Source organism: Saccostrea cucullata, unplaced genomic scaffold, assembly GCF_032062105.1.
Source record: "Saccostrea cucullata isolate Sc308-1 unplaced genomic scaffold, CSIRO_AGI_Scuc_v1 ctg43, whole genome shotgun sequence".
NCBI lineage: Eukaryota > Metazoa > Mollusca > Bivalvia > Ostreida > Ostreidae > Saccostrea > Saccostrea cuccullata.
In genome coordinates, this window is record NW_026934231.1 from 671,607 (window position 1) to 743,695 (window position 72,089).

At 31.5% G+C, this 72,089-nt stretch overlaps 3 protein-coding genes and 2 non-coding genes across 5 annotated transcripts; 3 read left to right on the forward strand and 2 right to left on the reverse strand.

Annotated features, from left to right (window-relative positions):
* The first annotated feature begins 6,284 nt into the window (after positions 1–6,284).
* On the forward strand, positions 6,285–11,733 carry LOC134240318 (homeobox protein EMX2-like). Its single transcript, XM_062722423.1, has 3 exons — positions 6,285–6,977; positions 7,762–7,925; positions 11,491–11,733. Exons 1-3 carry the CDS (start codon positions 6,899–6,901, stop codon positions 11,662–11,664), a joined length of 417 nt encoding a protein of 138 aa, XP_062578407.1. The 5' UTR covers positions 6,285–6,898; the 3' UTR covers positions 11,665–11,733.
* Positions 11,734–28,754: 17,021 nt separating this feature from the next.
* Positions 28,755–30,355, reverse strand: LOC134240252 (uncharacterized). The gene is made up of 2 exons (XM_062722343.1): positions 28,999–30,355; positions 28,755–28,804 (listed from the first exon to the last, which is right to left on the reverse strand). Exons 1-2 carry the CDS (start codon positions 30,353–30,355, stop codon positions 28,755–28,757), a joined length of 1,407 nt encoding a protein of 468 aa, XP_062578327.1.
* Positions 30,356–34,751: 4,396 nt separating this feature from the next.
* Trnar-ucu (transfer RNA arginine (anticodon UCU)) lies at positions 34,752–34,824 on the forward strand. Its single transcript has one exon. It is a non-coding gene; the product is annotated as a tRNA-Arg (tRNA).
* A 4,048-nt stretch (positions 34,825–38,872) lies between these two features.
* On the forward strand, positions 38,873–38,945 carry Trnar-ucu (transfer RNA arginine (anticodon UCU)). The gene has a single exon. It is a non-coding gene; the product is annotated as a tRNA-Arg (tRNA).
* Positions 38,946–58,072: 19,127 nt separating this feature from the next.
* On the reverse strand, positions 58,073–64,414 carry LOC134240319 (homeobox protein EMX2-like). Its single transcript, XM_062722424.1, has 3 exons — positions 63,735–64,414; positions 60,817–60,983; positions 58,073–58,644 (listed from the first exon to the last, which is right to left on the reverse strand). Exons 1-3 carry the CDS (start codon positions 64,291–64,293, stop codon positions 58,405–58,407), a joined length of 966 nt encoding a protein of 321 aa, XP_062578408.1. The 5' UTR covers positions 64,294–64,414; the 3' UTR covers positions 58,073–58,404.
* Positions 64,415–72,089: the final 7,675 nt, after the last annotated feature.

Here is a 72,089-nt window from a genome sequence, read left to right on the forward strand (position 1 = left end):
ATTCAGTTCTGATCCAATATGTGCTTTTTCTTAGCCGATGTGCTCAGGTGAGCGCTGTGGCCCCTGGGCCTCTTGTTTATGTTTCCTTGACACGTTCATTTCATTCTTTTTTTTTCAAAGAAAACCATAGTTTTTGTTTTAATTTTTTTGTTTTCCCTTCAAATGCGCACGTAAATTTCTTGTACTTTTAATATGACAAATGAAAATAATACTCTTTATCTAAAATAATATATGTTAACCATAATCATAATAATCAGCAATACCTCACTAAAATATCTGGCATTTTTTCGTTGTAGTCATGAACCATTCGATTGTCTCGCTTCCCATGCTTAGGTCATGCATTTCTTCCTACTCAATAAACGCGTCAAGATTTTTTTCATATCCCTAAGTAAGAGTGTTTTTGAGTATTTTTTCAATTATTTAATTGCTCATTTTTTTCATGCAATTAACAATACTTGCTATTTGGATGATGTAATCTTAGGGTCTTTAAACTGTTAATTGGCTATTAAACCATCAGCTCTACAAACATAGAACTCACACGTGGCCATCACCCAACTCAATTTAAACGTTTATTGACTGAAAGGATCCAGCTCGCTTCTTTTGAATTACCCACTATTATGTCATTATGATGCAATTAAAGTTTTGAACAATCATTTTCCTATTTTTTCTACAACAAAAGCATTCATAATATTCAGAATGTCGTATCTTTTTTTACCATCACAAAAAGAGAAAAGAATTGAGCAAAGCACCAAGTCACCTTTAAAATTTAATCATTAAACATTAATACCTAAGATTTTTGGGCCGAGTAAAAAAAAACCCGCCACAATTTGCTATAATTGCAATATTTGTACTTTTTACTTTTTTTTTCGATTTTTAAAAAGATTGAAAATCTAAAATACTAAAATGATTCACAATGCACATTGCTATCAACAAGTAATCGTATTTTACAGACATTATATCCCCTTGATTAAAATTCATTAAAGCTTAAGAAAAAAATCTACACAGCTTTGCAATGCATGTACATATTTAAAGTTGCAAACGTGGCTAAATGATTAGAAGTGGTGTAAATTAGATGTAGATACTTAAAGCTAGAAACTTCCACGAAACTTTTGGGGAAAAAAACCATATAAAAATTATACTTATGACTTTTAAAGTTTATATACAACCATTCCTTACGATTGATTAAAGTCCAGGCTTTTTGACATCACTGACAGCTTCTTTTCAATAATAATGTTACTCATAAATTTACGAAGATATTCATTGGCCATTTGCAATATTATTTTGTTAAAAACGTTCTGATTGTCCCACCTCTGATGTCTTGGAGGTCCGTGTTTGCTCTGCTCCTATATTGTATTGTGTAGTTGAATTTTGAACTTGAATACTGTTCGTTTTTTCCATATATTTCTCAGTACTCTGAAGTTGGTATTAAAAAGATGCCTCTGAAGTTTATGATTGTTAATATCTAATTGGTTTTTGGAGCCCATGTCTTCCAACGACTTGTTGGAATTCCTATGGGTAACAATTAAGCCTTGTTATTAGCAGACCTATTTTTGTATTCATACAAAGCAGAATTTATTAAAAAAAATATAAAGGATTCTTTTAGCCTTCAACTCGATATTTATTTCGACGACGTGTTATCAATTTACAATAGTTATTTCCATTCATATTTCGTCACAATATATCTGAGATTGAAATAAAAGATATCACGGAATCTTAAATATCTGTCTCATATTTGGATATTTACTAGTAATTAAAAGAACTATTAATGGTAATCTAACTAAAAAACTTGATGATAAACCAGATGTCTTTAACTTTTCAATCGTCAACTTCGGTTACTTATGCAGCAATACACCTCCTATCACCTGCATATTGCATGGGCTTATACTTAATCATGGGGTTTTGATTCCATACATAAGAGCATACTTTACGTATAAACAATTTCTAGAACGAGGTATGTTATAGAGTAACAAATTGCTGAAGCAAGAATATCAAATCATAATTTCGTAAGTTCTATCCAAATACAATTTATCATTAAGCCAAATGGTGACTGACAATTTTTCAAACTTATTGTTAGGCCATCATTTACACACTGCATTGTCGACGGACTTTTCCTATATTACACGACGGGCGTGACCGGTCGGCAGGGAATGTTACACTTCCATTAGATCTGACCCCACCTCTGATGTTTTAGGGGTCTGTTTGCTCTACTTCTGATTTGTTTTGTTTGAATTGACGTTTGAGTTTGAATACTGATCGTAATGATAAATTTCATTGGAGTTGTAGAGTAAGGAATAGATCCTTACATGTACGTCGCGGGTTCGAATCACTGCGGGTCGTAGAGATCGGTTCTTCGGATGAGTCCTTGTAAACCGAGGCCCAGTGTCGCAGTAGATGCTGGCACGAAAAATATCTCTTATTGCTGTCAAAGGTACCGAGGACCTCTGGAATGGCAAAGTGGGATCAGGCGTCTAGGAGGAGTAAGCATCCCCTGTTGCACGGTCACACCGGCGCTTAGTCCCAATGTATACGGAACATTCAGTTGTAAAATTCTTTGCAAAAATAAAGCCCTTATTGGTAGGACACAATGAAACAACAAAGCCAAAAATAGGATTAAAAGATAGGTTACATTTGCTAAGGGTTCAAAGAATTTACAAAATGGCGACTTTGAACTAAGTTGTTGAAATTTTATTTATATCAATCACTTGTCAAATTTTTGTTCATAATTTTCAGTGGTGGCATCAATTTTCGTTGATTATTTAAAAAGGAAGTTTTCGAGGATTGGGGTCAGGGACAAAACCACACAAAAAATTGATTTATTAAATCTTATGTATATTTTGGACAAAAACTCGGGGCCCTGGCCCTCCGCCAGTGAAAATTATTATAGGTTAAGATAATGAAGAGTGATTCATTGTCAAAAGCTATTTCTTGGAGAGACATATTGAAAGTTAAAATTTTTTGTTATGTATCCTGCGTTAGAAAATTATTTTTTCAATACTGATATCCTATCTTGGCTTTAAAGTATTGATATGCCTGTTAATATCTCGGTCTTTACTCTGTCGATATTCATTGACATGTCTTTAACACCTCTGTTCCCTGTAATAATCCTCAAATCAGAAGATCATTAGGGGTGGACAAAATCAGGAAGATGAATTGTCAGACATGGATTCCCTGTGTTGTTTTCACGGCCTGCACTTGACACTGTTTAGCTGAAACTATTTAGAAACATGACTAATGCGATATTAACCATGGGCCATCAAAGCTATCAATTTATCACCACTTGTAGTTGACTTTGTTCAGTCTTCTGTTCCCTATGTTGTTCTTACGGATCAAATTCCACGTCTTTGCTGAAAATTAAGCCCCGGTAGACGGACAGATAATTAGTGTTTCTAATGTTCTTTTAAGGAAACATAATTGGTTTGATGTTAGCCATCTTTAGCCTTCTTCGACAAGACTTGCCTGGGCTAATGATTGGCTCGAACCCTGCAGTGATTCCTGTGTGTCAAGTGTACGGTTAGTACCGTGATCATTTTCAAATGAGAACTAATGACGATAAACAAAGCGGTCCCTATTTAAGATACTTAACGTAATTTAAAATCGATTGAGAAATCTTGACATCAGGACCGAAGTTGTACCTATTAAAGAAGGGTTAGATTTGCACAGTCATTAATGCTTAAGGCACTTTGCATTATATGAGCACCACAGACATATCCATATCAAAGTCAACGTGATTATGATATTGCCAGAACTCTAGTGATAGAGATAATGAAATGTTTAAACAACTTAACAATTAAAGCACTCCGAACACACATTTCTAGGCCCAACACTCCCAGAAGACCACAGATTTTTTCCTGAATGAGTTTCAACTCTTTTTTAAGACAAAAAATAAAATATTTCTTGCTACAACTATATAGTTACCAGGAAAAAAACTGCTTCTTACAAGCAATTATACTACCTGTAAACAATAACCTTCTTTTAAAAGAGGATTATTTTAGGGAAAAAAGATAATATAAAGTTACTCAAGAGACAGGAAAAAAATCAGTCAGTATAAAGTTTTATATCTTTTCATTTCAATTTGTTTTAAGGTATTAATAATTTAATGAAATTGCATGAGATTTATCTTTGAACACAAGAACAATCGATTTATCTAAAATAATTTTAACTTTAACATCCAAAGTAAAAGTCCCAAATAAAAACAAAACGGTTTTCTTTTCTGTCACTTTCATCACAGGCACCTGACGTTACTTATCTTATATGAAAAAAAATAACCCCATACCTAATAATACACAAGAAGAATAACTAACGTCAGGTGCCTATGGCTTTCATCGACTCCAGATACTCGTCTGGATTTGCACGCTTTCAAATTCAGAACTGATTTTGACTTTGAATTTTCTATCGTCATGCAAATTCCTGTTTATGCAGCAATATACCGTATAACCAAATGTATATGAAGATAATGTCTCCAAACTGATTCGGTACACAGGATCATTTTCTGCGAACGAACAACTTCAACGAGGCAAGGTCTTGATATATAAGTTACCAATAGTCTCGTTTAAAGGCAACACTTTGCAATTTTATGGTTGATATGATGAGCTTGTTAGCAAATTGAGTCTACCGTTAACTTCACTGGCATTCTTCATATACATTTTTAGACAATTTTTTTTCAACTTAAATTGTCTAAGGATTTTTATATTGTCTGATTATTACAAGAGCACACTACGGGTATCGTCTGAGGACACTCTGAGGACAAAAGATGCTTACTCCTCCATGATCAAACCCCTGATGATTTTAGAGGTCTGTATTTGCTGTGCTCAAATTCTTACCTGTTCCAAAGGACCCGTGAGCTTTATTTACTGTTTGCCATTTTCAGACAAAAGCACGAATGATCTATTAAGAATTAACAAATTCTATATTTTGTGCTAGCTAGCTCTGTCTTCCAAAACAAAAATAGAAGACATTTTCAGGATTGATAAAATGCATTGAATATTGAATAATCAAAAAAAGCTCTATTAATTTGATTTTATACTACTTTTTATAAATAAGTATTGTTATTCTTTATGTTTTTTTTAAAGTGATGTTATTTTTTATTATTATGAATATGTAACACCGGTATTATTCTTTTATCTAGATGTTTTAAAAAAATTATGTAAGAAAGATGTCAAATGAGGTTCCATTAAACCTTGACCTCCTAAAAGGATGCTATTTTGATTAATGATCAGTGATCCATAAGGTTATCTTTGTTTGCATAACATACAAAAAATTATATAAAAATCTCTTATATAAACTGTTAGTAAAAACAAATGTTTTGAACTTTGATATTTAGTACTTGTCAAGTTGATAAGAAACTTCACGTTATGGGGATAGTGATAAATCAAAATAATTGCTCTTTCTGTGAATTTTATTTACTCATTCCCTTATCCTTTAAAATAAATGTCAAATGTAGAAAACTGTCTCCAGTCTCCACGCTTTGATGTGTTTGGTAGGTGTTGCTTATTCATATCATGCATTTCCCACCTGATATTCCATCATATTTATGTCCACCAAAAAATTCATTTTCTCTGTTAAAAAAGAACCATTATACTATTTTTAGTATTTTTGGAAAATATATCAATATTTTATTTCATTTTTGTAAATAAAAAAAAAATAATTAAAAATAAATATTTTCAAAATCTATTGTTTACCTTCGTTTTCATTATAATTATTTTGTCGACCATTGAAGTTCTTACTATAATATGAAATTTTATCTGTTAAAAATCTACCTCACTGATGTGATTTAAATGAGAACGTACAAATACTCTACATCAAAATTATCCTTTAATTGGTAGGAATTAGTCCGTGATATGTGTAGCATGGTGTTTATATTTCATTCATGCGAAATTTATCACCGGCTTCATTTACAAGGTACTTGTCGGTGCATTCTTGGGTATAAAAATCGTGGGCTACATTAGGGATCCTCTTTGTATAAGATTACACATTAAGCTATAATATATAGTCTGTGAGATTACCCTCAAAAAGCTATTATGAACAAAATGAATGTATTGGGGTTATTTGTATTCTTTTTAATGTCAGGTATTTAAAAGCATAATTTTACCAATAAATTATCAAGCAATTAAAATTAAATGAAAATGTCAAAAGCCTGCGTGTCTGTATACAATTAATATCATGGGACTTTAACAATGGTCGACTTTTAAAATTCTCCAAACTTTCATATTAACTGCAGAGGGAGGGGATGTTTTGACTATTAATATCCCGCCGTTTAGTCAAATCATCTAAACCACACGAGGCGATAGGGTAAAGGGATTTTGTCATTCGCCGGTGACCCAAAGCAGAGGGCTTGACAAAGTGCAATAATTAATACCCGTCAATTTGTGCTTGGTATTTTCTACCAATAATTTTGATTTCATGTTACTTTTTGATGTATTAGAGTATATTTATGAACTAACAAAGGATATGTGTTCTAAAAATGTTGAAAATAATGTGATTTCATTTCATTCATTTTGCTGATATAACGGAGAATTTGGATATACTGTGTAACTCTGCTCAGAATAAAGAATGTTGTCTTCTAAATCTACCGAGTTTTCTATAAATTCACTTCTTGGCATCAAAGACAAGAAACATATTTCCCGAAGAAAATGGAAAAATTACAAATGTTGATACTGAGAAGCAGACAAAAGGTTCCCATGAAGCTGTGAATAAAAGGAACAAGGACTCTTACAAATTCTACAATGAAAGCATTTTGTTTCCAATTTCTAAACCTGCAAGAGTAGACAATTTGTGTTTTTCAGATAAAAAAGCAGTTGAAAATGACTATAGTTCAGGTAACTTAATTTTTGATCGTCACAGGGATTTACTTTTGGGAAGACAGAGTGAACATTTGGGACAGTTTCCCATTAGACACTGGATGCCTCATCGCTTTCAGGGTCAAGTCTCCTCGTGGCCATACCCCCCTACTCACCACGGAGCACTGACACGGTGTATAGGTAAGAGCTTCTCTGTTTGCCTTTAATAATTATTTCAAAAAATAGATTACGAAAAAAATTAACTGAACATTTATTTCTACCATGTTTTTTTTCGTCCAGCTATTTTTTTTTAAACTAAATTTTATTATTTCTCTTCTATTTAAAGTGTTCCATGTTGAATAATAGATTGAAATGAAAAGGAAAGTGGTTTTGAATCAAGCAAATCTGAGATTTTCAATTTTTAGAAATAGTTTAACAAACCATAATTGAAAGGTACTTTGTCTTGTTTACATGTATTAATGCAGAACTATTGTAAGGTTAATTTTTTGTCATTCATTGCTTGATAATAACCTTGTTAAATTGGTCTCAAAATCACAGATATTTCCTAAATTTCTTCACTATACCAACTTTAAAATACCGGATTACAACTTTTCTGTTTCTCTTCAATAAACTGATCAATAAAAATAAGAGCGAATTGTGAGTATAAATGCTCTTGCATTACGCAATGAAATATATAAAGAGGGGCTTTCAATAATAGTAAACACCAAAAATTATAATGAAATCATTTTTAAAGATTTTCTTTCAAATTTATTGACAGAAAATATAAGAAATCTTTATCTTATTATAGAAAAAAAACAAAACAGATTTCCAATATCTTAGCTTATGATAAATTGAATCCAAGTATAAAGAAATGATAAAAGGAATTGATCATCAAAGAGTTTTAAGATATTCTAATAAACATTTTTTTTCAAATGATGTTTATTTCAAGTTTTTATTTTCAAGAATATTATTTTTTTTAATTTAGATCCGTCGTTTTTGATTCCAAATTTGCGGAAGTCTAAGAGGATTCGGACCGCTTTCTCTCCCACGCAGCTTCTACAGCTGGAACACGCCTTTGAGAAAAACCATTATGTGGTAGGACAGGAAAGAAAGGATCTGGCTCGTAACCTGAGACTTAGTGAAACACAGGTAAATTAAGATTTTAATGACTGAAGAGACATCCTGTTGTATTTAAAAAATTAAATCACAGATTCAAACAAAAATATCACAGAATGATAGTATTAATAAAATTATATTCGAATCATATTGGGGGCAAGGTCAGGTTGATGTCATTATCCTTGACCTTAAGAATTAAAAAAATTACCCTTACCAATAAAATGACGCCCACCTCTATATAACAATATTGAATATTTTCCTTTTTGCATAGAAAAATCTCACCATATAGTATTTTCAGGTAAGATTACTAAAGTAAGAGAAATAATGAAACCAAAATAAATATGTAGGCTTATCTTAATTTTCTCTATTTTTCTAAAAACAATTATGGAATTGAGTAATAGGAAGAAATTTTTAAACATTTATGTAGGCATTAAAATGTTTCCCATTTATTACTATAAGTATGTTTGGTGGGATGTGTCCTAATTCATGACCTTGAATTTTGTTAAGAGTTATCTCCCCTTTTTTAATTAATAAAAAAAACAATTAAAAAAAATGGTGATTTTTAATATTTCAATGCAAAAGGATATTCAAATTATTTGAATTTTTATTTAGAAAAAACGCTTTTCCCCATAGACTTCAATGCAATCTTTGTTAATTAACTACTGCTTAATTAATAAACTTTAATCCTTTTCCACTATAAAATGCTTTAATATAATATCAGAGTATTGTGTACTTGACGGACATTTAAGGGTAGAGAATTTGGTCCCATTAGGCATTGAAATCCTTAAGTTATTTTTAAACATTTCGTACATTTAAATTTTTCTCTCTCTCTCTCTTGACCCTGAATTAAATCAATTTTCTCTCTCTTTTTTCCCCAAAATTCTTCTTAGATTTGAAGTTTACAAGAGCTTCCAAGATTAAGGTTTGTTTAGAAAGTCAAATTATTTGATATATTTTAAAACTCTACTCCATATGGATTGATTTCAGTCATCTCAGAAAATTTCTTTTAATCTTTGATTGTTTAACAAATACTATTTAATTTTTTGTTCTTAGTAATTTTAAGATTCAGGAAAGGGAAAATTTTATACGCTGCAAATATAATCCTTGCTTGATTTCATACTCAGTTTACTATTTATATTTAAAATTAAGAGAACAATGGAGAAGGAAAGAACAATAAGCTCCATAAAATTCCCTACATCTCAATATATGACTAAAATGCAGATAGTCTTTGAATATTCATTTGGCTAGAAACCGATACGAATCACTCCTTAAAAAGCGATTGATCCAATGTAGATTCTTTGATGGACTTATATTTATATTCGATAGTGATAGTAAGATAAAATTTTCAAACCGTTTGGTCTAATTTTTTCCAACTGAGCATGTTAATCTAATCGAACGGATATAACTTGTTTGTAGTAATTTTCTTTGAATTATTGCTATTTTCTCAGAATCTTTTTCCTGCTTGAAAAACTATTTGAGAATTTTGCTAATATCACATCAACACTAAGGGTTGTATTTTACTGAATATATTATATATATGCATACATTTGGTACTGTCCTTTGATCGTTGTTTGCAAAAAAATTAGGAATTCTGAAAAGATTTGATAAATTCTTATAATATAAGAATGTTTTTCTTAGATATTCACGCATTTTGCCAGACCACTATTTTCCCTTTTATTATCGCCAAGATGTTAATGGTGATGGTGGTAATTCGCTATATAAATCGTAAAAAATGCAATTTGAAAACATCTACAAAGTAAAACACAGCTGATTAGAAATTTTAAGTTCTTATTATGTTGAAATTAACAGATTATTATTTTCACACACTCTCATAATTATAATACACGGGATATAATTTTAATAAATACAAAGACTTGTTGACGGAAATATACCTTTGAAGCATAATTGTATATATTTGGTCGATTTTAGCATTTCAGGTTTTTACATATATATCGCAAGTTCAGGTAATAAAAAATATAGATTAATTTCGTGAAAATAACGAAAACTTTACATTTATTACCATAGCAAATTTTGATAATCAACAATGCAAAAATTAATTTGCTCCCTTTGTATATAAACGCAACAAATAAAAATAAATACTTCTGAAAGATCATTATTAATCAAATATGTTTATTTTTTAATTTACTTCTAGTATTTAATATTTTTAATATGTCATGTAATCTAAAATAGATTATGATGAAAACATTATTTTTTTTCATACATTAACACAGGAATGTCAAGAAAAAATGTCAAAATAAGTCAATGTACTTTTGTCAATACTGAAGGTACTGGCAATTAGTATATTAGAAAAAAATATAAGAAGTTGAACCTAAAAGATTTTCAAAATTACTCCTAAAATTCTGCAAAAAAGCATTAAAAAATCTAGGAAAATTTAGGTACATTTCTATTCTATAATTTCTTAAAAAAAAATTTGCAATCATTTTTATGAAAACGTAAAACTCTAAATTGGCAAATTTAAATTTTCCTGAAACACTTGAAAAAATATAACAATGTCATAATAAACTTGCAATTAAGAAAACCCTAACACTATACTCTCATTATACTCTCTGGTATATAATACATGTTTCCAAAAATAAAATCTTTTTTATTTACCTTGATTTTTTAAAATCAAAAACATATTTGATATCGCTAGGTTTCATGAAGACTTCATTGTCTGAATTAAGGGAAAATCTTCCACCAGACATACGTTTTTAAACATTCTTTGGTAAAAAAAAAAAATTAAATTTCGGAAGTGTATCAACATCTTTTTCAATATCAGATGTGAATATTGTAGTTTTTGAAATATAGATATAAGCCCAAAAATATATTGTGGGTGCTTGTTCTTGTGTAACCGACTGGAATACATAGCACATTTGAACAATGCAGTACTTGTCATTTCTGATCAGTATCATACGGGTTCTGTCAATGTACACGGCACCGCAGTATATATCATCTCAGCATTTGATTGGAAGAAATGAGGCGTAAACTGACAATGCTAATGGATTGTATTAATATAATTCTACGACATCTTGTGTGGGGTGTTTCACGTTTAGTGTTTCGAAAACAATAAAAGTTTAGCCCAGATAAGCCATAAGAGGCTAAAGGTCAAGTAGATTTGCCAAATTAGGGAGTTTTGTTTTTTGCATTACTGACAAGTTAACCTCGTAATGACTGTCACTCGGGGCCAGGTTCAGTTCACACGAGAAGGGCATTAACATTGATACCCTAAGATTAGAATGAAGATTATTCCGAGTTGCGTATTATTTTCATAATTTTGAATAAAAACTATTTGAACGGTTAGACATATGTACTCTTGCATAAACCACGAGAGAGAGAGACAGAGAGAGAGCTTGAGAGAGAGAGAGAGCTTTAAATATGTATCACAATCTAATACTTTAAAAGATTTTAAGAAATCCTGAAGCTGACATTAACATCGTTTAGAGTATCAAGGTGCCTTTAATATATCTTTGCAAGATAAATAGTTCAAATATAGATTTTTTTGTAAATGATTTCATTAACTTCTTTCCTATTATTGAAAGTAAGCAATGAAAGATATATTTGATTTTTTTATTGTTACACTTTATTTTTATTATTTTAGGTAAAAGTGTGGTTTCAGAATAGAAGAACAAAGTTTAAACGAGTGAAGGCGGAAGAGGGCATGACAAAGTCACACTCCAAAAAGTTAGATTACTCAAAAAAGAATTCACCAACAGACAAACAAAACCTACCTAGGTTTGAATCCTCATCAGATGAAAGTGATATTGAAGTCTAAATACAAATATATATAGCGTTTGTGTTGTGAGCATGCCATTAATGCCTTTTTGCAATTTTCTACTGTAAATATGACCATAAAATTTGTTACATTTAATACTAAAATATTTCTGCTGTTTTATGATTGTTGTCATTTTGAAAATTAAACGATCATTGGATTTTCCTTGATACTTTCGTTTGAATAGATTTCATTCTCAAAATAATGTTTTAAACAAATATGCTACCGAAAAATTGTTTTCATCTACTTCAGTGGAATTCTCTACGTTGAATTGACGAACAATTGTATTTCAGAAATACCATTTGAAACAAATTAACAAATGTAATGTTTCGAACAGTAAAAAATGATTTGTAGCATTCCTGATCCTAATCAGTTCGGTGTTGACACATTTAAAAATAGATAGAATAAAAAGAATAATAGATATTGTTACAGTAAAGTTTTGACTTTAGTCTGAAAAAAAGAATATATGAATAACTGTTATCCTTATTCAACATGTAGACAATATATGCCAATAGCATCATATCACGAAAAAAAGTATATTTAGATTATACCTGGTCTCTCCCTTAGTAATTTTAACCAAAGTATGTTTATTAATTTGTTCAGAAGACAATTCTAGCCTATGAATAAATCATCTAAAAGTGCATGCAAAAAACCATTATTTGCTTTTTGAATTCTTAAATGATGTCACCTTTGCAGAGCAAAATGGAAATTGTATTTGTAAACTTTACTATTCATGAAAGCGATGTTTTGTTCTTATGGCAATACTAAAAGTAATCTCGAAGCATACTAGGTGGTATGAGAGCGATGAAATTACTCCCACAAAAGGTTGCATGTCGTTTTAAAAGTAATCTCAAACTGGTAATTTTCCCGCTTTTAATTTAAATTGCCCTGTAATTTTTCCCCCGAGACTGATATCATGCATGTTGATATAATTACTTGAATGTCAAGGGAATGTTTTAGCTAACATTTTAGAAATGAAGTTTTTTAAAAACAAAATTTTACCATATCTCCAATGATCTTTACCCAGCGTGAGAAATCAAATGATTCACATGGATATTTCAATATTTAAACAATGCACCACCAATAAATGCGACATCATAGCCTTTTCTGATAATGTTCAAATTATTCAAATATTCAGTAGCTACGGAGAATGCTAGTAGTCATTAATTACCCCGCCTCATTACACGCGAGTAGCTTCGAAATCCGTCTGTCAATAACCCCATACAAATGTTTCATTATATGGCCTAATAAGGCATAATTCGATGACAAATTAAATCATATTACGCTCCAATTTAATTGATATAAATATCGAAGTCGATCAGTTTTCCATCTCATAAATTTATTCTTTTTTCCAAAGGCTTAGAGCACAGCAATGACATAAGTACTTATAATTAATCATTAAATTTATCGAGGAAAACAAAACGTGCTTTCTCATTGAAATCGATTCTCTAATGGGAAACGTTGGTATCTTACAATATGATTAGATCAGTTCCATTTATTATCAGATAAAACATAAAGAAAATTTCTATTTTATGGCGATAAATTCCCTATCAACTTTCATGGACTTTTGCTGCTTTGTATGAATTATACCACGCAGATTTAAATCGAGGATTAAATTCAAATACAGCCTTTTATGCCACCGTATAAACGCCCAATTCATTAATTGATAGAAAACCGACTTTTTATTGTTAGAAAAGATTTTTAATTGAAAACAAATGTGCACAAATTGAACATAAACAGCTAAATATGCAAATAGAAGTTAATAAAACAATTCATATTTTAAACATTAGGCTAAGTGATTTTTTAAAATGCTGTTAACAGAAATTTCTATTGATAGTAGTATGAAATTTTGGCATTGTGACCCGGAAAGATAATAAAAATCGGCCTTTATGCCATCATACCCTTCCTTTTCGTATTGCCACCACTATTATCTCAAGTTTTTTTTAAATTAAATATATCATTAAAAGTGCCAAACAATATGTAATACTTAACACATTATATAATTTAGTAAGTTTATTTTTTCTTTCTTGTACATAGAAAAATATATCTCTAACGTTTAAGATATATACATAAATCGAAAATTTTGTACAAAATCAAAAGAAATATTTAACATACTGTGTATCTTTTCTGTATAGTTTGAGTACTAGTATATTTAACGATTGTCCTAATTTCAAGACGTATGACATGGTAAAATTACCTTAAACTATTACAATTTTTTTTCTTTCATTAAAAATAAATAATTAATTATATTTATTGGTTAACTTGGTTCATGTCTCTGAATGCCGTGATTATATCTATATACAATAGATGCCACATTTTACCGTAAGTGTAGCATTACTTATTAATTAGATATTACTTGCCCTTATCCACTTTTTACGAAAAATAGCAGACATCAGTTGTGGATGGCAACACCCATTTGTAGAGCTTTTATACAAAGGTTGAAGCCCATAATTAATCAGATACAATATTATGACAGCATGGAACTGTAAAGGAGGCAATTGGTGAATATTATATCACGAAATAAGTCAAGATAAATTTACTCTATATATCATTTTAGCACCTTTTTGTAAACAAGGTATTTATTATGTCTTTTACGGTTTCTTTTTTAGGATCATAACACAGATTTTTTTCCCAAAGAAATCAGAAAAATGTCTTTGAGTTTATATTTAAAAAAGGTAACCTGAAAATGCTTTTCACGGTAAGTTTGAACATTTGTGATTTTGTGGTAATATGAAAAATTGTTTGCTAAAGTTTGTACACATAAATAAGGAAACGGACACAAACACGCATGTTATAACATCAAGAAAATTGCACGATTTCTTTATATTTTAGAAAAGTATTATTCAACCCATTTCTTTTCAAAATAAGTCACAAATATATATTTCGATCGATGTAATAATATTTTGTTTTTGTTTTGTATCCTTAGCTATCTTAATTGGTCCGAAATGTCATACCCTTATTCTGAAGGATCAGAAAAACAAAATATTTGTTATAAAGCAACTTAACTTGAAATAAGATATTCAAATTTTCTCATTCTTTGTCAAGGAATTTCCAGCTTTAGGCTTCTTTTAAAGATATATACAGAAAAAGTTCTGAGGAAAGACGAGAATGCAGTTATCACACGATTAGGTTAATTAAAGCAAAACAAGATACAGTCAGGTGGGACCGCATTTAAAACAGATAGTCTATTAAATACCTGTCAAGTACTCTGTAGGAAAACTGAGCCCTTATAACAGCATCTGATCCTGTTTCATGGCTTTCATAGCCCTACAATGGACAGAAACATTTATGGCAAAGATTAGTTCTGAATTAATTTTGCAACAAAAACCTTTTCTTCATTTTATGTGGCATTTAAAGACTTCTCAAAAAAGATGATTATTTATTGAAGAAAATGTCTTTAATTAAAGGAAACGAGAGAATTAATTCGTCAAAAAAGAGGAATAATAGGTTTTTAGTGACACGCTTTATATAAATATGTACCGAATAAGGGAAGCAGCAGGGTCTAGCATGCAATCATTTTTTATCCACAGGTCGTTATGTGACCCTTATACAGAGGACACTGATAGCGCCAAATGTGTTAAAAATGATGCCTCCAGTCAGGAATTACCACATGCCATAAAATACTTATATATTTTCCTTTGAATTGCTTTGAATGGCACTCACAGATGGCTGGATGATCAGATTACATTCAATTAGAAAATTTCTCTTTAAGAGTTGAAACATTTACTGGGGGAAAATGTTCAGATGTTTTCCTTAGGACAAACAAATATAAAAAAACACCTCAGTCAGAGCAAATTATAAGAATAAGAAAAAAAACTTATAGAAATTGAAGTGTGAGATGAATTTTCAGAATGGCCGTTTTGTCGTGCAATATAAAGATAGTGTACAATAGTCGGGCTCAAAAGTCCTTTCAAATAATAGAAATCGGGAGCAGAGAAAAAACAAATCTCTAATGACAGTAGAGGTGAGATCAGGTGCCATGGAGGAGTAAGCATCCTCTGTTAAGAGGTAATACTCATCGTTTGCTTTTTGTCTTAATCAGGCAAACAGGAAAAAAAACTTTGACAATGTATAATGTGAATGGTGGTTTTAAAATTACATAAAGTCAATCAGCATTTATCTTTACGATAAATTTTACGTGTATTTGCTGACAAAGTGATTGTATCGTCCATGGAACTTGCAAAATGATGACGAAGCTGTTGTTATCTTTGTTTCATTAACTTGTTTTTTAAAAGCCTGCCTCTCTTTAGAAATTGTTTGTACGCAGAGCATGTTATTGCGCATCAAACTGGGATACAAAAATCCCATCTGCAAATGATGAGGTTATATTGCTACATGCGTGGGATGATAGAAAAGTTAAAAGGCATCACGTTCATCATAACGTTTTACTTTTATGTTACCACTATCGTTTCTATTAAATTATCCAATTTAATTTATCAAAAATGTACTCAATTTATCCAAAACATAATATAAATATGAGTTCACAATGTTAATTTTATGGTCACTTTTACCCTTTAAATTATTATTCTCTACTTATGGATTTTCTTGATGTTCCTCTTTTACCATGCAGTAATTTGGTTTCTTAAAAAAAATGAAAAATAAAAAAAATAGATTATGGTACAATTTTATTTGCCTAATCAATTAAAATATGAAGAATAATAACAAATATGTTGATTAAATAGACATCAAATATTGAAACCTTTAATTAAATAATGCGCCATTTGTATAAATACTAAATAAAACCTAATAATGCCCGGAGAAATGGTCAGAAGGCATATATAATGAGTCTCAGGGTACTTTTATAAATCCGATTGACTTTATCAAAAAGTGAAAAACGAAAGGTAAAAACGAAAGAAAGCAATATTTTTTTTACAAAAATTATTTATCTGTAAATACAAATCATATTATTTTTTTAAATCCATGTGTGACTTCGGCAACAGAAGGAAATAACAGACAAAAATGGATTTAATCATTTTTATATTTTTCAAAATAGGTTAGAGTAAATATGCTTCCCAATTGCAATATAGAAAATATTTTTAAAACATGATAACATTATAACAAAAATTGACCAATTACAGTAATAGTTTATTTTCTACTCGAAATAAAATGAAGCAGCAGTTAAGATGTACATGATCAAGACAAACTTTGATCTCTATGATATAACTAAATATTCTTTTTATGTTCCCCAAACGAAGTTGGGGAACATATTGTTTTTACTCTGTTTCTTCTTCTTATTATTATTTTTCTTCTTCCTGGGAAAATCTTTTCCGCGAGTGATCTTGTAAACCACACATCCGACTAAGGTGAAACCTTTTTAGGGTCAGTAGGCATGTTATGTAGATTTGCGGAACGAAGGTCATTTTGCGCGGACGTGCTTGCAAGAGCGTGCACGTGCAACGCGTGAAATGACCAATATAATGAATATTGCCGTAACTTTTTTAATTTTCGATGAAAAGTTTTGAAACTCATAATATAAGGATATATTAGTAGCATAGACAAGATGACATGGTCAAAATAGCAAGATCTCACGCGCATGCACGTGCACTTCGCTCTGATTGGCTGAAACTAAAGTCTCAATATCTTTCTTGTTTTTTGATAAAATACTTTGAAATTTTGAATATAGTCATACATTAGGGAGATCTACAGCCTGATATAAAAGAATTATCATGAAAGAATGTGCATGCACGTGTGCTTGCAAGAGCGCGCACGTGCAACACCAGAAATGTCCAGTATAATTGATATAGACGTAACTATTTAATTTTTTTATGAAATGTTTTGAAACTTATAAGATATATTAGAAGCATACACTAGATGACATGGTCAAAATAGCAAGATCTCACGCGCATGCACGTGCGCTTCGCTCTGATTGGCTGAAACTAAAGTCTCAATATATTTCTTGTTGTTCGATAAAATCCTTTGAAACTTTGAACATGGTTATACATTATAAAGATCTACAGTATGGTATATAAGAATTATCATGAAAAGCATGCGCATGCACATGTGCTGCAATCTGATTGGCTGAAAATTTAAATGTCTATAACTTTCTTAGTTTTCAACGAAACGGGATAAAATTTAGAATATGAATAGGTATAATGGATTCCTACATAATGGTTCTATCAAAATTGAATGCACAGACATCCATTCATGCACGTGCCCGCGCGAAATACGGAAAATGGCCAATGTTTTTAAAAAACATTAAAATATATATTCTTAAGAATTTTTTTATTTATTCTCACGATATATAGACATGTTAATTGTTTAGACAACATGCTATGATCATCTTGCATGTACATGCACGTGCGTGCGCGTACAATGCGTTAAATGACATATAGTTGAAATCATTGTAGTTTTTATAATTCTTTGATGAAATCCTTCGATACTGATCATATTTTTTAAAAATGTCATACAGGAATTAGGCACAAAAAGGGATTTGGGGAGCATTTGGGGAACATCTGTAACGGTCCCCGTTACAATTAGCACTAGTTCTTTTTGTTTTTTTTTCGAGAGGGATGTTATGCAATATACACTCAATCAATCAATTCATTATGTTTTTAAAATTACAATATATAACTTCGCCCAGTAAAAACTTTTTACATCAATATATATTCATTTATTCGAGTGTACACATATATTTACTTTAATAATATAAACACATAGGCTTAAAAATAAAAGAACTGATACGAGTTAAATCAAGTGCGGTTTCTACGTAAAAAACTAGAACATTTTTAAGTACTAGTAAGTAGTATACACATTAAAAAAGATAGAAAATGAAAGTTAGTCTAAAAATTTAACTTAGGTCTATATAAAAAAAGTGTTTATAAAATATTTATTAAAGTCTGGAAGGCAGACATTTGCATTAAATATGTACGATGATAGCGTGTATTCTCAAACCCACAAATGTCATTCTCTCGTGATCTTGGCTCATTTATAACGATATTTAAAAAAGTTCCAGCAATTTAACACAGAGAATGAAATTAATACAATTAACATCATAATTCACCGTAATACATGTAGTTTAGTTTAAAAAATAATAAACTCAGAAGAAATGGTGATATTTTCTTTTCTCTTTCTTTTTATATCCCATTAGACATCCCAATAAATCATTTATCAGAATGTTATATTTGTCATGTTTAAAATGGTAGATAGGACAGGGTCATTCTCAACCCATGCCCGTCCACTGATTAGGCACAATGTGGGATTGAAGTGTTCCAGATAATGATATGTAAGAGGACCTAGCCATTTTTGTTCGCAAGAAATTAAGCGTTCAATATAGCTCCTCGTTTGTTGAACTTTACATCATGTTTCAAAGGGTTGTTGCAAATTAAAAGCACAATTACGCGTATTTATTCGTCGACCTGCACGCTCTCTGTGCATTAAGTCTAATTTCCAAATAGTTACATAAGATAAATGTGGTTTGAAAAAATAAAAGTCAATCGACATATGGCATGAAATTTGATCACACTATCAAAAAAGATTTATATTCTTTAACTTGCATGGTAAGATTAATTCTACGAATAATAACTTTTTTATTCTGTTTGATTTATTGAATTTACGAAATATATACAGGTGAGGTAGTCAGATGTTATTTAAAACAATTTAAAAATTTGAAAAATTTCAAAGAAATGTAGTGATCTTATAATATTATAGCAGTTTCCTAAATTTATCTGAATAAAAAAATATTTTTAACATCTAGTTCAGAACACTAAAATACAATCGTCTCCATAAAGACTTGAAAAGGATTAAAGAAGCAGATGTGATATATCAATACAAACGCCCCTGGTCTAAAATTTAAGTGTCAAAGACAGGGCAGATTGAGATCAGGATATCAGTTAAGTCCCGCGATCTCCAACAATCATTTCTCTAGCATTCAGAAGCCATTGTCAAATTATCCAGGGGACATTACCGCTTGCTTATAACGATGACAAATTTGTGCCTTGCGATCAATTTCCGCCATCTTGTCGTGAGGAATAAACCATCAGATCTCCATTAATTGCAATTAGACCTGTAATTTACAAATTTGTCGTCGTTTCAAATTTCTACTCAAGCTGCAGTCCAAGCATTTATCAAGCGAGAATAAGAAAGCGATGCTTCTTCATTGAATGTTGAAAGAAGAAATTAAAGAAGCGAGTTGGCTTAACATTTTACAAGGAATTGACAGAACAAATTGTGTACAGTTTTTACGGAAATAACGTTATATTTCGAACACCACTCATTAATTTTCATTGAAATCAGAACAACCTTCGTTTGAAGATGTTTTTTTCAATTCGTTTCCCAGTCTAAAATAGAGGAAATGAAATGAACTTTACTATTTAATTGTTAAAATCATAATTTGAAACATATAAGCTTTTAATGACCTTTTTAATTGCACAAATCGGTGTCTCTTTATATTTCATGAATACACTACAGTATACAAATTGCAATGATCTTAAGTGAATGCAAATTTTAATAATTTTATGCACTTCATCATATGCTGTAAATCATAAAAAATAAGTTTTGTTTGGATTTTCCTTTTATTATTAAATCATAATCGTTTTTCAAAGGAGACAAAAAATCTAGTTTATGACTTTCTCTCGTAAATCTTATGCACATTTAACATTCGACATCATTGTGAAAAAATGATAGCATCAGTCCATAAGACGTGTAATTTAGCTAATTATCCTTAATTGGAACACTTTATTTGCCATTAAGTAGGTGATGTGTCCCTAATTCTGCTCAATTCTCCCCCTATTCAGAATAGAATAAAACCTCTGATTATCACGGTAAATCTCGCTGGCGAATGTTTACTACCCGTCTTTGTCACCACCACAGGTCCGGGCTGCTAATTTGTTTTCTATAAACATCTCCTTCCACAAAATGTAAAACAGATATTGATCCCGTCTGCAATTCTTTCAACCTGTCAAAAGACAAATAAAAGAGCATCGTGCTTCGTGAATTAAAAACTGCCTCTTTTGTTCAATGTGACCAGCAAATAATTTAGATGAGGTATTCAAAGACCTGCATATGTACGCCCTTTAATTAATGGGACATTGAAGTCCATTGTTGGGATAATTATATTCTTTACCATTTCACTTTGAGTTACCAGGTGTTTGGGATTTGTGTAAGGCAAATAGAAGATTCAATCACACTCTGCTTCTCTTCATAGGGAACTCCTGAAATATTTCGTTAAGTTTAAACATTGCATAGCCTGTCATATATCGTTAAACTTATTTTTTTTTTCGTATTAAAGAAAGATTTCATATAGATGCAGTGTGTGTTAAATTACAATAAGTAGTCACTATTTACTGTTTCTTATCTTCAAATTTGAAACGAATATGCTTGAGGGCATTAAAGGTGATGTATAATTACAAGTATTAGGAGAAGTTTGACAAATTACAATTTCTACTGTGTGTATTTCATGTACTATAGACGTAAAAGGTCAGAAAAAATAATTACATATGTTTTTAAAACAAATACAGATAATTTTTTTTTATAACCAAATTCCTTTCAAAATTATCATTCGAGGAATTGGAGACAGTGTTGAGTATAATTTTATATAAAATATACCTATACAGATAGATGTGTTTTTATAGTAATTATGCAAAAAGTATAAATAACCTACGCACGAAAAGAAACCTGGACCACAAAGCGCACCTGAATTTTGTAGACCTTCTTATCATGATAAGGTGTGTTTAGATGTTTCCTCTCTTTTCGCATGTAAAACTTTTATTATGAACACATATTGTCCGAAAAAACATCGAAATCACTAAAGTACACCAAATGGAATTAGTTGTATATGAATATGTAATCTCAACTTCTTATGGTTGGTTCTTATTACTTTACATGGACATACAAACTTCCCTGGGATATGATTTGAACGAATTCGATTCTACACATAAATCTTTCAATGGAATACTAGTATATCGAGATGACGTACAGTATTCAAGCTCAAAAGATCAAAAGTGCTTTAAAAATACAAATCAGAAGCAAAGCAAAAATGGACCTCTTAAACATCAGAGGTGGAATCAGGTGACATGGAGGAGTGAGCATCCCCTGATGACCGGTCACATCCGCCCTGTAGATAATTGTTTTCTCTTTCTTCGCATGTAACGCCAACGCTAAATTAACATATTTTAAATGAATTTGTAATGTTACTCACCAATGAAACTTTCAATTAAGGTTGGTTTCACATAAAATTGCTTATTAAGGAAATTTTAAAATGATCCCTAATCCCCCTCCCCAAACTTTTAAAAAAAAATTTCTAAAATTATTATAATTTGAAAAAAGGAGCGTCAGGACCCTTAATGTGAAACGCTTAAATTCCCTTCAAAAAAGACGAATAATCTCTCATGTAAAATTACTTCAGCTTTCAGCTCAAATAAGCTCAAACCTAAATGAAGTGATCTTGAATTGTTAAATACGAGGAAAATTATTTTTAATACAAATGTACCTACACCTTAGATACTAGTAGTCAAACGAGTATATAGTTTAGAATCTCAGTAACACTAATTTTTTAAACTAACAATTAATTTCCAATAACACCAATCTTTCTTTTTTGAACAGACATGTATGAGCATATTAAATACGTTTGAAGCAGTTCTGGATGTCCGACTCGTTTGCGCCTTATTGAGATAGCGCTGCGCGACCTGCAGTCAATGCAGATTACAGGATGAAGATATATGAGGGTATTTTGGGCTTATTTTCTAGTATTTTACTTTAATTGAGTCAGAGGTCTCCACATGGCCTATAAGTCACCCACATAATTTGATAATACACGAACTTGCCTGACTTTTTTTAGTTAACCAGTACTGATGCATTATACTTCAAATTCTTTAAGGACAGTGAAGATGAGAATATTATCCCTGATAAGAGATGAATCTACCTGTTACAAAAGGTTTTTTTATGAAGGTCTTTTTGTGCAATTTGCTAAACTTTTACATTTTTATTTCATTTCTTGTGGTAATATTTATGGAACGATGTTAGAATTGTACCAAACACACTTTAAATAAATAATAGTTAAGAAAAACGGAAATTAATTATGGAATTAGTGGAGTTTATTGGACTCATTTTATGTTTTGTCAATTGTTCTTCGTAATAAACGGTATTATTTTTTTAGATATCAACAGAACTTGATGTTCGTTTAAGAGAAGCATATTCATTAAGCAAATAATGTTCTTTTGTTATTTAAGAGCCATTTAGGCCCGCTGTGTTTACTCTAGTGTTTTTGAATCTGATGATTTGGATTTATGCTCAATTAACAGTAAATAAAGATTGGGAATTTCAGATCAGCGAAGGTTCTCCTTTTGTCCCGACTGGTAAAAGGTATTGATTTTATCGATTGTCACACGATAGCATCATGATTTATTCTATACCTCGAATGAAGTATCAACTAAAAGCATTTTTATCTCGCCATTTGAACTGTATTCTAAATTTGCGTAATTATTTGGAATACTTGTATTTTCAATTCTTTTTTATTGAAGAAAAATTCAGTTTTAAGAGAATTTCAAGAATATTCTTCGTTTACTTTAATTTGACAATCTTGAATAGACTTATATCAAAACGTATTTAAAAAATAGTGGAAAAAAAATGAAATATAGATTTAATGAACAGCATTCAAGCTCAAAATCCATTGTGTCGACACGATATCTTCAAGTGAGCTTAAAATGAAAGATTCCACAGAGTCTACATATGTTCCATGTTTGGACATTTTACTAGAAAGAGACGTTAATGTTAACCTAACAACAAATTTTATGATAAACTTGATGTCTTTAATTTTTCAATCCCGTGTTTTCCTACTTATGCAGCAATATACCCTTATCATTCGCATACGGGGTTTATACAGTTGAACATGCTCTACATGAAAAATTTTAATAAAGTCATCGACAAACAAATTGACGAAGAAAGATTACAAACAGACACGGTTAAAGTTATTACATTGTAAGTTCTATGGTCGATACAATGACAATGTCAGCAAACAAATACAGTCTATCATTAAGTCAAATGCTCACTGACGTTTTCCATACGAAGTGTTAGAACGTTATTTACAGGCTAAATTATTACAAATTATCATATTATAGGTTTTAGGTTTTTCTGTTATTTTCCAATCATAACAAGGAACACACGGAAGTGTTTTCGATCGACAGGGTATGCTCACTCCTCCATGGCACTTGATCCCACCTCTGAGGCTTTAGAGGTCCGTGTTTGGTCTGCTCCAGATTTATATGAATAAACTTTTGAGCTCGAATACTGTTCGTTATGTCAATATATTTCGTTCAAACAGCACATAAAACAGAGCAGACACGGACCTGTAAAACCTTTGAAAAACTCTTTCAAGGTTTTTGAGAATTCACAACCGACACTATTTCTACATATGAATTTTTTCGGCAATATATAAATCTTGTAAGGAGTTTTGTGAAGTTTAGGAATCAAGTATAGGTAGGGTAAATCGAAGTCTTGACGGCTGGAATTTCAAAAGTTGGCACCGCACGTATGATTTTATCCAGCAACATACATTGTACGAATTTTGTTAGCAGTTTTGTAGTCTTCTTCAGTCTAAGTCGTTTACTCATGCATGGATAAGGATCCAGAATCGCAACGAGGAAAACATTAGCACATCAAACCAATAGAAAAAGGAATATGGAGGGATGAAACATATGGAAATAACGAACAGTATTCGAGATCAAAAGTCCAAAAAACAATACAAAATAGGAGCAGAGCAAACACGGACCTCCAAAACATCAGAGGTTGGATCAGTTGCCATGAAGGAGTGAGCATCTACTGCCGACTGGTCAGAGATGTCGTGTGCTCCTTGTCATGATCGGGAAATAACGGAAAAATTCGTCGTCAGTTTAGTGTATAAATAATGGCCTAACAATTAGCACTGTATGAATAACGTCGTCAGTATTTGGCTCATTGATTGTATTTGCTGACAAGGTCATTGTATCGACCATAGAACTTATAAAATGATGACTCCAAACGAGACTGCTGATATTCTTGTTTCTACAACTTGTTTGTAAATAATTTAGCTTGTTTTAGAAATTGTTCATACGCAGAGCATGCTCATGCACATCGAATCAACTGAGACACATAAACTCCGTATGCAGGCGACGAAGGTACACTGCTGCACAAACAAGGACAATTTACGATAGAAAAGTTAAAGTCATCACGTCTAGCATTGCTTATATGTCGATAAGTAGTTGTAATGTTTGTTATAACGGTAATTGTTCATAAGAAAAAAATGTCTTTTAGATTAAAATTCAGTGTAAAAAATGTATAGAAACGAATTGAACTGAATATATAATGCCAATAAAAACCACCAATTCCTCAAACTTTTAGTGACACATATTTGTGCAATTAGTTGCACCAGTTTCAATAAACTTATCTTTTGAAATATGAAACACTTTGAAAATATAATAATGCACTAATAATGCTTAAATACCATTGTTACAGTTTGAACCAAAGTTCTAAAAATACTGCAAAATATTGACTTCATAAATTCTTGTCAATTTTGTTCAGCAAATGCTTCCATCATGTGCAATTTTTGCAAGACAAACAGTTCTAGAGTTACAAGTGAAAGGATGTCGAATTAGTCTTAAAAGAAATGTATGATTTACAATGATACCAAACTTCAAAGTTGACATTGTGATAGATAAGGAATCCAAATTAGGATTAAAACATTCACTTAACGTGTTAGTGTAAGATTTTTTTTTATAATTCTACTTAAAAGCATATCAAATTGCCCTGTTCTATAGTCGTTCTCTCTAATGTGTTATAATTATCTTTTAGTTCTGCACAACTCTGCATTGAAAACGTTTTAAAGTTAGCTGTGTAAGCATGCTTTGACAGATGACATTTTGTCATTCGAGACAAGAAGAGTTGGTGGAAAAGTTCCCCATATCGGCACTCTAATTAACAGAATCGTATCCTACTGTATCAAATTAAAATCGTTAATTTGTCTTCATTTTACACAATAAAAATCGGCAGCACTTGATCCCTCTATTCATTTAGAACAGCAAAGTGCAATCAATCACGGCTGCATTAACTGCTTTGTATTGTTGTTAGAAACACAAAATATCTTTACAAAACTGCGCAGTGCATAATGAATTTCAGATACAAATTTGTGACTAAGTGTTTGGCCTTAAAATGAAGTAACTGTTGCTTTTTCTCAAACATTAGTATCATTTAAAACCGAAACGGATTTTGTTCAGAGCTTTTTGTCCAAAGCAAAGCATTCATAGACTGAATAAACAAATAAATAAATAAATCACAAATAAAGAAGTCTGAAGTTAAGGAAAAGTCTCAAATCTAGGCTACAAACAAGACAAATGTTTGAAAAGGGCAGAAATCATACATGTAAACCCATGAAAAGTAGAAGGAATGGTTTGGGCTTCATTTTGCCTTTGAAATTTAATGTTTTGAAAAAAAATTAAAAACTTGTTTCAGTATGACTTGAGTATTTGTCTATGAATGTGATAAATTATGAAAAAAATTATGGCATGAAGGAGGACTATTCTGGTGATATGACGCCGTTCATTTGGTACATTTCTAAGATTTAAACAGAAAAAGCCTAAAAACGACTCATTTCTGGAGTTATATCCCTTTAAAAAAACAATGTCCACAGTCATCGCCCACTTCTATTTTCAGGCATGTTGTATAAAATCATTGGAAAGAAATCACATTTCTAAAAACCATTATGGGTGACTCATGTGGTCTGTATTATTTGAAAGAAAATTCTACTGAAAATAAATGATTACAGTAACTTTTTAAAGAAAATACATGAAAATGCACATGTTCATGATCTCATAATATTACATGTAGCATTTAGGATGTCATGTGAGAAAAACAAAACTAATGTGTATATTCTTATTGCAAGGAATTCCTATAATTCAGAAAGGATGGATTTTAATTAATTTGTTAAATTACTTCATATATTTTTTAAAAAGTTAGGGCCAGATTTGTATTAAAATGCACCTTGTTCTTCGTGGATCGAATCAGGTGTCTAAGAGAATTAAGTATCCCCTTCACAGATTTAAAAAAAAAAAAAAATTACTGAAAATACGAAATTTAAAGAATGACTGTTGTTATGACAACAAAGGCAATTCTAAGAATTTTAAAGAATCATAGAACCAACTACAGTTGATGATTTTCATTTCTATTAAGTTTCAGTAAGTTTGCTTCGGTAATTTAAACAAAATATGCAGTTCAAAATCGCCAGCAATTAGTCAGAAAATTGGTCACGTGACTTGATTTTTCTTAAACCAATCGCATTTTTCGTCACTCCTTTTCAGTGTTTTTTGAAAGTTTTTTTTTTTGACGGAAGGAACACTTCTTTAAGATTTAAAATTGATTGGATTTAAGCATATTCTGCTATTTGTAAGTTTTTTAATTGCAACGATGGCAATTTTAAATATTTTGAATACAGATTGCACATCTTTTGTTAGTGATCATTATGACAGTGGAGTTTTATAATGATTGACTGACCCATCTTCGAGAAATTGTGCGGACAGCGTTAAAAGCAAGTTCAAGTTCAAGTTCAATTTATTCACTCAGACCATATCAATGGTACATGAGGTTCAACAATATGTACAATATATACAAAGAATAATATACAAGATACACGTGAAATGGCGGAAATATTCATATAAAGTAACAAAGATAACTATGGAGGACAGACTTTTTCATATACTCTATTTATGTAACAGCATAGTTTAATCAATAGTTTGGAGTCAGCAGATGACAACAATTCTGATAATTTGAAAAAATTTGGTCTATTACAATATTTACTGGGAAGATATTTTTTTCTACATTCGGAAAAATATTTGCATTCTAAAATGTAGTGATACTCATCAGCTATTTGTCCATTATTACAAAGATTACATTGTCTATCATTTTTGGGAATCCCAAACCATCTCCCAGTCTCAACTGGAAGACGATGATTTGTTGTTCTTAGTTTAATTAATATTGTTCTAAATTTTTTTGGTAGTAAGGCTAAATATTTTTCAAATCCAAATTCTGTTTTGAAGATACAATAAAAGAGACCTTTAGATGAATCGCGCATATTACTTTGCCACTTCTGTATGTACTGATCTTTAAGACGTTGATCAACTATAGCCTTTAGCCATTTAATATTTATAAAGGTCTGTTCATTCCACACATTTGAGAAGCCACAACTATCAAGTATATTCTTAATACATAAAATCCAAGGATTCTTATGACTTCCTGTACTGAACTGTTCAAATAAATGTCTATATGTAACATAAACAATCTTGTTTTCAGGGCTTACCAATAATTTTGCCCAATAGGATATCATTCTCGAATACACTGTTATATACAAAGGGAAGCGACCCGTTTCGCCATAAACCATATAACTAGGAGTACTACTTTTTAGATTAAAAATATGTTTCAAAAATTTAAGATGAACACGTTCAATTATATCAATGTTCTCAAAACCCCATATCTCACATCCATACAAAAGTACTGGAGTGACAACTTTATCGAACAAATCAAGCTGGCAATCTACTGGTAAATTAAATTGTCGAATTTTTCGTATAATTCCATACATGGCTTTTTGAGCTTGCTCACATAAATGTTTTTTAGTTTTACAGAATGAACCTGATCGAGAAAACAGTATACCTAGGTATTTAAATTCGTTCACAATTTCAATAACAGAATTATTGTAATAAAATACATTCTTAACAGATGGACCTTTCGAAAAAATCATAATTTTTGTTTTGTCTACATTGACAGTCAGTTTCCATTGTACACAATATGAATGAAACTCATTTAGAGCATGTTGTAAACCTTCTGCAGACTCAGACATTATAACTGTATCGTCAGCATAGAACAAAATAAATAATTTAAAATACATCAAAATTTCATTTTCTACAGAGTTTGAACTGCTTACATTATTAAAAGATAGTCCATGTACATTTTTGCTGGCCAGAAACTCTTCTAGATCATTAATATACATAGAAAACAGGAGAGGTGATAAATTTTCTCCTTGGCGGACACCAATGTTACAATTGTAAAATTCAGATGAAAGACCATTCATAGTCACAAGAGACTTGACACCATTATACATATTTTTTATAAAAGTAAAACATTTTCCGGTAATGCCATTATTCAAAAGTTTGTACCAAAGCCCATTTCTCCACACTGTGTCGAATGCCTGTTTGAAGTCAATAAAAGCACAAAAAAGTTTCTTTTTGAGAGACATCACCATGTTTGAAAGAAAATGTAAACTAAGTATATTATCCAAGGTAGAATAACCTTTCCGAAAGCCAGTTTGGCTTTCGCTTATAAGATTTAAGCTATCTACATAACATTCCAAGCGTTTACATAAAATGGAGGTAAAAAGCTTACCAAGACAACTTAAAAGTGTTATTGGACGATAATTTTCTGGATTTGTTGGGTCACCTTTATTTTTAAAAATCGGTTTGACAATACCCGTGAGCCATTCGTCTGGAATTATTCCACTATCAAAAATCAAGTTAAACATTTTTTTATATACAGGCAAAAACGTAGCTATTGTTGATGAAATATGTTCGTTTAGCAACTGGTCATAGCCTGCGGCCTTATTATTTTTTAATCTTTTAACTGCACATAAAATTTCTTCCTCACTAATCTCAAAATTCAAAAAATCATCACATACACGGCTATCTGTTGGAGAACTTAGAGTATCAACATCTTCTATGTCATTGTCATGACCTTCATTGATGCCCTTCAGAAAATCAAACATAGCATTAATATCTACAGCACATTTATTTAACGCATTAGGACCATTTAAAATTTTCCAATATTCTCTAGTATTTGTTGATCGTAAAGATTTCAAGTTTTTTGTTATGCCTTTCCTATAATCTTTTATACACGAATCCATAATCTTTTTATAATTTTTGCTTTCTAATTGAAGATTAGCTTTATTTTCTAAACAAGGATTTTTACTATTTAATCGCTTTGCCAAATGATATTTCTTTCTCGCCGTCTTACACTCTTTATTGAACCAGGGTTTATTGCGTTTGTTTTCACAATTATCTTTCTTAAAATTACGACTAACCCCAAATGTTGATTTAGCTGTGTTTAAAAATATACCACATAACTTATTAGTAACATCGTTTAAAGTGTCTTTGCTAATGTTACTTGTTTCTGTACTACTAGTCAAAATATCTAACTCATTCTCTATGTCCTTAACCTTAGATATATCCACATTCTCTGGGAAATGTTTTGCTTGGTCTTGTGACCATAGTTTTACACGTGACTGATTTTCAACAATATCTTCACACCTGTGTTTTGTGGAAAGCGCTGGTAAAATAGAAAATGAAACTGGATTGTGCACATCCGAATACAAGTTACAGAAGTCAGAGATATCAAAATCTTTTATAAATTTAAACATAAATTTAAACATAGGTGCTGTGGCAACCACATAATCCACCGTGCTACTACCCTTACAAGTTAAACCTCCCACGTATTTATCACTGCCAGCACGGCCATTTACTATATAAATGTCATTGTTTTTACAAAAATCAATCATTTTGTATCCAAAGTTATTAACATGGACATCTTGTACTACCCTACGGAGAGGAATCTTAAAGTTATCAAAGATAATGGTTCTAGTCTCTATGGCTGTCTTAAAAAAATCCTCACATTTTTGTAATTGTAACTGAAAATCATCAGCTTCAAACCAGTCTTTCAAATTGCCAACTCTTGAGTTAAAATCACCCATTAAACACACATATTTGCTATCTTTAGTTATAGAAATAAGTTCACTCTCAATGTCTAAAAAACAATCTGTAGAAGCATATTTACTGCCTTCCGGGGGCAGGTACACGACACCAAATATCGCATCTTCATCAGTATTAAAAATACATTTGCTTATCTTAAACCAAAGAACATATTTACAAGTAGTGTTCAATATTTTCACATAAGCAATATGTCTCCCCGACTTCGTTCGAGGAAACAATTATATTATAAAATCACAGTAACAAAGGTTAATGCAGCTGATTTGTGCGGTACATTTTAATAAGTAAGAAGTACATGTACATTTAAATTTATAAATAATAATTGGATTAAGTCTTTCCCGATAAATAAATGATAAAACAAATCAGCGGAACAGTCATTTAACAAAATGAAGAATTGGAATTCTATTTCCAACCAATATTAAAAAAAGACTGTTCTTAAAATATGAATCTTTGAAAAATGATGAAATAAAATTCATGTAAACAGTTTTCGAAGATGAAAATTGAAAACAAAAACATTTACATGTATATACATTATAGAGAAATTTATCTATTAGGATAAACATTATTCTTCTCGTGATGAAAATCTTATTTTTGGAAATCTGTCTTTTATGTTTACGCTTTTTAAGGAAGTATATATTGTCTACCTCAAAAATAAATTAATTGAGTTGAATGATTTGAAGAGTATCAAACCTAATAGGTTGACAAACTTGCCGAAGATCTGGAAGGGAATCCTAAGAGTCCTTATCTATGGTTGTTATTTGTTTCCTCTCCCCCTCGTTCCTTGTGGTATAGAGGTCATATAAATGAATTAATAGGCATAAATTATGAATATATACATTTGTGGTATCTCTCCATTATATAAACATACAGAGAGAAAATATCTTCAATTCTGTATGAAGTTTGTCAGAGGTCAGAGGTCAATACGTGACCTAATCACACAGCGCAATAATATCTACCGGTATATAAATTATAAAATGACCTGCTCTACTTGCTTTTCATGTATAAAAATGAATAAAATAAGCAAGTTAAATGATAACTATTTTATTTTAAATGTAAACAAGTATTTCATACAGTTTTTGGGCTATCGATTCAACCTGTGTATATAGAGAAAGCTAGGAGCCTAGCGTTTGTCTACATTTTTCTTCACTTTTGTCAGCTGCACAGTCTCTAACGTTCATCCTTATTTTTTGGATAGACCTTTGGTTAAATTTTCATGATAAACTTTTATTTTATCTTTAAATTTTACTCACGCTAAATGTGTAAATCTGTTGGAAAATCATCTTCGCTAGCCAAGGGTGACGATCCACGGTGTTTCTCTATTCATAGAGAAACACCATGGATCGTCACCCTTGGCTAGCGAAGATGTTGGAAAATATCTTTTCAATCATGCTATGAACAGCTGCCAAACACCTCGGCGTTTTCGTAGTTCAATGTAAAGCTGTCGCCAGTGTCTCCGTGTTTATCAGTGTTTTACGATAAGTATGCCTTTAGTTACTGAAACCGTGGAATGTTTTTGATCAAATTGCAAATTAACTGGCTCGGACAATTGTCTCAGTCCATCGGATCCATCCATCCCTTTCCAGCGACCGAAATTCCTCCAACTTTTTATCATCAAACTTCGGACGTGTTTCTTGTGTCTTTTCAGCATCGATTATCATTTTTCACGAATAAAATATTCCCAGACAACAATCTGTTCACTATTACTGATCACAGGTAGCGTTTCACAAAATATTCCTTTCGAAATAGATTCCTTAGCCTAATGAATTTGAAGCATAACCGCCATGCAAGCCAATTTACACCTTGCGTCATTTTTCAAAATCTACGACGGACGGTTAGTGCAATAATTTAAATTCGAAAATATTCAATTGTCTGTCTCAAATGTATATATAAGTAATAAATAACAAGTTTATAAACTTCAATGGGAATTGAAGTGGGTCGGTATGTGATCAAATCTTCTGAGAAGGCCTTCGGCCTTCACAGGATTTGATCACGTGACCGACCCACTTCAATTCCCATTGAAGTTTATAAACTTGTTATTTATTTCTTAATTAAATGTTTACTTTTCTGAAAAGCAATATAAACTTTGTGAAAACGATGTTCTTAGAAATATACCTTTTATTAAAAAGTCTGTGTGTTGCTCAAATTTCAAGGTTCTAATTAATAGAAAAGAAAAGCATCTGACCTCCAGGAACAAACACTCTTAAAGATAATGCTTTTCTTTCCTCTTACAATTTTGAAATTTAAGCAACATGCAGACAACATGCACGGTACACTATCGCATCAGTCAAAATTACCTGCAGTGACACAATATATACATAAATGCTTTGTCGACAGTTATGACATAAGTTGTCTTCAAAATGATTTCTTTCTTTGCTTATATTACGGCTTTATGTTTAAAAACCTATCGAGCTCCTGAATTTAAAAAAAAGAAACTTGCATAATTATATCTCAGTAGTAAACTTAAAACTTATTTTGTAAAATAAAAAAATATAAATATCTGCCGAAAAAAAATGAGAAAAGTTATATTTATATTATAGACATGGATATGAAAACTCATATACTGAGTAGTTATAACTAAATAGTAGAAATGAAATTAACAAAACCTTTAAAAAGAAAGACTATTTTCAACATTTTCTACATGTATTTTATAAATTTATTTATGAAAAAAATAGTTTCTTCTCTCTGCTGAAGATAATTTTAAAAAAGAAAAAAAATTAAAAAATTAAAAAAGACAGAAACCTTTTTCGTTTAGAAAGTTATCAAATTACATTACATTGAAGCAGATAACTTGGGCTTTGCTATGAAGTTTTCAGAGACTTTAAGTGCTGTAACTAAAAGGCAAGATCTATCATTGGTACATAATAATAAGAAGCACTAAAATACTAGTAAAGCACACAAATTAAAAAAATTATATTATCCTTTCTGCATTTCGTAGATTCTACGGTTATTTTTATGATACATTTAGCAATATTAAGAGAACAATGGGTCGTATTTCGACTGACTTGTTTATATGAATTGCTTTGTTCCTTTGGTTTACTTCATTTTAGTGTAGAATGTTCCGTGCATTCTTAATCAATACATAAAGCTCTCGCGGATATGATCGGTCGGCAGGGAATGCTTACTCCTCATAGGCACCTGATCCTACCTCTAGATATTAGATCTTTTCTTCCTTACATTGTTCCCCTTTAAAAGTCGATCCTTCGTGTTTGTAACATTTTGCAAATATTTTTAATTTAGCCTTCTATTTACCTTGCATTTGTCTTCTGCGAATACATGTTTATTGTACTCCTCAGTCGGCTTAATCATCTTATTGACCTCAAAACAACAATAATTTTAAAAAGAATATTTATTTATTAGATCTTTTACGTATGTGGATCTTTTACTAGAAAAAGACATTAATGGTTTTGTAACAACAAATCTTTATGATAAACGTGATGACTTTAACATTTCAATTGAATTCGGTTACTTTTGCAGAAATTTACCTTCATCACCTCGGGGTTTATATCTCTCAGTCATTCGATGCGAAATAGCATGTTCTACGTATGAACAATTTCTAAAAGGAGGTAAGTTATACAACTAAATTGATGAAGCAAGTCAGCGGTTTCGTTGAAAGTCATCATTTCGTAAGTTCTATGGTCGATACAACGACCTTGTCATCATTTTTTTTTATGGTTTTTTATATTAATATTAAAACATATTTTCAGAAATTTTCCTGGCTAACACATATCTTTCAAAGCAATTCCGTAAATATTCTATCTTCCTCGTGCTTTTCATATATTTTTTTTTTTTTTTTGGTTTTTGTTTGTTTATTTATTTGTTTGTTTGTTTTTTTGCATGTACCCTTCTAACAACATACAATCAATCAATCTATAACTTCAACTTAATATGTGTGAATTTGGAAAGTGATTGTCTCACTTTGACTTTGGATAATCTGAATTTTCCAAAATTTGTCAAATTGTTAACGATAAATCACATACTTCAAAAGTACATACATGTTATCATTGGTGCTGAATATACCGGTAAGTTACTAAGTAATTGACACTCAAAAAATGCCCTCAGCTGTTCAACATATGACGCCAAATGGATTAAATAAAACACATTCAACTATTATACATGTGTGGTATACGTTAACAAAATCTTGCAAAATAAATATGAACATTGTTTTTTAAAACAATTTAGATAGAATTGTAGTCCCTTCACTTTTTTTGTAAGCCATTTCATTCCAATTACTTCTCTGAAATCACTAACAATTTTTTTTTAAAGTTATATATCATTTATTTCAAATAAATTAACAGAAATGTACATCTGAGATTGTTATTATTTTTATACTAATAAAGAAATCATTTAATTTGTTAAACCCAGCATTGTCATTAGATATGTGTCCGCGTAGCGCAGCGGATAGCGCGCTGGACTTCTAATCCAGAGGTCGTGGGTTCGAATCCCACCGTGGATGTATTTTTTTTTAAAAAAAACCTTTTAAGTAAAAACGAATATGACAGCAACAGTGAAACAGAACGGTGTATGATTCGGAAAGTTTCAGTTTGGGTCCGATAGCTTTTTGTCCTAGAGAAAATACAGAAAAACTGTGATACAACATATTGGAAAAGAATTATGAAGGAAATGATATTTAGTGAATATGAAATTAGAAAAAAAATATCAAAATGATTTTCGAATATAATTTAAATCCAAGTTTTAAAAATTTTACATCAGCTAAATCAAAGAAATAAATTCACAACACTTTATGCTACCTTTCCAAATGATAGAAATGAAAGGGAATTTTTTTTTTCATATTTCAGAAAACTGATTCTTGAAAACAAAATGCACAGCCACAGGGGAATTTAGAAATCATTTTTCAACATTGTCAACTTTCTTCAGTTCTGCAGCAATATTATTCCAGCTTGTACATGCTGTTTATTTCTCCTAACTGGTTTGGTACGAAAGAATATGCATTAAAAGGATCAATTTTAAATCATGGTAATCTACCTGTAACTAAGAAGACGGGATAAGATTTTTAACAATCTTTTAAACCTATGATTTCCATTGTCGATATCAGGACCTTGTTTACAAATACAATCTACCCGTGGGCTATATTTTAACACATTTCTTACTAGTTGTCAACCAATAAATTATTGTTTAAAAGATTTTGTCCACGGATTACTCCGGCTGTCTTATCAATACAGATGGAATAAGTCGGGATTGACCGGTCAGCAGAGGATGCTTACTCCTTCTTGGCACATGATCCTCCTCTTGTGTCTCCTGGCGTCTGTGCCTTCGTCTTATTCACAAATCACATTCTTCACTCGAATTTTGAGAATTATCATTGTTATCGTCACATTTCGCATCATATGTTGAATTATGTTTAAAAAAAATAAATCTTGTTGCTGATATTTTCGAATTTCTGATTAACAATATTCATGTAGTAACTGCTTGTTCAAATATTACTGAAATCAAAATGTACCTTCAGCTGTCTTCCTGGATAAAATATCACAAGATTTGTGTGGATTGTCATTTATTGAAAAAGACAATGAGTAATAAAAATACAATAAATGGGGAGATCCAAAAACGCTATACAAATATTCTTTTACATATCAAAGTAAAGTTGTATATATGAAGTTTTTGAAGTTTTATCTTCCAGCAATCATTTGGATTTTTGGGACTATTAATTGTATATAAGCTGACACTTATTATTTTTTAAAATACAAAACAGATTTAATTCAAAAACTTTTACATGTAAAGAAAAAAGGTCTTTCGGTGTTGCTTTGATTTGACATTAAAGACATTTTACCAATTAAAAATGTTTTCTTTCTACTAGTATGTGTCGATTTTTTTTTATCTCCTGTACATAGTAAATGCATATTGTTTTATAAAATTAATTATACACTAGAGATAAAGGTGTTGCTAGCAGACTAACAATTTAGTCTGATGATAAATGTTTTAACACCCCTCTAAAGCAATATTCATTTTCAAATGCATTGTTTAGTTCGAAACACCAATGCAGGATCTTCAAACAATAAAAAATAGACCAATTCATAAAAAATGTACATATTAAACTTGATTCATAAGATACAAGAATTAAGTTATAACTGAATCGGCTAGGGTTTTCGTTTCTTAATAGTTCTCGCAGAATATAAAAAATACAGCATAAGTTTTCAACAATTTTTTTAATTCACCAAATATTAAGAAATCATATGAGAAATCAAGAACATCGTTTAAGAACAGAAGTATTAAGTAAATTATAGGGATAACAAAAATGAAATGAAATATATGGGGATAACGAACAGTATTCAACCTCGAAAGTCCATTAAAATAGGAGCAGAGAAAACACGGACTTCAAAAACATCAGAGATGGGATCCGGTGCCATGGAGGGGGAGCATCCCCTGCTGACCGGTCACGCCCGCCATGTGCTTCTTGTCATGATCGGGAAATAACGGTAAAATCCGTCGACAATTCAGTGTATAAATAATGACCTAACAATCAGTATGAAAAAAGTTAGTCAGCATTTGACTCAATGAAAAATTGTATTTGCTGACATGGTCGTTGTATCGACCATAGAACTTACGAAATGATGACTTGAGTCGCGACTGCTGATATTCTTGTTTCAACAACTTGTTAAAAATAACTTAATAGACCTCATTCTGAAAATTGTTCATACGCAGAGCATGATATTGCGTATCGAATCAACAAAGAAATGTAAACCCCTTATGCAGGAGATGAAGGTATATTGCTGCATAAGAAAGGGAAGTTGACGATTTAAAAAGTTAAAAGTAATATCGTTTGTCATAAAGCTTGGTTGTTAGATTACCATTACACTCTCTTTCAAGTAAAATATCTTAATATCAAACAAAGTATTTTCTTCTTTTCACGTATGATTTTGGACAAATTCTGCTTCATATGAATACAAAAATAGGTTTGCTAATAACGGTGTGCAATTGTTGGGCTCAAAATACTATTAAAACTACATAAACTAGGAGTATAGAGAAAACATGGACCTCTTAAAACAACAGAGATGGGATCAGGTGCCATGCAGGAGTATGAATTATCTTTTCGCCAGTCATACATGTACGTACAGTGCACTCCTTGTCCTTGTCGGGAAAATAACATGGGAAAATCTGTCGATGAATTAATAATGTTAGTAATGTTCTAACAATTAAAAAAAAGTTTGTCAGCAAGCAACTAAATCTTGGCTGTATTTGCTGACTTGATCATTTTATTGTCTATAGAACGCTGGTATTCTTGTTTCATCAACTCGTTTACTATTGTGTGTCTCGTTTTGAAAAAAAAAATGAACATAGAGCAATTATATGAAGATTGCATATCAAATCAACTGGACATAAACCCAATACGCGGCTGATATGGTTATATGGCTTATTAAGTAAGGGAAGTTGACGACAGAAAAAGTGGTCATCACGTTTATCATAGAGCTTATAATTGTAATGTTACTAACTTTAAATGTTCTTTTCTAGTAAAATACATTCACTACTGTTAATATTTAGTAAGGAGCAAAGAAAGAAACATGGTAGAACATTTACTGATACGTACTTTGTATTTTTAAAAGAAGTTTAGACATTTTCTATCTCGGTATTTTATTCAAATTCATGTTGGTTGTTGGGAATATGAAAATTATTTAAAATTGCCATATGATTTTGAAGAAGTTATTTGTCAAACATATATAAGAAGGGGGCGATAAGTGAATATTGGACCACGTCCTTGCAGAACAAAATCCCAGTTCTTAAAAAATAAATTTAAAATAAATGAAGTCTTGCAAACGAAGACAATAATATCACCTGCATTGTTACTTGGGACCAGTATTTACTGATCGTGAAATCTTTCTACTTCTTTTTTTCCCCACATATTTTGGCCTTTAATCTATTAATTAATGATTTTATTAATATCCCTTTTGGATGAAAAAAATAAATACTTAATCAAAAAGGAACCAGCAAGCTTATTAAAGTTATTTACTTTTAGATCCTATGGACAAAACAATTAACAGAGATAGAATCCAGAAATTTTTTTATTGCATTCTTAGTGATCGTGTGGATCTTCTTCAGTAAGCTCACTTCAGATTTGTAGATAAATTATAAATTCACTTTATGAACTCTTTAAGTAATTTAATACACATTAAGTGGAAAATGTCTTATGATAATTAAATATACTTTGAACTGAAGTACAATGTAATTATTAAAATATTTTAAAAAATATTTTCTCAGTAAATTGCAACATACTTTTTTTTAAAGATAAAAACTTTTTAAAAAAGAATAGAAGAGGTGGAAATTTTTTTTTTACAAAAGTTCTTTGTTTTGTAATTTGCTTTTGTTATTGTTTGGTTTTGAATAAAGTATATAAAGGTATATTTTCCCCATTTAAAAAAATAGGAGAAGAGGTGGAAAATATTTCAAAAAATTACTTTGTTTTGTAATTTCCTTTTTTATTGTTTGATTTTGAATAAAGTATATAAAGGTATATGTTTCCCTTATGTAATCCGATATATTAAAAAATAAGCGTCCGCGTAGCGCAGCGGATAGCGCGCTGGACTTCTAATCCACAGGTCGTGGGTTCGAATCCCACCGTTCATGTATTTTTTTTTTTAAAACACCTACACATTCAACGAATATAGGCAGATGTAATATATAATAAGGACTTAAAACAAACAATAATGTTGATGTTTGAATTGGTATATTTTTCAAAAACTTATTTTGGTGATAATTGATAAGAATAATGAACTTCTTTGATATTAAGAAAATGTAAACTTTCTACGATCTTCAACTGTCCTACTTTTCTACATTTTTGTCTCTTTAAATCCAGTTTTTGAGAAAATTCGAATAAAAAATAAAAATCTAGTCGATTAAACTAATCCAGTTTGCATATAAAAAAAAGTTTACTTACCTGTTAATTTTTCTTCAAAATTTTTGATAAAAGTTTGTTTAGATCATTTATTTTTCTTTTTCTTTTTTGTTTGTTTGTTTGTTTTTTTTTTTTAAGAAAATGAATATATGGAAAAAAGGAACAATATTCAAGCTCAAAAATCCATTAAATAATACAAAATTGGAGCATACAAACAAGGACCACCAAAACATCAGAGGTAGGATCAGACACCATAGAGGAGTGAGCATCCCCTACCGACCGGTCACACTCGCCATGTGCTCTTGTCATAATCGGGAAATTACGGAAAAATCCGTCGAAGATTCAGTGAGAAATTAATGGTTTTTATACGTCAGTCAACATTTGATTTAATGATATATTGTATTTGCAGACAAGGTCGTTTTATTGACCATAGAATCTACGTAATGATGACTTTAAATGAGATTTCTGATATTCTTGTTTCATTGACTTTTTTGTTAATAACTTACCTCGCCTCGGAAATTGTTTCATACGCAGAGCATGCACTAGTGTATCGAATCAACTAAGAGATGTAAACCCCATTTGAAGGTGATAGATGTATATGCTGCATAAGTAAGCGAAATTGACTATTAATGAATTAATGCCTTTTTCTAGTAAAATATCCATATATGAAGCAAATGTGTCACACTCTATGGTATCTTTTATTTCAAGTTCGATGGGATAAAATGCATTGATATAAGAATGGAAATTACCATTGTAAATTGACAATACATCGTCGATGTATCTAAATGTCGAGATGAAGACCACAGCAAATGTTTTCTTCTTTAACGTATTTGCTCTTGAACAAATTCTGCATGTGAATACAAATATAGGTCTGCTAAAACGGGGAGAAATTGGTACTCATTGGAATTCCAATAGATTGTTGGAAGAATCGTCTCCAAAAACCACATATGTACATTATCAATCAGAAGCTCAAGCACTTCTTTAAAAGAAGAAAATGTACAACTCTAAATGTATCACCTTTTTAACTTATTCAAAATGAATGGTCTTTTCCTCATTTTGTCAATTTTCGTGTTTTTTTTTCGTTTTTTTTTTTTAAAAATCTATGTCATGATATCAATCCACATAAAGGATGATCACAATCTGATTTTTAAATTGCATCAATATTTGTTTTCAAGTTTCAGTGTGCGAATTATTTAGCTTAAAGTTCATAAAACAAGTAATTATTTTCATATTTTTATAAAACACAACCAAAACATAATCGATGTGACTACAATTTTGACTTTGTAATAATATATTACATGTATTTGGGTTATATACCAAACAAGCATTATCGTATGCCCATTTTGAACAAATTAGAGAAGCATTTCTCGTATAGCTTCCCTATGGCGACTATCCCTCCGACAAATTAAAGCCATCAATGGACGAGGTATCTTGTTTTCCCTAATGAGATTGATTTTATTCAAATTCAGGCGGACAATTACTGTAATAGATTAAAATGGTACACTCCTCTACATCTCGGATCGTAAGTAGCGTATAGATTTCAATTTAGGAGATATAAATTAGCCATGATTTAGGCGAACCTGGTGTGATGTGAATTGATACTTAAGAGTTTGAACAAATTAAATTACCGTGCAAATGCCCATTGAATACATTCTCATGTTAATCAGGCAGGTTTAACTAGAGCCCAGGTGCAGTGTATATTACCCCGAAAGACATACTTCAACCTAGGTCATGATCAGGTGGCCTACAAGAGTTGTCCTCCATTGTACTGTACGGGATCGATGTGTAACTAAAATAACCTGCTTCGGAAATCACAACAGCTTTAATTGAATAGGATATTGCATAATCATGAATATAATTTTTAGAAATTTCCCACGACCTACTAACAGGGAACATATTCAGTTCATCTTTTGCTTTTATATTTGGCTTTTATTAAATGGAGAATGGAATATTAGTATATTGATTCTTGACTGAAAAAGATCATTGAGAACATTATAGTTGATTAAACGTCGCCACAAGTGAGACATATCAAAGATGGCAGCTGTAATAATATTTAAGTTACTATACACCAATATTATAGGGCTATACACTAGATATTTCTTAATTCACAGAGTTGAACTATAATACTGTGAAATTACAAATTTTTGTTGGGGGTTAATTTTCGATGTAATAGAGGTATAAAGAGAACCACGAGTTCATATCCACCATGAATAGTAAAATGTTACATACATAAATACTCAACAATTTATCCACGAAATCCAATCCCCAAGAACCAAGAATTTTTCCTCGAACCACACGAAGATTTGTCCCCACCAAAACATGTGATTATACAGTAGTTTTGTTTTTTTTTAATAAAGACATGAAGGAATTTCATACATCAGGAAATATGAAGACTACAAACAATCATAAAATAAACTCAAAAGTTAAATGAAACAATAAAAAGAGGAAAAGACAAACACGGACCCTTAAAACCAACAGAGATCACTGATAAAATGATACAGTATTACTTGTTTGTATTGCCAAAGACAAGACAAGAGAGAGACAAAATTAAAATGTAAATAAACCTTACCTGTATCAATTTGAAATGGTTTTTTACCTCCGTGTGCTCCTTGTCATGACCAGGCTAACAAAAAAAATCTCCATACGATTCAGTGTGAAAATTATGGTCCAACAATTTGTATGAAAAACTTCAGTCAACATTCGACTTTCGAAAACATAGGTTTGCGATAAAGGTTATTATATCGACCATAGAAGGCGGAATTATTGACTTCAAACGGGACTGTCATTGTATTATCAACGTATATGTCAAGAGATTTTTTCAATTAAAAATTGTTCGTACCAAGTGTAAGTGGTAATCCAACTTTTACTCATAGTTCCCTTTCTAAGGAAGAATTTTTTCAAAAGTATCCAAAACAACCGAAATGAATTTGAAATACTATATCTATATTGGATTCCGAAACTTCAAAAAAATCCTTACAAACAACGATACATAGCGGGTTCCAGTATTTGTTTCAACCAAGCCTCTTTCTTTACTCCTCACTAAGATAGTGAAGGAGAAACTACAAGATAATTGTGCAATTATATACATGTATTCGTTGAAGTGGTGCAAATCAGACGCGGAAGTTAAAAGTACTTAAAAGTTCGAAGGTTCTTTTGGAAAATTTGAAATCACAAGCTTTTACCAAATTCAACAGTTTAAAAAATTTCCAGCTTTATACACAATCATTCCCCACGCTAAATTAAAGTCCAGGCTATCATAAAAATGAAATTCGTAAATTTACTAACCTTGTCATTGGTCATTTGCAAAAATAATTTGTTAAAAACATTCTGATTGTACATACAAGTACTCTGGAATTGACATCATAAAGATGCTTGATTTAAACAAGTGGATTTTGATGGCCAGGCCCTCCAACAATCTATTGGAATACCCATGTGTACTTATCGCTCCCCGTTATTATTAGACCTATTTTTGTATTCATAAGAAGCAGAATTTGTCCAAAATCTTTTACGTGAAAAGAAAACACTTGCTGTGGCATTCAACTCTATATTTCGATATATCGACGACGTGTTGTCTATCACCAATAGTTTATTTCCATTCCTGTGTCGATACCATCTATTCCGGTGAGCCTGAGATAAAACAGAAACAACAGAGCCTGGCAAATTTGTTCCATTTTTGGATATTTTATTTGAAAAAGACGTTAATGGTAATCAGACAACCACACTCTATAAGAATTCGAAACGTGATGACTTCAACTCTAAAATTGTCAACTTCCCTTATTTATGCAGGAATATACCTTTGTTACCTGCATATAGAGTTAATAACTCGGGTGTTACCAGGTGTTACCGGTCGGCACGGGATGCACACATCTCCATGTCACCTGATCCCGCCTCTGATGTTTTCGGGGTCTGTGTTTGCTCTGCTCCTAGTTTGTATTGATTAGTTGACTTTTAAGTTTGAATATTGTTCGGTATCTTCATATATTTCTTTTTTCACTTTTTTTGCTATGAACCAGGGGCAATGTAGGATAATTTACGAGTTCCATTTTTATTATATCGAAAAAGTACTAGTAACTGTGGATGATGTTGAAAAATGGACTTAATTTGTTGGGAGTGGTTGTATAAAATATAGAAAAGGTTGTATACATGTATTTTGATGTTTATGATTTGCGACAAAATAATTTTAAATATTGAAAAGTCTTTTTGGGTTTTTTTGGACTCCATATATGATCTACACCACTTCTTGATTTCCTGTATACTATACGTTGTACAGTTTTCCTGGAGTTCTCCTTCATAACCGTTAAAATAAAATAAAAGTAAAATGCATAAACTGGAATCGCTTGGTATTTTTATTTGTAAAGATATTCATGAAGTTTAAGAATCTAACATAGGTTTTGTACTTCAAATTCATTAAATTTTTTTTTTTGGAAACATGAAAAAAAAAAACCTAAATGTGATTTTTTTTTAAAAAAACTGAGCTATGGGTATATGTACGATTTAAGATAAATTTTAAAAAAGAAAGAAAGGAACATTAAATATACAATTTAAAATAAATTATCTACAATATTTTCTTTTTATTTATTTCCGATCTTTTCTTTTCATTACCTATACATTGTTTGTGATGGTTACCTCTTTTCCAGAACTAGTTTCTAGAACAAAAGGTCTGAGAGCAATGATAATTATTTCAACATTTATAAAGCACATGTACAGCGACCGACCGTGCTCTTCCAGTTTATGTGAAACACAACATAAATTAAGCTGCGGTTTACACAAATTAACCAAATTCAGTTTCATAGCATTACTTTTCTCCGATCTGTGCCATATGTTTTTACGTACTATATAGTTCTTTCTAGTGGTATTCTAGTGTCTTTGTAATGGTTTAAACAGAGTACCGTATATACTCGCCTATAAGTCGGTATTTTGGGAGCTGAATATTGGACTAAACTATATGTCCGACTTATAGGCGAGTCATAAAGAGATTGGTATTTTTCTGGAGGATGGGATGCTGTATTTTATTTGCATTTCCGACGATTGTTGAAGAAATGTCTAGATATATATGATAAGTTATGTATTCTTAGATTATACATATAAAGTACAAGTAATTATATATTTTGATAAATTTATTTGTATTTTGAGTGAGCGTTGCCTTTTTGTTAAATAATTAAATCTTAAAAATCAGTGTCATTTCGAAAAATATTAATTGAAACCAGCCTAAAAAATCTTTGGATTTGTTTGAAATTGTCACCGATTTTGACAAAAAATTGTACCGACTTATAAGCGAGTCAATAGCAAATCCCACCAAAATAACATCAAAAAATGCAACCGACTTTTAGGTGAGTATATACGGTAATCCATGCCATTTCTTATACCATCGGCGAATTTAAACGGAAATTCCAAGATACCACAAGTTCTCTTTGACACCTGTTTTGCATCTGAAAATACGCTTACTGTGTAAGATTTCATTGTAGCATAACTTTTTAAGATTTGAGGTCTTAGTCTTGTAACTTTCAACTCATCCTCTACTCATTGTCAAGCATTGTCCATAAAAGTCCTTGTATTGTAATTGTCTGACTACTTGATACCCCATATGCAGAAATCTTTAGAAACGAAATGTATATTACATTTCAGGCACACTCTTCTAGAATTACTAGTAGACAAAAATCCATTTTTTAAATTACAATTATTTCATTTTGGAAACTTTAATAAGCTGGAAAATTATGTGAGTTTATATTTTTAAGATGCTAATTATACGTATATTGCTTTCTCATTCACAAATACTAGAATTTCAAATACTAGTTATAAAATGAATAAACAAAATTTTATACAATTAAAAACGAAAAAAATCATATGTTTGTGAAACAGTGATGTCCCCGTGTTTCAGTTTATGGCGAGAGTTAAAGTTTCTAAATTGCAAGTCAAAATCCATGGTCGTGGTTAAAAGGATAAAAATTGTCAATATCTTGTAAATGGATGTCTTGCATATCACAAGAAATACACATGTGAAATAAGAAAGCCCTAACACTACCTGTTCAAAAGTTATGGCAAAGGTTTTTTTAATGGTTAAAATTCTAGGTCAATGTTAAAAGGTCAAACTTTTTATACCCATGGAAAGGTCTTGTCACAATGAAGAAAAACACTTGTGAACTATGAAAGATATAGTCCAAACCTCTCAAAAGTTTCTGTGGACCAACAGACAAAACATTTGCCATAAACTGCTTTCCGCGGACATCGGTGTTTCACAAACATGATAAACATGAAATATATTCCATAAATTATGATAATGATATCTCATTCATCATAATCTATGGGATGTATACCACCTTTAACAAATATGGGATGTCAATATCCATGGAATTTATCCAATTTGGAATTTAATACGTTTTTTAAAAAATATGCGGGAGAAAACTTCAGAAGTTTGAGAAAATATCCCATCTGACACTTTTCTCCCATTGGAGAACGGTGGGATAGTAATTAGGACTAAAAAAAATCCCGACATTCTTCCATGGGCTTCTGACCTTGAGAACTTCATATCTTTTTTAAAAAAGATGTTTTTGAGATCAACATGAGACCCCGTCATACTGCTAGATATCCCAACAAGTGCTATAATGAAGGATATGGAGATAACGAGTAGTATTCAATATCAAGGTCCAGAAAACAATACGAAATAGGAGAAGAGCAAATACGGACCTCTAAATATCAGGGGTGGGATCAGGTGCGATGGAGGAGTGAGCATCCCCTGCTGACCGATCACACCCGCCGTGTGCTCCTTGTCATGATCGGGAAATAACGGAGAAATTCCTCATCAATTCAGTGTATAAATAATGGACTAACAATCAGCATGAAAAACGTCAGTCAGCTTTTGACTCAATGATAAATTGTATTTGCTGACAAGGTCATCGTGTCGACCAAAGAACTTACGAAATGATGACTTTAAATGAGACTGCTGTTATTCTTGGTTCATCAACTTCTTTGTCAATAATTTACCTCATTTTAGAAATTGTTCATACGTAGAGCATGCTCTTGTGCATCGAATCAACTGAGATATATAAACGCCGTATGCAGGTGATGAAGGTATATTGCTGCATAAGTAACGAAAGAAAAGTCCAAGTCATCACGTTTATCATAGAGCTTGGTTGTAAGATTACCATTAACGTCTTTTTCAAGTCAAATATCCAAATATGAAACAGATTTGTGAGACTCTGTCGTATCTTTTGTCTCAAGGATATATCGTATTGCCATAGGAATGGAAATTCAGAGTACTTGTGTGTGCAATAAGAATGTGTTTTAACTTTTAACAAAATAATTTTGCAAATGACCAATGACCAAGTAAGTAAATTTACGAGTTCCATTTTTATTGAAAAAGCAACTGTCAATGATATCAAAAAGCTTGGACTTGAATTTATCGCAGGTAATGGTTGTGTATAAAGTTGAAAAGTCGTACGTTTTTAAGCTGTTGATTTTGGTAAAATCATGTGATTTCAAATTGTCCAAAAGTTCTTTGGAATTTTTGAGTATCCACATCTGATTCACATCACTTCTTGAATTTCGGACATCACAATTAGAAATGGAAGTTAAAAGTATGGACAATATCGTGTCCGTAGTCGAATGTCGCACTGAAGGGATTTGTTAGAGAGCTGCGGAGCTGCACAATTTTAGCGGTCTGGTTGATTGATTGATTATATGTTTTTTACGCCCCATACGAGAGTTTTCACTCATGTAGCGAAGTTACCACATACCGATGAAGGGCTTCAAATTTTGACATTTACTCGGCACTAAGGTCATTTAGCAGTGATGTAACTTGCTTTTTAAGGTCTCATCCGAAGGACCTTCAACTTTAACTTCAAGTGCCTTGCGCTTGCTAAGGAACAGTAGGTACCCTTTTTTATAGAAGTAGGTCAGTCGCGGCCAAGATACGAACGCACGACCCCCCGGTCACGGAGCAAGCGCTCTACAGGCTGAGCTTACGTGAATGGAACAGCTATGGTTGAGAAAAAAATGAAAAGGCAAAACCATTGTTTTAACGCTTTCTCCGGGTACAATTTCTTTTTTATATGCATCCCTCGCTTAAAACATATCATTTCATTCACTTAGTATATTTTTTTCTATTCCAGATGGATTAGAAATGTCACTTTTCAACGATCACACTCTAATATTGACTTGGGAAATAAAACGCTCTGGACACCCAACAGTTTCATACATACATGAAAACAATAGTGGGCGAAGAATAAGGAAAATACACGTTGCCTGAAGTAGTTTTCTTATTAGGCATATATGACGACATTATGACTTTATTTGTTACGCAATTTAAAAGTATAGTGGACTCCCTTACCGGTTTAAAAGAGGGTAAATCCTCCTTACGAAATTCTTTATTTTTATCAAGTTTTTTTTTCATCTGCATAAATAACTTTTAAAATTAAAATGGAAACAAAAAAATCGGTACCGGTGTCAATAGATTTCTTTTTGAGCTACGGTACATTTCATAAGACCGTTTTCATATTTTAATCAGTTATATGTCTTGCAAAACTCGATTTTTTTTCTTCTTTATTTTTTTTTAAAAATCTAAACAAATCATGGATTCAGATACAGTCTTACATGATGAATAGACTCAAAAACTTGAGAAGATATGAGTACTTTAAAACATTAATATTAATATTATGCCCTGTTTGTAATTTCAACCTAAATGCTTTTTATTAGGATTTTATTTTTACGAAATGATGACTTTTTATCGAATAAAGTTTAATTTTAGCATCAATATTCATTTGTAAAAATTGGAATACTATGCAGAGTTTTAGAAACACAAATATATTTCTCTGTCGAAGGTCAGGAGTAATCATAATCGTCTATATGGCAAACAAAACAATGTCATCCTTTTACAATGTGAAAAAAAAAATCATGAAATAAGGGAAAATGTCGGAAATGTTTTGAGCCTCGTTACACAGACATCTCTAAGAAATAAATGAGTCTTATAAATATATCAGTTCTACAGTGGAATCTTTGTGTATAGATATTTTGTAATTGGGAGTCTCCATTATTATAGTATGCCATTTTTGCACGTGGGGAGAATGCACGTAGTACGTGTGTTACAACGCACTTTGAAAAATTACGCACTTTGAAAAAAATTTTCAAAGTGCGTTAAATTTGGGACCATATCAACGCACTTTGAAAAAATAAAATTTCTTTTCAAAGTGCGTTAATATCGACCATATTAACGCACTTTGAAAAAAAAAGTATGGCTTGGTCAATATTCTTCCAAATCTTAGGTATGATAAATAATTGAACCTTTTGGATAACTTTTCGGTAATAGGGTCACTCCAGGATGTGAAAGAGAGCGATTTTGATTTTTCTATACTTTGAAAATTCTTCCTCTCTTAAATGTTTTTACTGCACTTAATTTTTTCAGTTTGCATACATTATTTGTCAACTAAAATTTATTGAAAGTTTTCAACGTCATAGTAGTTATGCAAAATAATACATACACTGTATATTTGGGTGTAGCATAAGTATTGGTACGGGGGGAGGGGGAGGGGGGGGGGTTACGCACACAAATGCATGTTTTGCATTAATTATTTTAAAGATATACGTATACATATCATAGGCATTGAAAATTGGGTTCCACTTTCAATTTGCTACCGACAGCTATGTATAGTGTATAAGAAAAAAAGAGTTAGGCTGAGAGTATAGAGACCTTCTACTCGTCTTCACCTTGTTCTCAATTAGGGTAAATCAATACATGTAAATTTAAAAGGTTTTCTTTTAAAAGATCAATTATCACAAATTGATTCTCTCAATTACTACGATCTAAGTGTAATTTTTTTTTATACATATTTTTTTCAAAGTGCCCATAGTATGAAATGTTGATGTACACTCTAAACGCACTTTGAAATTTTTTTTCAAAGTGCGTTGATTTTGTCCCAATTTTAACGCACTTTGAAAAATTTTTTCAAAATGCGTTTAGAGTGTACATCAACATTTTATGCTATGCGTAATTTTTTCCAAAGTGCGTTGCCACATACGTGTCATCTTCTACAAGTGAGATGTAACTTAATTAATTAAGATGATTACGTGTCATTTACTTCACATGCAAGAGTTCCCTGCAACAATAATGAAATATAGACATTCGAATTAAATATATCCTTGATATTTGATAAAAGTGTCATGGTCTTACTGCAGGTATTCTTTCACACAATTTAATCCATTCTGTTTAAGTAAGATTTGTTAAGTCATAGGTTAAAGTTTCTTGAAGGCTTAAATTTCATTTTGTCTTTTTGTTCTGAGTAATTGCCATCTTATGTCAAATTAAGTATATTCCTGTAATATTTCGGAGAATAATGAAATCATTAATTAAGGTCGTGAGCAGTCATGACATAATGTAGAGTTAAAAATGGGATCTTCTTTCCAGTTGTTAAGCGAACTGCAAAGTGCAAAAAGTCACTTTTTAATATTTTATCAAAAGTATCTTATGAAATACTTCCTTAAATCACATTTTCATTGGCGAAATGTCGATGATTTATTCTGAAAAAAAATAATCAAAATGAGTAAAGTAAAAGGGTTGGGAAAAAAATCAAGATATAACAAGCTAAAACTGAAATGTTTTGTAGTTGATATGGAATTTATTTCACTCGTTAGAAAGTATTTTTTACTAATATCGAAACTCGAAGTCCTGTTAATCCTATCTGACTTGTTGAATGAATTAAATCCAACTACAAAAAATTTAATATTCTCAAGATTGCAATGATGACATACAACGTAGTGGACAGTGCCGAAAGTAAAACATTTATATTTCAAAAATGAACGAACGATATAGCAGCTTAAAAGTCCATTAAACATTGCAAAATAGCAGCAGCGCAAACACAGACCTTTAAAACATCTGAGTTGGGATCAGATGCCTTGGAGGAATGAGCACCCCCTGCCGAACGGCCACACCCGCCGTGTGCTCCTTGTCATGAGCGAAAAAAAAAAAATAACCGGGAAAATTTGCCGACAACTCAATGTGTAAATATTGACCTAACAATCAGTATGAAGAAATTAAGTCAGCATTTGACTTAATAATAGATTGTAATTGCTGGTCATTGTATCGACCATAGAACTACGAAATATGACTTTAAATGAGACTGCTGATATTCTTGGTTCATTTTCAACACTGAAACCCTATGTCATTTTTTGGAAAGTTATTCAATTAGTTCGTGAACTTTTTTATCACCCTTCGTATTTAGCTTCAGTCAATAGATTTACTCATTTTAGATACTTATTTTAAATTTTATATTGTATATTTTTATGTCCAAAGAAGTTGTTGCTGTCATGAAATTAAAAATAATGAATCATTAAAAAATAAGAAGAAATTTTGCAGATCACATAGAGAGCATTCGCCCTCTGCTTCAAATCCACCGTTACAGCACTAGCGTCGAGGGAACATATGCTCCGACTCGAAAAAGTTTGGTTTATTTTGTTGTTTTATTTCTGGTTTTGATTTTAAACAAAGTTTTCCTCTACTCGATTCAAATGTTTTATTTTTCGAATTTTTTTTAATTGAAAAAATTCTCACTCACTTTTTTTATATGAAGGATCGATCTTGAAATGAAATACTGGGCCAAAAAATGTGTGTTGTATTGTAGAACCTCAGAATGCGTTTCTTTAATCTTTAAAATAAAGTATTTTTTTCATCAAAAAGCAAAGAAGGCACCAAGATCTTGTCTAGCCAGTTGTAATATACAGCTCACGTGGATCTTCATGCGTTCATAGAAATAAATCATGTCATTTTCTGTAGAGTACTTATATTTTTTATGATATGAGTTCTTGGGCATTTCAAAAAAGGTATTACAGATGATTATTTTATTCCCTGCAACCGAACATACAAACATACATACATTGATGTGCGCACAAAATGACCTTCCTTCCGATTAACCCAAAAAATTTAATATCAATAAGAAGAGTTGTAATAACAGTTCAAAAAGATTTTTAAAAAGTATCAGAAAAGAAATGAGTGTTAAAGGTGAAGATAAATATGTAAACAGGGCATCAAACATGGATCCCGGGAAAATTTCAAAGGTGGGATCAGATGCTTAGAAAGAGTAAGCATCCCCTGTTGACCGGTCACTCCCGCCGCGAGTCCTTTGCATTGTTCAGGTAGATGGAACATTACGTTGTCAAATTTAGTATAAAAACAAATTAACGCATAACATCTGGTATGAAACAGGTCAGCCAAATTTTTCATTTTCACCTTTGAAATAATTTTTTTTTTACCAAAATCAACAGCATAAAAACAAACCAGCTTTCAACTTCATAAACAACCATTACCCACGATAAATTTAAGTGCGGGATTTTTTAGATCAGCGACATCTGCTATATTACTGATAATTTACTTACCTTGTCACTGGTCATTTGCAAAATTATTCTGTTTGAAAGAATCTGACTGTACACACAAGTACTCTGAAGTTGATATTAAATACGAGGGGTGATCAAAAAGTTCGCAAACTATCTCTATATCTACAAAACCACAATTCAGATTAGAATGAAATTCGGTACACACATAGCCATACACAAGGTCTATAAATAGCATATGCTGAATAAAGTTTCTCTCCTTGTTTGTGACGTCAAAATGTGAAAATGAGGTCACTATTTAGGTCACTTGTGACGAAAAATGGTTGTCTCAGTCGAACTCGTTCAACAAACGACTGTACAATTTATTGTAATATCTTAGAAATCCCTCTACAGTATCATATAATAATTTGTACACAGTTTATTGAGATAAATGAGTTCCTATAAATTCAATTAATGATTGGATTAATCGTTTTAGTGAAGGAAGGCTGATGGTTAAAAATGATACTTGTCATCTTGCCCAGTGAAAGCATGTTTGAAAAGATATGTATTTTTAATTAAGCCATTTGCTATCAAAGACCTCCAATTAGCACTTTGAAATATAGTTGAATATTTGAACAATGATATAAGTATTAAATACCTAAGATATCGTTTACTTTAGATTTTAAACATATTAGATATGATAAAAAGGATGCACCCATTCTCTATCCACCTTTAATAAAGGTCTCTCCTGAGACAGAAGATTTGTGTTTTAATGGTCGCCATGCTTATTTTTGGAAAGGATGTTATTATCCACCCATTCTGTTGCCGAGATATGACCATATCTGACAAATTAACTGTTCTGGTCATAAAGATTAACTCACATGGAAAGAAATATAAAACTCGGAAAAATCTTTTAACTTTTGTGACAGAACGATACGGAGGGGGTCACGTGACCGCCAATATCACGTGATTCGCGCATGCGCAGAACGGTGGTTGATGTGCATTAAAATTGGGGAGGATTAATTTAAAATATAATCAACATTAAAACCAATTATTGTTTCTTGTATGGAAGTTATTCAATTAGTTTGCGAACTTTTTGATCACCCCTCGTAGATGCTTATGTTCCTGATTGAAAATATCTACAGCTGTATGTGGTTTTTGGAGACTAGGTCTTCTAGCAATCTTTTGCAATTTCCAGGGGTACCAATTGCGCCCCGTTATAAGGTATGAGCAGACCTGCTTTTGTATTGATAAGAAGCAAAATTTGTTCAAAATCTTATGCGTGAAAAAAAGAACACACTTGCGGTGGTCTTCAACTCTACATTTAGTTATATAGACGACGTATTGTCAATTAACAATGGTTATTTCCATTCTTATGTCGATACGACATATCCCGGTGAGCTTGAAATAAAATATACCACAGAGTCTGACATATTTTTTTTATATTTAGATTTTGTTCTTGAAAAGGCGTCAATTGCAATATAACAACATAGCTTTATGATAAACGTGATGGCGTTAACCTTTAAATTGACAACTTCCGATACTTAATATGCAGCAATAAAACTCCATCACCTGCATACGGGATTTATATCTCTCAGTTGATTAGAGAGCATGTTCTACGTATGAGCAATTTCTAAAACGAGGAAAATTGTTGACAAACGAGTTGCTGAAACAAGAATATTAGCACTTTAACGTCATCGTTTCGTAAGTTCTATGGTTGATACAATGACCTTGTGAGCAAATACAATTTATCATTGAGTCAAACGCTGAATGACGTTTTTCATACTAATTGTTAGGCCATCATGTACAAACTGAATTGTCGATGGATTTTTCCGTTATTTCCCAATCATGACAAGTAATACAACGCGGGTATGGCCAGTCAGCATTGGATGCTCACTCCTCGATAGCACCTGATCGCACATCTGATGTTTTTAAGTTTCGCGTTTTCTCTGCACCTATTTTGTATCGTTAAATGGACTTTTGAGCTTGAATACTGTTAGTTATCCCCATATATATTTCATAGTTAATACTTTTGAAAAATTTATGTTAAAGTTACTAAAAGTTCTGTGGAGTATTTGAGTATATGATTTACACCACTTCCAGAATAGACCGTAAAACAGTAACGTCTGAATTTTCACCTTTACAGCAGTAAACATTTTTGTAAGGAGTTAACAAAAGGATTTGTTAGATTATTTGTTTGATCCAGCGATATACGAGGGGGTATCAAAAAGTTCGTGGACTAGCGCCATAAAATTAAAACCGCTTTAGGTACATGAATGAATTTTAAAATATCAAGTTAGCATCAATTATTCTATCTATAGAATAAACCACAATTCATAAATTTTATTTTTTAATAAATTAGTAATGTTTTTGTAAGCAGTGGTATGTCCAGGTGGCGCAGCCTCGAAAACGACGTTTTTCCGACCTAAGAGTAACTGAGAAAAACTATTTTGATTAAAACATTTAAAATCCAAATATCACGTTATTTCAGGTATGTGTTGGGACTTTATTGTTCCATAAAATATCAAATTTTTATCTCATTCTGAAAGTTCCATGAAATTTTATCGTAAATTCTACATGGAGTAGCCAAACATATAATTTATTGCCTTGAAAATGACGTCAAAAGGGGGAAGGGGTTTCCTTTTCCAACATTCTATAAAGTTTTGCCCCTGAAAAAAATGATATAGACCTAGGAAATGTTTAAACTGGTTACAGAGAAATAATATTCATGCAGAGTACTTGTTTTTTAATGCCAAAATAGATTCAGAAAGAAGAGGAAAGCACAGTTAATGTCGATTTCTAGTCAAGGTGTGAAAAATTAATCATGTCAAAAAATGACGTTAATCATGTGTTGTAGTTACTGAAGTCCAAAAAGCAAAATATGCCGACACGATCAAGCGAGGATCTCTCCCATTGTATAAATCCATTTGCAATATTATATGCATTGAAAACCGCTGTTCATGACATTGTAAAATCATATAAACAAGAATAATTGAAGTCCTTACTCAGCTCAAGGGAATCTCACCAAAATAAGTGTATGAGGTAGGAGAACCAGACATTGAACAACAATGACGTTGTCGGACGTCAGAAAACTAAACGGCCACGGCGCCGGGTGATGCTATAATTCGTTTTTATTTTTAATAACTTGGGAAATAATGAACGCTAAAATTTTCAACATTTCTTTATTTTTTGTTGCTTTATATTCCTTAAAAATTTTGTAAGCTCAGACTACATAATACTATTTTTATAGCCTCAGTCCACGAACTTTTTGATAACCCCTCGTATCTTTGTTTTTTAAAGATTTTTTTACGAAGTTTAGGAATCCTGAACAGGTAAAGAAGATGGAAATCACCTTGGTTGACTGGTACATTTACCGGTATATTACAAGTATCTGAAATGTGATTTTGAAGAAATTTTCCTTTGGAAAGTGAACTGTAAGTATATGATGGATTTCAAGACGTAGAATTCAAAATACAGTCATAATAATAAGCCTTACATACAAAGACGATATTGTTACAATGCTTATCTGCTGAAATCATGATAAATTATTTATGTATAGTGTCTCTAACTTTTTCATTACTTCCAGTTTATTGAAAACGGAAAGAAAGATGATTTGTATTTTGCTTTTTTATTTTCTAATACGAATCTTTGATTAAACATATATTTACTTTATTTCATGAAGCTGTTCACATAAGTTTTTTTCTGTTTCTGGTTGAGTAGTTATTGCAGATATTCAAAACGTTTCCATTATATTTCAATGGTGACCTAAGGCTATATATGACCTGAACATGCAGTTTCAAACATACATTTCCTTGGAAAGCCAACATAATATTACAACCTTTTTTCAGGCGTAGCGTTTCTTTATGGCTCTGTTTTTATTCTAATGCATTTCACTTATGCAGCAATATACCTTCATCACCTGCATAAGGAGTTTATATCTCTCAGTTGGTTCGATACACAAGAGCATGCTCTACGTATGTACAATTTCTTAAACGAGGTTAATTATTGAGAAACAAGTTGCCGAAACAGCAGCCTCGTTTAAAGTCATCTATTCGTAAGTTCCATGGTTGATGTGATGACTTTGTCAGCAAATACAATTTATCATTGAGTCAAATGCTGACTTATGTTTTTCATACTAATTGTGTAAGGCCATTTTTACACACTGAATTGTTGACAGATTTTCCCGTTATTTCCCGATCATGACAAGGAGCAAATGACGGGTATGACCGGTCGGCAGGGGATGCTCCCTTTCGATGGCACCTGACCCCACCTCCAAAGTTTTTAAGTTCCGTGTTTGCTTTGCTCCTATTTTGTATTGTGAATTTCATGATCCCTTCCCCCACTCTAGATTGGTGGGTGGTGGGTGGTGGAGAGACCGAGGGGTTGGGCTAAAATCATAAAAAATAATGCAATCTTGAAAAATTTTCTCCTTTACTCCTTTACTCCTGAACATTAAACAGTCAAGCTGTTGGCATAATTGTAATACTATGAAATCAATTATTTTCTTGGGGGTTTAATTTTGTTTTTGAGGCATAGAGAAGTCCAGGAATTTATGACCACCACGAAAATTAAAACTTTCATATTTATTTTTATCAAACTTTTTATCAAACTTTCTCCAGCCTCGAAATCAAGTCCCCACAAACAAAATTAATATAATTCCTCAAACCTCGAAAAAACTAGACCCCAAGAAAATAATTTATGTGATAGATGTGTAACATAGTTATGTTGAGCGAGAGTGCCTCTTCCAAATAGTGAATTAATGGCCCCTATGTCAGGGATTTGGTATTAGGGGAGGGTTCTAATGAGATTATATATTGAAAATGCATCCATTGAAAACCTTCCTTGCTCTTGGGTATTTGAAAATAGATTGAATGAAGTTCATAGTTATGTTGACCAAGAGTGCCTGTTCCAAATTTGTGAATTTCATGGCTGAAGTTCAGGGGTTCTAGTGTTAGGGAAGGGCTCTGATGATTATATGGTGAAAATGAATTAATTCATTGAAAAGTTTTTCCTCTGCTCTTGAAATCTGATGAATTTTAAAAGAATTCAAAGTAAGCATGCTAAATGTATAGTTATGATAAGCAATGGTGTACCTTTCAAAATTGTGAATGACATGGCCTCTGGTTTAAGGGTGCCGACTATGGTTTTCACTGCGCAATATTTTGCGTATCATAGTAAAACGAAGCGTATGTACTGTTTTAAAGCAACTTTTTTCACTTGATTAATGAAATTAAACAAACTTAAGAAATAACAGGTTTAAAATGTAATTACAATTTTATACAACTGATTTTTTAATCGATTTTGCAATTGATAAGTAGGTTGACGTCGTTATAGTGTGTTTTTGACGTTATGATAAACTGAAGCTCTTAAGAAATGGGTAATAAAAATGTTATTAAAGAAAAAGTTATAAGCATGCGCTCTTGAAATTTAAAACAGAGAAATCTAAGAATATCTCCAATATTTTTATCATGTTTTCATATAACTCTTGTGCCCGTTATATTTTGTAGTACTCTATAAAAACAGGAAAATTCGTTAAATTTTTATATTTTGAGATGCCCCCTCTGGTAACAAGACGGTAGAATTTTGTGTTTCTTACATATAATGTACAATATAGTACTACTCATCATATATTATAGTTTTAACAAAAATTCTATTGTAGTATTTATGTATAATATGCTTTAAAGTGCTAAAAAGTGGCACTTTCCTGTATAATCCTATAATAATTGTACCTGTATTTTGAGACGGTTAATTTTTCCAAAACTTGGCATGTACGCTGAAGTTAATGTAAGTTATACCGGTATATGGTATAAAAATGAAGAGTTTTGCTATTATAGTTTTCACACAATAAAACCCCAGTCGGCCCCCTTAAAACACAAACCAAATTCAATTGTTGGAAAGTTGTTGCATGATACTCAGATGACCTATAAGGCCTGTTGTCATTTCTTTATGTAAAATTCGAAAAAACAAATTTAAAAAAAAATCATTGGAAAGAATAAAAAAATTAAGCAGTTTGTCCATTCAAATAATAAAAATTGAACGTCGGAAGATAATATTTTTCTAAATACACGCATATTGGCTGTTTTGTAAGCTTATATTTAGAGTATTTCCCCTAATTTTTGTATTATGAATAAGACGCTTTTGTCGAAAACGAAGAATGATTAAAAGCGGGTTAAGACGAACAAGGTTTATCAGTTGAATAAGGTTGTACTATGACATAAATAGCAATAAAGTATTAAGATTTATGCACAACTGACTTAATTCATCGTTTGTTTTTCTGACGAATCATTTTATTTGTCCCTCTTCAGACATGACATCTAATGAGGAACAAATTTAGAAACTAGCGATTTTTGTTCTGGCGCTAAGTATAATTAGGACTAATTAGAATTTACGACACTGTGTGACTTTGCCAAATGGCGTTTGTCTTCTCCTTTGTCACCGTTTGTATCTGTGCTAATACAATAGTACTTTTAAAATGTAATACAACTGAGTCCACATCTTAATGAGGTTCCAGGACATAGAAAACAAAAGAAGCTATATGTATATTTTTCTTAAATTTATTGTCGACTAATTCATTGAATAAATTATTAAGTATGAGTACTTGCACAAAGTTCGAATTTTCTTATGTCAATATTGAAGCACAATGTTCAGATTTTCTTACGTCTGTATTGTAGAACAATGTTAGGATTTTCTTACGTTTGTATTGTAGTACAACTCCATGAATCACAACATAACTGTGGCACAATGGAAACACAAAGCAGACACAAAATAACAGAAAGTGTTTCATCTTATAATAAATGTCGTATACAGTTTTTGAAAACCATGTCGCCGTTTATGTTTTTCACAAATAATTTTAAAGATTAAAACCCGTTTTATTTCTTGTGCGCTATATCGCATTATCTACTTTAACAATAGATGCGCAGACGCGGGAACTGGCGGGTGGTGTATGTCGTTGCCACGAAGATGCCCCAAACCGTCATCGCCAATATCATCAATGTCACTTATGTCACTGTCATCTTTATTGTCATCGTCGCTGTCCATGTCTCTAGAAGAGCTTTTGCCAGGACTGTTTGGTTCTTCTCCATCTTCCGTTTTTATCCGCTTATGTTTTGTTCGTCTGTTTTGAAACCATACTTTCACCTACAAAAATAATCACATGCTCAATTAAGTTTTGAATTTTGTGATGTATAGCATTTTTAAAATGAACATATTAATAAATATCTTTTCATTTCTGTATTCTTACGATTTTCTTATCAAATATTGTTACTTTTAAAGAGGGATTCAGCGGAAACGGCAAAACTTCAATAACCGGTAGAGATCACAGCAATTTGATTACACATGGGTAACGCACAATCATTATCACTCCTTACACTTAATTCGTCCTTCAGCTAGAAAGGAATCAGAAGAACTCCCATAGGACAACTCTTGTCAGTAAAGCGCAGAATTCAGACAACTTATTCCTCATGTTGGTCTTTAATTAGGTGTGATATTTGCTGTGAAAGGGTTATCAAAGCCGCGTTGTCCATTGGGGAGGATAAGACAACCCCCTTTGGACGGTCTCTATAACTATCGTTAGCGTAGCGTTGGAGTACCTTATCAGAAAATGTCTATATCAACTAAGCGTGCACAACTCTAATTATCTTCTTATTTTCAGTTTCAACCTTTCCGATTTCAGCAATTTTTGTAATGAAAAGATACTCTCAAATAAATGGCGGGAATTCTTGTTAATTAGATTTTGATAGCTAAAGTAATCCTTTTGATAGCGGGAACAAAGTAGGGTTCTTTATCTTGCAGTGGCTGGCCGCAAGTGCACAGCCGACGGTAATTCAATCTCCCGTTTGGCCCATCAAATAGATAATCAATCGCAATAGTTTCACTCGAAACATGGGGGATTAACAGAGGAATTGTCCCATTAAAACCATCGGCATATATTGTAATATTGTACAAAAACTGACAACGGCTTAGAATTCAATTCATTCGAAACTAAATTAAATATGGTGATTGCAGTAATTTAGTCTATTAAATACTTCTGATAGGTTTTTAACTCGGTGGCAATTTATCTGTTTCTATTTATTAGATGGGGGATAATCTTTCAGCAGGGAATGGCTAAATAACAGATAGAAAGCATTAATGCAAAGAGCAATGTTACAATTTCTATATATATTTCCGAGTTAATTTCCCTTAAAACGTGGGGTCGTGCTATTAACGCTAAGCCCAGACGGACGGCACTGTAATGCAACCATTGAAAGAAGACCAAAGGGGAAGAAATATATAATTCTCCGACTGTTAATTGAAGTACAAAGTATATTATATTAAAGGCAATAAAATTCAGATTAACTTTAAAGCATTATCAGTCGCGCGAATATTTCAAAGTAATTACACTTGTTTTTGCTCATTCTGCAGTCGGATATCGGGGACGTTATTTCATAAAACCAGAGTTTGGAGAGAGGGTAACGAGATCTTCATTGAGCTATATTGTCACCAATTGCCAACTTTCCTCGCCCTAATTCAATCAAGGCTTTTATTTGTCGTGGAAATGAATTTCATCTCCTCTCATCTTACTGTCAATATCATGAATTTTGTACCAGTGCATGTCTAGATCACAATATATATTGAGGTTCTAGTTTCAAAAGCAATAGAACTCAGTTGCAAAGTAAATGTCATAGTCCCCAAAGTGTTCTATTATTGTATTCATCAATTGTTTAAGAAGTATATCTGCTATTTGGTCAGACAAATCTCATATTTATGCCATATTAATAGATATGTCAGATAAATAAAAATTTACCATAACAAAACACATTCGTATATTTTTATCCACAGAATATACATGTATATAGGATACCCTAAATAAATTTTGTGGCTTAAGGACAGACGAGACGTTCCTAAATAATATATAATTTTTTCTACGATTTTGTCATTGAAGTAATGCTACTTTTACAAGTTAACTCACAAAACTTGAGGTACCTTACCAGGCATTTGTGCAAGATACCAGAAGATGGTGTTGCCTATGTAATCCTTTTGGAAAAAACTTAAATTGCCAAAATCAAAAACATTAGTGTTGTTATTTTTTAAAGACAACTAGAAACCAGTTTAGAAATCAAAAGGTAATTAAAATTGTAAATGTCTTTTCATATATTACGAAGATTTACAAAACAGATTTCTGAGGAAGGTGTCGTCTGACCTTAATAAAATGATGAAGTAATTTTACAGTATTTTGTTGTACATCAGAATTATGTATACATTAATTACTTATTTGTGCTTTTTCTTGTAGTTTGTAGTTCCTTGCTATCACTATACATGTAAGTACACTACCTGTGTCTCTGTGAGTTGCAGCTCTGCAGCCAAATCTTTTCTTTCTTGTCCAACGACATAATGGCTTTTTTCGAACGCCTTCTCTAGTTGAAGAAGCTGTGAAGGGGAAAATGCTGTACGTATTCGCTTAGGCTTTCTATAAGGCTGGAAAAGAAACCCTGGAGCCGCTGCAATGAAAATGGAATCCTAGTATCAATATACTGTGGATAAAATAGCTTTCTGAAAGATTTAATTCCATTTAAAATCTACGGTCTACACTTTGCGTTGGCATGCGCAGCATAAGTCGGTGAAATATGCATGAAGGTCATTTTGATCATGTACTTTCTTTGACACCAATGAATTTTGCATAATCCCATTCATAATATTCAATGAAAACTAACCAGCTGCAATTTGCAACAAATTATAGTTTTGCATTTTAGCTTCTTAATTTATGAGAACATACTTTATCAAAGGTCTAATAAAAGACAGAAAGGTCCTGGATGATTATTACTCGTATAAAACAGCTGTGTTTATCAAGGAGATTTAATATTAAACAAAAACAAGTCATGGGAAATTATTTAGCCTCGCTGTCATTCTAGGAGGATGACCTTCTCGTTAGAGGTCAAAGTGCAAGGCAACGCTCGTCTTTATGTTGAAAAATCCACGACTGCGATTAAAATTAATTTACGTTAAATGATAATTATCATAAAATGGTACAAACATGTAAATATCGCAATTAATTGTGCCTTTATAAATTAGTCTTCATGAGTTACTGTGTTTTAAGTTATCCTTGGACCACGTCTTTTCGAGGAGTCAGCTTTGCAGTATTTTTTAAACACAAAAGCTGTTATATTTTATAGTTGTCATAGAATTATTAATGAGCTTTCGTGTTTATGAATGGTCCTACGACACATTTCGGCAACTAATGCGCGCAAAAACAGAAAATAGATTGGTTTTTAGTGTCAAGCTGGAAAATTAAGAGTTGCGCGGCGTTTTCATCTCGTTTCATTTTAATTCTATTCAAGACGTAAATAACAAGACTTGTTTTCTGCTCTCATACACTTCTCTATGATGCTTATTAATTAAGATATATTTTTGTCTTTTCCTAATTACCATACATCGTATTTCATTCCATTTTGTTGTCCATATAAACAAACAACGATCTATGATATATATGTATAAATGAAATTTACATGAAACAGCATTAACTGAAATATCAAACAGATAAATTATACCCAAAGAATAATTTTCCATAGAAGCAAAAGTTTCGTTTTCTTCTACACTCTTCAGAGCTAATATTTGAAATTTTTTCAGTGCAATGAATCTTTCAAGATGCTTTTTTCATTCGGTATGATACATATACTAAAATCAGCAATTATATTCCGTGTATATTTTTGAATATGATTAAATCAATTGAAGAAAAAAAGTCTAAAGTGAAATAAAAGCATTGGAGATGAATTTTGTTAACTTAACGTTATTTTCTACTCGATCTATAGTACTAAATCATTGATTTTGATAACTAATCTATAATCATTATAAAAACTTTATAAGAGTTAGTGCTTTAATTTTTCTGTGAAATTAATTTTTTGGGGGTTCATTTTAAATATGAAAGAGGGTATAATTATTTCAAATAAACAGTATTGAAGTGTATTTCTATCAAGGATATCATTTTTTTTGTCTATTATATTCATTTTTTGACATTTAGAAAATATTTTTAAAGAGGTAGAAAAGGCAAGTTTTACTGTTATTTTCTTAAATTTGTGGCCATTATTCATTCCATTAAATTAAATTAAAGAGTATCTTTCAAATTGAAACCAAAGTTCTTCATAATGTCTATGCTTTTATATATTTACATTTTTATAATCCAAAAATACTATGGTAAAAAAAAAATAACTGTGAATAACAGAAAACCTTTCGAGGGAGATTTTGGAAAAGAATTTGTTTTCTGGTAAATGTTAATAATAAAAAAAAAAATCTTCATCGTTTTGTGAAACAATAAAAATGAAAATTGTTCTTTTAATAAATTTAAACATAGTATTAAATATTAAAATGTACACTGATTTGTAAACATAAATACGACTTTGTTACTTCTTTTTTTTCAGAATATAATCTTTCCGTGTAGAATATCGAGAGAGAAAAAAAACCCCGTTTCTTTAAAGTAACACTCGTGCACGAGAATTAAATGTCATTTTCTCATGAAGAAAGGGCATTTAAAAGAAAGCATGTTTATTCATTATCCCCATATTATAATTTTCAACTGATGTGGGAGAATTAGAAAATTGAGCGATTGGCAAACGATAAACATCTACATTGTAATTATAAAACACGATTGTTAATTCAGTAAAGATAGAAATTTAAAAACTGTTTTTCTGTTATGATAGGAAATCGATACAGCTGACTATATATTTAAACCAAGAGAAATTTAATGGTATGCTTTAAACAAGATATCATGGAAAGAAGCAGAAATATACAAACTTGTTTGATAAATTCAGGGGAAATTGAATTGTCCCCAACTAACGATAAATATGTAGAGTAAATAAAGGAAGTTTATTAGAATTTAGGAAATATTAACAATATTCTTCAATTTAATTGTGAAACTTATTTTAATAGCATTCATTTCGAAAACTATGATAACAATTAAAATATTGTACATGATATTTTGTACGTTTAAATATAAACAAACCCATGTTTGTTTAAACTGGATGTAATTGATCTTAGAGATATGATCATATTCAATTTATGTACATCTGTATAATTTGTTGACTTGAAAGAGGTAACAATATTCATTTCGACTGCTTTACCCTTAAATTAATAAATAAATAAAGATAAGAAAATTAAAACTCAGAATAACATATCTATAATCTTAAAAAAAGAGGCAAAAATATAAATTATCGTCATCCATAGACTATGAACCACGTGTACCTGTTAAATATGTTTACCTGGGTATCTGGGATAGTAATATCCGGAATAACGTTCTGATATCCAGGGGTGCAGATGTCGGACATCTCTGGAGGTGGAGGGGTTCAACATCAGGGGGTGAAGGGGGGTAGAAGCTGATAGCTGACCAGGGTACATAGAATGTAAATTAAAAGGTGACATGGGGTGACGACACATTCGGGGGGAAAAATAGGTTCCCGTGGCCCCCGCAGTTTGAGATAAAACGTCATGTAAATGTTTTAAGGATTCAGATGCACTATGGGGGTTTGATGCAAAGTACAAGTCCCTTTCCCTCCGTGCTGTTGCAAAATCTGGAAAATGTCTCATTGAATCAGGTACAACAGGTTCCCTACGCGATCGCTCCGGGTTTTCCGGTCGGTCCTGTGCGCGTGGTCTCGGACTGTCACTTTTATTGGTCTCTGAATTTAAATGCACATACTCTTCATAATTTCTACCACTCGAAGAACTCTCCGTTTTATCCGAGTCTTTTCCTATTAAAGAATCAATAGTGAAACCAGATGATTTTCTCAAACTGTGTTCCACCATTTTTGTTGCCACCATCGGTCTCTTGGAAAAATGTTCAATCTCCTCATCAACTTGTATTTATCCCGATTTATCTTAATGTATGCGACAAAACATTGGAAAAGTTCGAGCTGAAATCTATTTAGACACTTATCCGATTCCCTTCAGTGACAAAGTGCAGTCACACTATTATCTCTAACGAATGGTAGGCTGTCCTTCCAATGCGTAGCCCCGCCTTCCTCCTGTAGGATCAAATGAAAAATGTGAGGAGGGCGTTTCTATAACCCAAAATTACCTTCTTTTAACATGCAACATTTCTGGTATATTTTTGAAGAATTTTAAGCTGCTCACCGCGCGCATGGATTTTTTTCTGATTCAATTTTTATATAAACTTACGAATCGATGAAAATCGAATTATTTCTTTCGCACTTTTAGGTTGTTTTATGTCTAAATACAAAACTGCATTAAGACTTGTAATAAGATATGATTTAGATGAGGACATTAAAACAAGATCATATAGACTGTTTCCGCTCTCACTCTAAAGAAAAAAAAATGCCAACTCAAAAACTTTCTAGACAAGCAAATGTAAATAAATAAAAAAAAAATGCCCAAAAAAATCCCTTCTCAACCCACAACACGCTGAATCCACTAATGATTGATTTATTCGTTTACAAAAGTATTTAACAATGTCAAAAAATTTACCGTTAGCTCTTTTTCATGTTTAATATTTTCTATCGAAATTACATCGTGTCCCATACATGTAGGAATCCTACATCCATTAATAACAGTCCGAAGACTGAAATTTTATTATTGATGGTATATAAATAGTGTTAATTTTTTTAGTAAAAATTCGAATATGAAAAAACGAGGAATTAGAGAAAATTAAAAAAAAAACTGAAAAATATTGAATATGGTTAATCTACTGCGAGTGCAATTTATATATATATTTCTTTTCAAGTTTTAGTATCACCCGATACTTAAAACATTACAAATATGTGAAACACCAATTCAGTCTGAAAAAAGAGAGAAAAAAAGAGGGAGAAAAAGTTAAATAAAAAATAGATGGCACGTGCGTTATTAATTCCAATTATCTCTCTATTCTTAGATCTATTTATATACTCTTAGAAAATAGGACATGACCGGTAAAATACGCATATGGCAAAACACTGTATACTCTCTCTCCCTCTCTCTCTTTCTCTCTCTCGTAATAAATAGATAGAGAGAGATGCTATTTTGTGCGAATCAATTTAGTATTATCTAGCTATTAACTGATAGTGAAAATGACCACGCTTCAAAGAAATAGCTACACATAAAGAAAATGTGAAAATGGATCCAATTTCCCTTTTTAATATTTTCACCGCTGGTGTTGGATTTAAATGTTTAGTCACTGATTCAGGTTATTCTCTCACAATACAAATTTCCACAAGTACAAATCCATAACTAACACGATAATAGACCGACGCACAAAATATGCATTTTTCTTAATTTACAATTTATCTGAATAAAACAACATGTCCTTGAAATCGTCATTGTTTTAACCTGTTGGCCTTCTGAAGATGAAACAATTCATTTCAATGATCCTTTTTTTCAGTAATTTACGATGAAAATAAATCGGAAAACATCGAGAGCAATATTAATGGGTTTCGAGATTTCATACGGCGTTCAGATTGCTAAAAATATGGTGGTTTTATTTTACCTTTACAGTCCTCAATCCTTGAATTTTTTTCCCCATCACACCAGGAAATTTTGTTTTGAAGATTTCCTCCCAATCGATATACTGTTATAACTAACATTTACACCAAGGATGAAGAAAAATGTCATAGGTAACAATTAAATATTTTTTATTAAAGTCAAAGAAATAAGATCAGAATTGTACATTTTAACTGAGCACATGTTCAGGGAACCGCTCATCTTGACAAGCAAGAGACATAACAATGACGATGTTAACACTTGTACTACATGTATGTCTGACTTTTTTTTTCATGAAAACACCTCTAAGTTGCATTTATGCCTATGTGGACTAATATTTTAATGTAATTTATATATTTCTTTATATTATTTAATTAACTACATTTAAAAGAAATAAAACCAACACAAAAAATATGAATATTACACAAATGTTATTTCCATTCCGAATTACATCTCGAAAGCTTCCCAAGAAGATTTTCTCTCTCTCTCTCTCTCTCTCTCTCTCTCTCTCTCTCTCTCTCTCTCTCTCTCTCTCTCTCTCTCTCTCTCTCTCTATATATATATATATATATACTCGTATTCAAAAAATTATTTTTCCTTGGTGTAGGGATAAAATAAAATCCAAATTCAAATGTTAAACTCAAACTTTGAGTTTGTCATTTGAATTTGGATTTTATATACTCGTATATATACAATAAGAAGATAAGAAAGAAAAAAATGGTTGTTTTTCATAAGACAGGGTAAACATATGGTAAAGAGGAAAAAAGTGCAAGCACAAAGCTTGAAAATTTGCAAAATTATAATGACATGAATGACTTTTCATTAAATAACTTATTCAGTACTAGATAAATTACTTTAGTTAATTTCTTTTTATTTGATCATAACCGACATTGACTCTATTTGTATCTTACAGGGGCATCTTTCGACTTAGTATACAACCTTTGCTTCTACCCTATTACATCGGACTTGCTTCTATATAAATTAATCTCAGCTTTGTTAACATGAATTTACTTTGAGTTCATACATAGTTATATTAAAATATAGGGATATATGTAGGATTCATAAAATTAATTTGGAATATTAAGGACATATTTCTTTGAGTACATTGACGTAAGAACCCTTTTTTTTGCAATGCTGCACGTTTTTCCAGACACGTGTCTTGAAAGGTGTCTTCAATAAACCATTCTTTTCTCGAAGATTTAAAGTTAAAAGACAATATATAACTGACAGAGATTTCTAAAAATAATCTATTTTAAATAATGGTCTCTATGAAATTCACATCTGCGCAGCAACATCTATTTTTTTCAGAAATCCAGAATCATCATCAAGTGAAGATATGATGAAAATAAGAAAAGTAAGTGAAAGAAAGCCGGGTAAACATAACAGGAACTGAACTTATGTCACCTACAGGCCTGTGGTTGTGGTTTTAAGGATGGATTCTAGTCATATTCTAAATACAGAGAAATTAATGAAATTTAAACAAAAATCAGAATGCCATTTTCACTTAATGATATATCGTGAATTTATCTCAGATAAGTGCATATAAAAACATCAGGAATGTATTTAATAAATTTTATTGTGGCGAATATTGGGCACGGCTGTAAATCCAGAGACACAAATTATGGTGTCTCTGGCAACACAACAAAGCAAAGATTACATAAATTAATATTAAATATTCAAACTCAGGTTCATAGTTCAAAGGTCAAAGTTCACAAACACCATCTCAGAAAGTGGTAAAAGCCTTGACCCTGGGAGGTGCAGAGGTCAAGCACTTATTTATGTATTTCTAAATCCAAAGGTTCCTTTTCAACTTTCATGAGTTACATGACTGCATATAAGGAAATATACGCACATCTCAGCTAAAAATAAAAATTCAACATTATTGTTTAATGTTTGTGGTTAAAGGTTATTAGCTCCTGCAAAAATGGTACATGATTTGCTCTTGGAATGAATCACTTTCATATAAATAGTTGTTCCTCACATGGCTTTCACATTAAATCTCTTAAAGTCCAAGTGCATATAGACAATTCCCTTAGCTGTTGCCTAAGACCCTAGTTTCATCTCATAAGTCCTGTCATGTTGAGATTGATATTCGCTCCAAGTCTTCCTCTGAAAGCATAAAAAACCCAGAAAAGCAGCGTCTATTCTAAATGAGTGAGGTGGGCGGGTGTTTCAAATCTATAATACACAATAACAAGCTGGAAAATTTTTACCGACCCAAGATAATGCTGGAATATTGAAAAAGGAAGTTGCAACCAAAGCGCCCTCAGGTGTTTTTATTAAAAGGGCAATAATCAACTCTTATATGTCTCTTTAAGTAAGGCAGTTATGCACTTCCTTCGATAAAAGCAGCTAATTCAGAGTGAATTAGCTTTGAATATAAATTTGATTTTTTCCAAAGTCAACATTTATATCCTGGTTATACTAGTAAACGCTGTAAGTAATATGATGACAATAACTAATTTAAACATTCCTTTTTCATAACAAAAGATGATACAACCAGATTATACATTCAATAGAAATATAGAATAAGTAAAAATAGAAATACCAGCTTAATTGCAATTCTATTATAATTTTAATATGTTTTACATGTTTAAGATAGAAAAGTCATATAACAAAAAGACCATTTGAAAAAAAGAGAAAGAGGAACAAACACCTGGGGCTCGTAACATAAAGCTTGCTAAGTTTTTGACTTAAGTAGGGTCATAAGTAGGACTTAGGCACATTCTTAGGACCTTCCTAAGTACTACTTAAGTCAGTCTTTATTATACCGTAACAAAAAACAGACAAAGAAAGGTCTTAGCTCGTTGCCAATTAGTTAATAATATTTTTCATACTGAATTATTTCTATGAAATCTTGAAATTTGAAATGCTTTAGATAAGAATGCGGAAAGGACAGGACTTTTTTTAAAACAGGAAGTGATGGATCACTCAGTGCAGCAACGGATGCAGGTGGGGGGGGGGGGAGGGGGTACATCCAGATTTTCGTACTTATAAAGTTTGAGTATCCGTAGTTATAATCATTACTCATCTGAAAAGATTTTTCTACTTGATATAATTGATGATCCAGCACTGAAAATATTATCGTTTTGACAAGTACATGTACGTGTTCATTGCATGCGCTAGTTTCGTCGTTGTCGCAGACATGGCACGGAAACCGAATTTCTCCCGACTTGAAATCAAAACTATTATTGAGGAAGTCCAAAACAGTAGTGATATTATAATTTCTTCTTTTTCAATCGTATCGAGGATTGCAATTAAGCAACGGCTATGGAGTGGCATTACATCAAAGTTAATGGATATTCATTTTTCATATTTTTAATATTGGGATTATAACAAAAAAAATTATGAAGTCTAGAAAAAACATTTTTCCCTTCTGTAATTCATTTTGAATATCAACATATCTTCATATACACCAGTTGGAATCAATTTAAGTTTTTTTTCTGGGGGGGGGATACAACCAAATTTTTTTTTAGTTTTGGTGGGTACTACCAAGCAAAATTAATTGAAGAGAAAAATGTCATTTCATGTAATTAATGATCTCAAAAAAAAAAAAAAATATTGGTGGAGCCCCCCCCCACCCCCATCCCCCACCCCTATAACCACCCCGTCCTTGAATGTCCTGTTCTTTCTAATATTTCCCAAATGCACGTGTAATATTCTTGTATAATTGTTTGCTTATAGTGAGTAGTGTTTATGACATATACAGTATGAGCATCAATCCCAACCAAATAATCTTTTGAAGGTGTGTAGCACAGTCTTATTTTGTATGATTAATAATGTTTATCAAAATTAATCTAATGAAAAAATTTAAAAAAAAATTATATACCTTGCTTTACTGTAACATGTCTATATTAATCTTGTTTATTGAAAATAAAAATTCTTGTAAATGTTTAATGCCGGAATTTAACAATATCTAATTCTAAATGTTTGTATATAGTACTTATGACATACTTAAGTCACCTCTACCGACCACAATTTCTATTCATAGTTGTAATATTGTACAAAGGGAAGAAAAATGTGTCCTTTTGAAATTCTAACTTTTCAATATAAACAAGTGAAACAAAACAAACAATATTAGCAGATAAACAAAGAATATGTTCTTTTTTTAGATTAGAAATGAGACAAAAGTCCTTCTTTCAATCTGCAGACATTTTCATACTTTAACAAAAATTCTCAAAATAAGTAAGCACGTGTTTTTTTCCCGTTAAAATATTTACTTCAGACTTGCAAACAACGTGTCAGTGTTTTGATCAACGTGTAGAAATGTAATTGATCTGGAAATAACGGAAAAAATCCGTCGACAATTCAGCATGCAATTTATAGCCTAACAATTAGAATGAAAAAAGTCAGTTAGCATTTGACTCAATGATAAATTGTATATGCTGACAAACTCATTGTATCGACCATAGAACTTTACGAAATGATGACTTTAAACGAGGCTGCTGAAATTCTTGTTTCAGCAACTTGTATGTCATCGTTTTAAAGATTGTACATACGTAGATCATGCTCTTGTGTATCGAATCAACTGAGAGATGAAGGATATGGAGATAACGAACAGTATTCAATATCAAAGTCCATAGAACAATACAAAATAGCAGCAGAGCAAGCACGGACCTCTAAAACATCAGAGGTGGGATCAGTGCCATGGAGGAGTGAGCATCTCCTACTGACCAGTTACACCCGCCGTGTGCTCCTTGTTATGATCGGGAAATAACGGGAAAATCCGCCGTCAATTCAGTGTATAAATAATTGACTAACAATAAGCACATGTATGAAAAAAACGCGAGTCAGCATTTGACTCGATGATAAATTGTTTTTGCTAACAAGGTCATTGTATCGACCAAAGAACTTACGAAATGATGACTTTAAACGAGACTTCTGATATTCTTGTTTCATCAGCTTGTTTGTCAATAATTTGCCTCGTTTTAGAAATTGTTCATACGTAGAGCATTCTCTTGCGTATCGAATCAACTGAGATATATAAACGCCGTATGTAGGTGATGAAGGTATATTGCTGCATATGTAAGGGAAGTTGACGATAGAAAAGTTAAAGTCATCACGTTTATCATAGAGCTTGGTTGTTAGATTACCATTAACGTCTTTTTCAAGTAAAATATCTAAATATGAAACAGATGTGTCAGACTCTGTTGTATCTTAGATATTAATCTTGTATGATGGATTAAGGGAAGCTGAAGATTGAAAAATTAAAGTCATCACATATTACAGTCTTTGATAACTGAAAGTCGAATGGAAGGTAACCAAGAGTGTTTTTATTTTCTTCTTATGTAAAAGCTTTTGAATAAATTCTGCTTCATATAAGAATATAAAAAAAATTAGATAATAAGGAGAATAATTGATGTCCATCAAATTTACAACAGTTTGTTGAATGACCTAATCTTCGAATACTACTTCAATGTTTTCATTAAGGTATCCTAGCATCCTTTAACATGAACTCCAGAATACTTTTGTATATATAGAATCTGTGTTTTTTGAACAATGATAGTTTATTGATGACCATTCATATACCTAAATGTATATACGAGTTCAACTTTCATTGAAATCTAGCAAGTTTATAATTTATCATGCGAAATGGTTGTATTTTGACGTAAAAAAAATAGATTTTTGAAAAAAAAAATAGATTTTTTATTTTTTAAAAAGAGGTATTACTCTTCAACAAGCATATCATCATAGAGCTGATATCAGAGTAGCCTTCCACTACTCCCCAAATTTCTTTTTATGCAATTGTGAATCGTTTTCGAGAATTTTTTTTAAAAGGGATATTATCTCCAAAAAAATGTGGTAGTTGAAAAATACCATTCCTTATTTTAACCTTTTAATGGATAAAAAATCTGAAATTCAACACATCTAGCTACAAATTACGCAAAAGATAAACTGTTATATTAAATTCATCATTAGATTTGAAAGAAAAAGCAGAGAGATATTCAAATATTTTCGTGAATAATTATGTCAGTTTAATCTGTTTCATGACATATTATCATTCCTATTTTCTAGGGATGTCAACAAATATTCGAATATTCGAATATTCCTCGATGAGTGATATTCGAATATGATTTTATGATTCGAAATTTTCAGCATAAAAGCATAAAAAAGAGAGAAAACCTGGCATAGTATTTATCAGAAAT

Excerpts from the sequence above, each read along its gene's own strand:
- LOC134240252 (XM_062722343.1), bottom strand. The coding sequence starts at position 30,355 with ATGGGTGATTTTAACTCAAGAGTTGGCAATTTGAAAGACTGGTTTGAA. Across the intron at positions 28,805-28,998 it reads AACACTTTTAAGTTGTCTTG|GCATTCGACACAGTGTGGAG; the intron begins GTAAGCTTTTTA and ends GACTTCAAACAG.
- LOC134240319 (XM_062722424.1), bottom strand. The coding sequence starts at position 64,293 with ATGGTGGCAACAAAAATGGTGGAACACAGTTTGAGAAAATCATCTGGT. Across the intron at positions 60,984-63,734 it reads TTACTATCCCAGATACCCAG|CGGCTCCAGGGTTTCTTTTC; the intron begins GTAAACATATTT and ends TTTTCATTGCAG. Across the intron at positions 58,645-60,816 it reads TGCAACTCACAGAGACACAG|GTGAAAGTATGGTTTCAAAA; the intron begins GTAGTGTACTTA and ends TTATTTTTGTAG.
- LOC134240318 (XM_062722423.1), top strand. The coding sequence starts at position 6,899 with ATGCCTCATCGCTTTCAGGGTCAAGTCTCCTCGTGGCCATACCCCCCT. Across the intron at positions 6,978-7,761 it reads AGCACTGACACGGTGTATAG|ATCCGTCGTTTTTGATTCCA; the intron begins GTAAGAGCTTCT and ends TTTTTAATTTAG. Across the intron at positions 7,926-11,490 it reads TGAGACTTAGTGAAACACAG|GTAAAAGTGTGGTTTCAGAA; the intron begins GTAAATTAAGAT and ends TTATTATTTTAG.